Source organism: Rhea pennata, chromosome Z (assembly GCF_028389875.1).
Source record: "Rhea pennata isolate bPtePen1 chromosome Z, bPtePen1.pri, whole genome shotgun sequence".
In the NCBI taxonomy this organism is placed as follows: Eukaryota; Metazoa; Chordata; class Aves; order Rheiformes; family Rheidae; genus Rhea; species Rhea pennata.
The window spans coordinates 77,429,849-77,501,513 of NC_084702.1; the positions used below are offsets into that span (position 1 = coordinate 77,429,849).

General features: G+C 43.3%; 3 protein-coding genes across 7 annotated transcripts in view; all 3 read left to right on the top strand.

Moving 5' to 3' along the window:
- Positions 1-6,657: 6,657 nt before the first annotated feature.
- Positions 6,658-16,730, top strand: LOC134153907 (urea transporter 2-like). The gene is made up of 7 exons (XM_062600471.1): positions 6,658-6,824; positions 8,126-8,254; positions 10,065-10,257; positions 11,809-11,956; positions 13,315-13,449; positions 14,452-14,501; positions 16,016-16,730. The coding sequence occupies exons 1-7, from the start codon at positions 6,691-6,693 to the stop codon at positions 16,286-16,288; spliced, it is 1,062 nt and encodes a 353-aa protein (XP_062456455.1). The 5' UTR covers positions 6,658-6,690; the 3' UTR covers positions 16,289-16,730.
- A 12,101-nt stretch (positions 16,731-28,831) lies between these two features.
- On the top strand, positions 28,832-45,459 carry LOC134153906 (urea transporter 2-like). Of its 5 annotated transcripts, none has more exons than XM_062600466.1 (10): positions 29,282-30,070; positions 32,980-33,109; positions 35,748-35,910; positions 36,610-36,799; positions 37,178-37,306; positions 38,417-38,609; positions 40,710-40,857; positions 41,457-41,591; positions 42,572-42,621; positions 43,307-45,459. In XM_062600466.1, the coding sequence occupies exons 3-10, from the start codon at positions 35,763-35,765 to the stop codon at positions 43,472-43,474; spliced, it is 1,161 nt and encodes a 386-aa protein (XP_062456450.1). In that variant the 5' UTR covers positions 29,282-30,070; positions 32,980-33,109; positions 35,748-35,762; the 3' UTR covers positions 43,475-45,459. The 5 variants fall into 5 exon arrangements, with proteins under 5 accessions (XP_062456454.1, XP_062456450.1, XP_062456449.1 ...); XM_062600467.1 differs by lacking the exon at positions 29,282-30,070 and adding an exon at positions 32,838-32,869; XM_062600465.1 differs by lacking the exon at positions 32,980-33,109 and having other exon boundaries at positions 29,283-30,070.
- A 21,945-nt stretch (positions 45,460-67,404) lies between these two features.
- The window catches only part of SIGLEC15 (sialic acid binding Ig like lectin 15), a 9,047-nt gene continuing 4,786 nt past the window's right edge, over positions 67,405-71,665 (top strand). Inside the window, exons 1-2 of the mRNA XM_062600523.1 lie at positions 67,405-67,456; positions 70,495-70,878. Coding sequence (XP_062456507.1) covers positions 67,405-67,456; positions 70,495-70,878 — 436 coding nt within the window. The remainder of the gene's footprint in view (positions 67,457-70,494; positions 70,879-71,665) is intronic.

Sequence of the window (71,665 nt, forward strand, 5' to 3'; positions counted from 1 at the left end):
GTTTCATGTATCACCCATCTCCCCAGTCACACATCATCCCACTGCCCATGGCCCGTTCAATGGTATCGTTATTTTTTGTGGGGCCATACAATAAGCCAGACCACTGCATGAAGACAGGTGAAAGCTGTCCTTTGGCCCCTCTCCATAAAATATAAAATCACATCATGGCCCAGCATGGCATTGGTGAACTGATGAAGGGTAGAAACTGCAGGTCAGTGTGGGAATTGCAGAGTTTTCTAACATACAACATTAATACAAGAATCCTTCAGTCTCACTAGGCTTCAAGCATGTCTTTAGGGTGTGTTACAGTGCTACCCAATGAATATTTTTTTCTAGGAACACAGGCCAAAGAGTTAAGACCTCTAAGAGGCCAAAATTAAAATCTCTGTGCTGTCATTATACTGCATACCGCACAGTGCTGTAGCAGTAGTCTATCTGGAAATGCATGGGCACTGCTGGCTCAAGAGATGGGCCAAACCGCCAGGTATTACACTGCAGCCTGAGAAATGTTCATATGAAGAAGAACAGCTCATTACCACACTCATGAATTACTGTTTGCTGTCAAAATGCTCTTTTCTCAAGAAATTCCCCATCAGCCGTAGGTGTGCCATAAGTGATTCAGGCTCTCATTAGCCCTAATTAGCTAATTGTTCAAATGATTTTTATATTATTCACAGAGTATGCGGTCTGCACCACAGAGCACAAGCCTATTGACTGGCAGATGCTCACTGCAAAGAAACTGTGCCTTTCCAGGGTGACATTCCTGCAGAGATCACTGTGCCCATCAGAGTCCTGAAGGACCTTCTCCAGCTGTTTGACCCCTGGAGCCTCTCTGCTGCAGGGCTCTATGGTTCATCACCATAGCAGTGCTGAGCATTTCAGCATCCCCACATCTCTTTTGCACGTTTTCTCTCCATATAAAGTCGGTAATTCTTCAGCCGTCTCCTCTAGTTTTGTCTCAGGTTGCTTCCTTGTCTGGGTGGGTTAGCTTGCTCTCTTCTACACAGAGATTATGTTCTTTTCTCATCCATAGGGAGATGGGAAACAGGAATCATAAGAGTGTTTTTTTTTTTTTTTTTTTTTTTTTTTTTTCCTTAGACTCAGAGCTTTGGTGCCCTTCTTGATGCAGATTACAGGCCTGTTACAGATAGCTTAATGATTTAAAGCACTAACCTGGGACTCCAGATCCCTCTTCCATAAACTTCAAGGTTGACCTTGGCAAAATCTCTTAGGGTGGAATGTCTCTCACCTAAAAATAGCCATCGAAAAGCTCAGCAACAAGGCTCCCTCTATAGCTAGTGGAAAGAGAGAGGCACCCCTTGTTCATACCTAAGATAGGTGTGCAAGGAAAAAAAAAAGAATCACTCTCCAGAGGTGATTTTGTATTTTCTCTACATTGACTGCAAAGGGCTCTCACATGACCACTTCGCACTGCATACCTAAAAGATAAATTATGTGAGAAAGGGCCAGAATTTTAAAATTATATAGGTCCTGTATCTCAGTTTCAGTGGGAATTAGGCAGTCTTGTAAATCTGGGCTTTAGAAACTTTGCAGCAATGGTTCTGCTTTGTAAAACAGAACAGCAGTTTTCCTAGTGAGGATTGGAAGGACTGTAAGATCTTCAGATGCTAAGATATAGACATAACCACTTGGTATTTATTCTCCCTGTTGATTACAGCTGAACTGTACTGGTGGTGGTGAATGTTGTTCACAAGAAAGGGGTACCACCTTTGGTTGTGAATATGTCCCCATAACTGGCAATGCCATGAGATGTCCCAGGCTCCTTTGTGTGGATCCCACAGCAGCTGTCTAAGCCCACCTTGTGTTATGCCCTTAAAACTCTTTGGAGAAATCTCCAGGAAGAAGCATGAGCAAACACACAAAACAGGCAATACTGAAGAATTATCTCTGATACCAGCAACATTAGCAACATGTGATGTAGGCTAATAGTGATGCACCACCCAGGCTAAATTTTTGCCCATTTTCTTCTACAGTCACTGTAGAAAGGATGGGAACTTCTAGAGGTAATTTGGAGCTGGGAGGTTGGTGGGTTGACCCCCACCTGAAGGTGTCTAAATCTACACTGACTACCAGGAACTCCAGGGTAATGACACATCTTACACAGCCAAGTGTTTATGGGATGAATCCAGGCACAAATGTTTGATTCCTCAGTGGAACTTGGTCTCTTGCCACCTCACAGGGATGTAAACTCAGAATATCTGACCATGAAAACTCCTTCAGCCTAAAAGACTAAAGGAGGAGAAAGGAGTCCCCTGTTCAGTATTCCCTGCACTGATATCCTCCTGCCTGCAAAAGCAGCCTTTCAGAGCCACAAGCAGCTAGCCAGAAATGACAGCCACCAAGGCTGCTCTAAACTGACCCATGATTTGACTCAGCTGCTGGCCAGAATCAAATTAGAGATAGCACAAAGAAGAAAAAGCCACCATCTTCCTATGTTGCTCCTCTCTTGCTCCTGCACTAAGTGCAGCTAGGCAGAATCTGGGGACCTGCCTTGCTCACAACCACACAAGATGACATGAGCAGAACAAGAGCAAAGTCTGGTGCTGTCTGCTCTTTGTTTAACCACATCCATTACCTATTACAAACATAGAAGGTTCATTGCCTTCTATAATCTGCCACCCCCTTAGGATCAAGTGAACTGAGCACAAGTTCGGTTTAATTTTTACAGGTACACCTAATTCGTTGCTTGCCAGTACATCCAGCCTGAGGCTGATGCTTGTGCACAAGGTCATTACAAAGACTCTTGCTGCGGTAGGGACAAGCTACCGGCAGAGAGAGCCAAAGCACTAGAGAACAAGAGCTGCACTACGCATTTCCTGGGCTGTACTGAACGCTGTGCTTCCAGCAGTGAACAGGAAACCTGGTGATGTTCAAGAGTCCTCTTATTTGGGCATCCACAACCACGGATATTTTTTACTACCTGTCTGTCAGCGTTCCTCCTTGCAAAATATCCTGCCCTCCAGCCAGGCATCCCTCCTCATGCTGCCCACCTGCTGCTTTAGGCTGATAGTCAGCCCATAGGAGCTACCAGAAACCAGACTCTCACCAGAAGGTGGTGCCCATATTCCACGAAACAGAGAACAAGCTCTGCACACAGTCCACTGTGGTTCAACACCTGGAAACAGAGACACATAGCTCCAAAACAATCAAAGCAAAACCACAAAGCAGCTGACACCAGACTCCCTGGCAAGTTCAATAGCATTTTTGCAAAAAATAACCTTCAGTGTAGCTCATTGGGGTGCAGTGCAGTGCATTTTACCTTAGGAGTTTATGCCCTAGTGGGTTTTGTAGTGAATAGAGCCCTGCAATTACAATTAGGAGATTAATAATCCCATGATCCTGCCTGGACATTCACCTAGTAATTAAAGATCATACAGCAATGAATCCGTTTAGATCATCTTTGTTCAGAGCCACATTTGGATGTGGATTTCAGCACAATATTTTCCTGCTACCACAGTTTGCTCTTGATGGTCAAAAGCAGATGTGAACCAAGGAGCCAGAGGAGGCCATAGATTTGCTGTGATATATGATAGCACTGATTCAGAATTAAGAGGAATATGGGCCTTGGCCTCTCCTCTGGTATTTTCTCATCTCCTGCTGTCTGTTGCTGTATGGCAACTTGCATCACGTCCCTCAGCTCTTTCCTAGCTGAACAGCAGCAAGGTCCCTCCTCAACATCAGCGATAGCAGCCACATCTGGCCAAGCAGCACTGGTCAGCATGCAGGTACCAGTCAGTTGCGTAGCAGGCCCACCACAAGCTCCATCAGGATGTAATGCTGTGGGACATCTATGAACTGTGTCCCCCTTCCCAACCACAGCTTCATGGCACAGCTCCTTGACATCAGTGGGTCACATCCAGACCCTAATCTCCAAGAGTAGACATAACAGTAGCAGGCACACCACCACCATGGGCTGTAGCACACATGGCTCCTGCACTGGTTCAACATGGATCATGGCCATGTACACATCCCTTCTCCAGCAAATTATCCCCTCCTTGGCTAAGAACATCATCAAGGAGGGTTAGGCTCTATACTGCAACAGAAACTTGCTGGGGCACAACCAACCCAAAAGGTTTTCTAATGCACAGGCTTTGTGATTTACAGTTCCTCCTCCAGCCTGAAGAGATGGAGCTTGGAAAAATTGTTGTTGCTGAACATCCTAGTGAGAGAAAGAGGTATGCAGAGAAGGAGCCAAGAGCCCAGGACCTGCCACAGAGAAGCAGAAAGCAAATCCACCAACTTTTCAGGTATCTCACAGGAGAAATGAAAGAATTTGGAGACTGGATGAAAGGTAATCACGGGGCTTGTGTTTGGGGCTCTCCAGGTGGGAACAGCCAGCGGGGATCACCTATACCACTGTCAGCACTTTCTGACACAGGGAGCAGAGTGGCATGGTCAGAGCTCACTGGGATCTTCTGCCTTCCCAGCCCAAACCATTTTCTTCTCAGGAAGAGATCCATACTGCATCCTCTTGCCTTTACCATGACTGCACACATAATTTAGTAGAGGGAAAAGAATTTTTTTTATGCTTAATCAGTCATGTGTCATTAGCATCATGTTTCTTATAGCAGCGTCCTGAATTACACATTAGGGCAGGGGAGTGTTTCATTTGTAAATGTTTTGGATCAATGAATGTCCCCTCATCCATGTGTGGGCTGACAGCAGGGACTTGACTCCCAATTGTACAGGGAAATGTTCTTCTATTACTAGTCTTGGGGGAGCAATAAGCATTGTGGGTGTTACGTAGCTATAAAATACAAAGCAAGTATTGATCTCCAATTTTACTGTCCAGACCGGAACAATACATGACCAGATGGTCCACATTTTCCAGAATTATTAGGGATATGGAGCTTTGAGAGGCCATGTAAGACTGTGGGTCCTGTGTCAAGGCTGAGTGCATTAACAGTACAACTCCAACAACAGAAGATACATAAGAGACAGTGGCAAACCATCTGCCTGCACAGTGGCTACCCCTGGGGAGGAGGTGGCCAAGATGTCCCCATGCGGGAAGCTTGTTCAGCCCACAGTGCTATTCCCCACCACTGCAGGATTTCTCCTCCTGCTCTTTATTCCAGTTGTCCACAGTTGATAGACAGCTTTTGTTACTTAAAGTCCCAAAAAGCTTCCTGCCTCTCCCTACTAGTTATATTTGAATACTTACAGTTAACATTTGAGCAGCACTGTTGGTTTCAGGCACATTTCATAGCTCCACACCATATATTAGTAACAATTATTTCAGATGAGCCCAGTCCTTTTTCCCCTTCTGAGGAACACATTCCTCCTTCTTTGTATCTGTCTACTTTCTCAACAACATAGAGCCTGGAGAAAGCTTGCTAAGCAGTCCCTTAGCTAGCACCCAGCCCTGGGAGATGCTGAGGAGGACAGCTGCCAGAATGACACCCACCTCTTCAAAGGTCCTCTATCCAGGCTACCAGCCTCAGAAAACAAGATTGGATACTCCAGTGCAAATGTAACATAGAAAGGAAGTGGAAGAGAAGGAAGGGTTGTTATTAGGAATAAGAGGCTGCTCAGACTAAGAAGTAGTCTGACACTTTGTGCCATGCCCAATTAATAATTCAGTCAATAATATATTATTAATGCAGCTGAGTAATTCAATTAATTTTAATATTTAAGAACATGAATGAAAGATGCACATACACCTTGCATGAACAGGCACTATATTACATGCCAGTAGAGCTCCTTTCTCATTCTAATATTCTTAGTGTGCATAATAACACACAGCAGCACAGAAACGGTTACACTCTTCCCACAGGCATGGTGCTAAGAGACCTCAAGTCAATTTGCAATAGAAGAACGAGCAGTAAGAAGCTGTTGCAGTGCTCCTGAGACCCTTCTCTGCACTCTGAAAACATGAGGAACACCTCAGGGAGCTAGATAACCTCCGACAGGCAGCCTCCAGCCCCACATACCTCCCACCACCCTTATGCACTCACCTGAGTACTCGAGCTCAGCACCCACTTGCCACTGCTCTGCACAGATTCAACAGTCTTCTCTGCAGAGCAATTCCCATCTCCTATAGGCCAAACGGCCTCCTTCCGCCGAGTATAGTCAGAACTATAACTTAATTTAGGTTCTTCAGTTCCTGGAGTGCATTTTCAGAGAAGTAAACACCTTTACTGGTCTGACCCCATCTCCTGTATGGGATGTGCCTCGGTGTTCTGAATTTCTAGCTTTCCCCCTAACAACAGAAGTGTTTTCTTTTCATATTTTCCTATACATATACAAACTAGTTTCAGTCTTTCCTAAGTCCCTCTCTGCAGCTGAATTATACACAGAAGCGGGTCTGCTTCCTCATTAAATTTATAGCAGGATCTTATGCAATCTACCAAGCAAGAAAGACTATTTTTGACCATAAATAAACTGATTTTTATTAATCCCTCCACAAACTCCATAGCAGTGCCCAGTCCATCCCTGTTAGCCTTCTAAGTGCCAGATGCAAAATATGTTCAGACAGTAATAAATTAGAGACTAGTTTTACAGTCCTGTTGATACATGGCCTCTATTCTGCAGCCAGCAAGTGACTGTAAAGCGAGTGTGCTTTGAGTGCTGCAATGATGTCTTATCTCTAGGGCTTTTATTTGATCTCCTTCAGATAAACCCCCAATGGTTCAGTTCGTGGACTGGATCTTGCGAGGGACCTCTCAAGTGATGTTTGTCAATAACCCTCTCAGTGGGATGATGATTTTAGTGGGGCTTTTCATCCAGAATCCCTGGTGGACGCTCACAGGCTGTACTGGTACGGCCGTTTCGACACTAACAGCCCTGACCCTCAGTCAGGACAGGTAGGTGATTCTTGGAACAGGGAGCTTAATAAAAATTGCTCGTTTTGTGGTCATGAACACATCAATGCATCGTAGCCCTGTGTTGTTTGTGTAGCTTTGCTCTCCGGAGGTCAGTGGGCATACAGGGCAAGGTAGCTTGGCTGTGCACACAGCAGCACCACGTGGCTCCCTTCCTGCCCCACAGGTCTCCAGCACGAGCAGGTCAGCTTCATTTCCAAATCCCTCTACAGCTGAACCTGGGGCGTCCTCATTCAAGAGGAGACCTCAAACAAGTTTGGGCAAAACTCCAAGTTAGCCGTGTTTTCACCCATCGTGTCCACCCACTCACATCACAGGTTAGGTAGGAGACTCTGCTTTGGGGGAAATTGTGGCAGTTTTAGTCATGAGTGAGGCACCCAATGACCAAACATGGTCAGGGCCTAGGCTAGGGAACAGCCAGCTCAGGCAAATAGGGGAAGCCATTGAACTCAACACATCTCCAGCACTAGATCACACATCTAGCTCTGCCTCAACGTTTCCTCTACTGCTCCACTACAATAGCTCAGACCCCCACTGCATCCCTCCTACCCACCACACAATACTTTCATGCACATATGGGCACACACTGCTCCATGTCACCCCAGGGAAGCCAACTACAACTTTTTGGTTCCTCTTCTCTATCATCAACTCTTTAAAGAGTTTTTGTTCCTAGAGAAGGGGGATTTTCAGGTGCAATTTTTTTTGATTTCTCTTTTCCTGCTTATCTCCTGTTTTAAGCTTCCATGGGTCATTCCAACTAATCCAAGCTAAGGAGGTCTTGCAATCCCCTCTCTTTAGTGCCCCTTCCCTTGGGCTGGGAGAGGCAGGAAGTTGCATCTTCACAGTACCAGGCACAGAAGTCCTCAAGTGTTATGTTCATGGATAAAAGTTAGTAGACCAGGCTATGGATGGCACAGAGGTAGTCAGGTGAGGACAGTGCCGTGGTCCCAGTGCTAGGGTTCCTAAGGAACTGGCATGTAAGATAGCTGAATTGTAGCTGTGAGAGTAGATCATTATACCTCTCTGCTTACGATTAGGATATGCTATCACTTCAACCCCACAGGTTCTCTGGGTCACTCCAGATACCTTATCACCACTCAACAGATGCCAAATTATGCCTTTCACGCCCCAGTGTGGGTTAAATATACAGCAGCTACCTCGCTGCTTTTTCATCCTTTTGGTGTAGTCCCTTTACCAGGAGCAGGACACTTAGAAATTGCATTTCTGGGACAGGTCACCTTCAGCAAAGCTTATTTCTTTGCACACATTTCTTTCAATCGCAGGTCAGCCATTGCAGCAGGGCTGTACGGCTATAACGGGCTCTTGGTGGGACTGCTCATGGCCGTCTACTCCGACAAAGGAGATTACTACTGGTGGCTTCTGCTTCCTGTGGGGGTTATATCCATGGCCTGGTAAGTGTCATTTCTCTTTGCCCAGAACACCAGTCATTGCTCCTCTACAGACAATTTCTCAAAGGATGAGGAATCCCCATATATGCAGCTTACACACATTGTAGGGGACTGGGCAGAGAGGACCTGCAACAGCATCAGCGAAGTGATCCCCTTCTGTGTGCTGTGGGGCAGCTTCTGCTGCCCCACTGAGGTGCTGGAAAGGCACTGGTTGACGCACAGAGCTTGAAGGGCTTCAGCATGAGGCTGGGTGGATGCACGACACCAATTATAGCACATGGACAAAGCTGCCTACTTCCCTCTGCAGATGCCCCTCATCAGTGGGCCATGTTCAAGGTGGCTGAAATTGTACCCAACACAAAAGGTTCTTATGTATCCAGGTACTGAACTGACCTACTGCTTTCCCTCCAGCTGAACTGAATCTTCCCCATCTTAGATATGCAAACAGTCATGAGCCAAGCGAAATACTCCAACTAACCAAGTGCCAGACAATATCCTTTTAAGATCAAGTTTACCATTTTAAAATACAGACCTTGACAGCACTACAGAACCCATTTAATAGCCTTAACTGAAATTAATTCAAGGTTTACATTTTAGTCATTGTTAGTGATAAGATAAAAATCATTATTGCATTTCACTGCTTCTAAAAGAAGATTTCTTCATATTTTATTTCTTCAGCCGCCCTGAATGAAGGTCATTTTGTAACAGCCTCTCAAAACCCCAAACATGTTGCAAGAATGTTTAGTCTGTCTTGTCTGCCAAAATTCCTTGAGGCTTTTTTATTCAAACTTTTTTTTTTAAAAAAAAAAAGTTTGTAAAACTCAGGGAGAGAGCTGAAAGATTTTAAAATTAGACATGTCAGTGATTTTCTTCTCCAACTGATACTTTGAATTTCAAGTTTAAAAGCCAGCATTTTCAAAATTGTTCCTTTTCTTTTTCGTGACAAGATGTATAACTGGCAGAAATTATGTATTTCAGAGAAAATAGGACACCACTTTCACAGAAGTGCTGACTTTTTCTACAGCTACAAGCAAGGAAATCTGTAAACTGCTCTGGAAACCGAACTTGTGACAAAAGAATAGGCTTCATCCAAAATTACACAGGGAGAAAAAAGCATTTTCTCACTGATAGTATCAACACAACAGGACACAAGATGTTGCTTTTGAAATGCCAAATAGTTTGGGTTTTTTAATTAGTCCCAGCTTACAGCCTTCTAGGATGCAAACTCAGCTTCCTGAAAAATATATTCAGGTCTAAATTCAATTTTAAGTGTGCAGCATCCACTCCTACTTGGAGGATGACCATAAGAGCTGCTCAGTTCACACACATTAGGAAAGCTCAGCTGAAATCGATAGAACATGGCCCATTTCCATCAAGGACCGGACTTGGCTTTTCACTTTTTCTGAGCCTGGAGGAACCAGATAATACCTTGTCAATATGTTCTCAGAAAGGTCATGCCTGCAGGACACCCACTTCAACCAGAAATAGGGCAGTCTGGAAATCTCCAGAGGAAAGCAGATCTTGTGAAATTTATATCCCACTTTCTACAGCGAAAACCCTTGGGCAAAGCCATATACAGCATTTCAAATGCTTTCTTAGCATTTCTTTGATATCTAAATCATTTGAGAGTCACCCCAAGTACTTTACATGCTAAATAGATTCATGTCAAGTTTCTTAGGAGGGAAGCTCTGTTTACAGAAAATTCCATGTAAAAGTACTGGGCAGTGTACTGTAACATCATAAGTTTATGACCAACATGGTAGGATGTTTCACCCCTGCAACCACTACAAACAACTTTCCCTTTTCTTTTCAGTCCAGTCCTGTCTAGCGCTTTGGCATCAGTCTTCAGTAAATGGGACCTTCCTGTTTTCACTCTGCCTTTCAATATTGCAGTTACTTTGTATTTGGCAGCCACAGGACACTACAATCCCTTCTTCCCTACAACCCTCATCCAGCCTGTAACATCAACACCCAACATCACTTGGTCTGCAATCAATGTGCCCCTGGTAAGCTTCCCTACAACACCAAATTTATCTTATTTCATTAAAAAGGTGAGCATGAAGGCATTCAGCTCTGGATATCAGCTTTGCCTGGGTCAGAGTTGATGTACAATATGCACAACCAGTAACAATTCACAGAAGCAAATAAGGTCTTTCCTTAACAAATGACACTGCCATAAGGGCCCCATAAGGACAGCCTTGGCTGATGTTCTAGAAAGTCTGAGAGAGCCCAGCAGAACAGAGATCTTGGACCACTCACTCCACCTAAAGTTGGACTGCCCCAAAATAAGTCTGAAGTGAGATTGATACAGAAGCATGGCACAAAAGCATCTGGATACACACTCCAGCTGTCCATAAGGGACATTGGCAACACAGCCAGTGACAAAAAGAAGACAGAAACACCATGGTCCCAGAGGGACTCATTTATACTCAGTCACCTCAGTCCAGCTCTGGCACTGGAAGGGACCTCGTTCAGAAGTAAATTACACACTCCCAAAGTAAATTCACACTGCAAAAGCAGTCTAAGAGGAACTTCAGTACAGAAGAAAAACTGTAACTTTTCTAGGCAGGAGTTCTAATGGGGGGGGGGGGGCTGGCTGATTTGAATTAATTTGTGCCACCATGGCCTCCTTATGTTCTAGCCTCTAGCCAAAAGAGTTTGCAGCACCTCTTGCATATACACCTCATATATAGTAGTTTTTTCTTCCTATCCTTTATTTCTTGGCTGCACAAACGCTAGCATCACAAGTAAGGCTGCTCTCCAGCTTCATATTCAAAAGCACCATCTGTTAGGCCAGAAGTTATTCAGGTATGTTAGGAGCTCTACCGGGGTTACCCACTCATATGTCATTGTTAGAAGATCACATACCTCATGTGCTCAGTTGCACCTCCTATCTGATAAAGCTATCTTGCTCAATAGCAACACAATAAAGCTTTTTCTTTTCTCCTGCATCTTTTCAAGTTAGCCTGATCAGCTGCATTTATTTGAAACTTTGAGGAATCACTGTAATATGCATTAAATTCTAGGCGTATTGGAATAAAGCCCCTTCTAGAGCAAACATATTCAGTTCCAGACAGAGTTGAGACTGGAAAAATAGTGTACTGCAATTCTGGTCTTTTCATACCAAATACACTAAAAATAGTGTACTGCAATTCTGGTCTCTTCTTCATACCATAACACATTCTGACATACTCAGTAGGTCAGAGCCAGGAGAGAGCACTAGAGTCCCTAGGAGGGACTTAATGAATAGTTTTCACAGGCCTTCATTTTTACAGAGACATTCTCCTGAGCTGATCCCTTTCCTGCTTTCACTTCCTCAAAAAAGGAACCATATTACCACACTCCAGAAGAAAGAAAAGTCTGTCTGTCTTGGATTGGTGCAGTTCAGACCAAACAGTGCACTAACTCTGGTTTGAAGAACGTGTGCCCACATTCACCTGACAGTCCCACAGAGCCAGGTTTACTTCCTTCCTAACCGATAGCTTTGATAAAATAACAGCTGTGTCCTTCTGAGTACAGAGATACTCTAATATGCCCTTTTCTACTGGATGCTGCAGCTTTTGCAATCCATTCCGGTCGGTGTCGGTCAAGTATATGGTTGTGGAAACCCCTGGACTGGAGGCATCTTCCTCATTGCTTTACTAATCTCCTCCCCACTGATTTGCTTACATGCTGCAATCGGATCAACAGTGGGGATGCTGGCAGGTAAGAAATAGTGTTTACTAAAGTCATTTTTGTATCTAGGGTATCTTCAGCCAAGCCGCTATGTAATTCTGTCCAGACTTCACACTTCCATAGCTTTCATACTTTCATACCTGGATCTACACTCCATCTTTGAAGTTGGCTGTAAATTGGAAGTCTTAGTGAAGGTTACCCAACATGGTGAAGGAAAGAATCAAAGTAGTTTTTGAGGGTTTTTTTTAAACTCTGAATTTGTTACTAGGTTTTGTAACTCATGCAGATGTTTTTTTCCACCGTGCTTACTCTTGCACCATTGGAGGTGATTAATCCCACAGAGATAAAGAAACCTAGAGAAATAACTCCACTGATCTCTTGCCACCACAAGCATGTAGCCAGATCAGCTTCCTCTATGATGCATTTTTTTCGTATCCTGTCGCAGACATCAAAAAAAAAAAAAAGGTTAAATGTTAAATGAATACCACTAATCAGAGAAACAACCTTAAGTTGAGAGATGAACCTGACCCTTGAAGTTACACAAGATTACTGCTATCTAGTTGATCAATAGTTGATCAATTGTAATTAAAAAAAAATGTGATTGAATAAGCGTGGTCTGAGAAATTCATTTTTTTTAAAAAAAGGCATAGTCATCCACTAGTAAGTTCTGATGTGTGGTCTGAAATACTTTGTACCAGATGTGAGCTGCCTCGTGTCTGTGTTTTAAAACAAAATTATATGCATTTTATACAGCTAAGAGTATTCATTTGGCAAGTTTTGCACAGGTCTGACATAATTAATCTTGAAAAGAAACATTAAGAGAAAACATTTGGGGACAGGTATGGTGATGAGGAACAGAAAACAAATGAGGATATCACAGTGGGAAATATATTAATCTTAAAGGTGACATGAACAGCTATACCCAGCTGAGAAAAGCTGGTAACCCCTTACAGTGGCCTGTTCACTGTGTATTTTGCTATCCTTTTTACCAACACTCGTGAAGCCTCTGAGAAATCCTGCAGAAGCGCTTACAGGGTCAGAATTGGAGGAGATCCTCTGCTCTGGTCCCACTGGAGAATTTTCTCAGCAGTGATGGAGTGACCACATCCGGACATCTGGGGCACTAACTACCACACGCTAAAGGCATAACCAAAATACTTTGCTTGAAAGAGTCCTTGAGTCTGGGCCAAACTCCAGCTCCAGGGACATCATCACAGCCCTAAAACAACGAGCCCCATTTGACTTCATCCTTCCCCTGCATGTGGCAGATACGTGAGTGTGAGCACAGTTAAATTTAGCCACAGGGAAGACAGTGGACTCCCAGCGAATGACAACTCCTGCAGACACATTTCATACCTAACCTCACAGTCCTGCTTTTTGTCTTGCAGCACTGACCATTGCAACACCGTTTGACAGCATCTACCTCGGCTTACACAACTATAACTGTGCACTTGCTTGCATTGCGATTGGAGGAATGTTCTATGCCCTGACCTGGCAGGCTCATCTGCTGGCCCTTGCCTGTGGTATGTGTCTCGTACAAAAAGAGAAACCAAAAGGATTTATGTAGCCAGGCAGGCTATGAACTGTGTAGGATTAGAGCAAGGGCAACAGCTCTGCTGCAAAGCTAGGTACAGCACAAAAATTATTTGTACACTGGCATCAGAGCTGAGCTTTTAATGTCCAAGCAGCAGATGCAAGGAGGAGGGCTTTTAGGCACTCTTAACACAGAAATACCTAGAAAGAGCAGAAATACAGTTCCTGTGAGAAGAAGGCTACGCCACAAGGCCTTTAAAAGATTAGCAGCCCAGACTCACAGAAGCAGCCATTTCATAACTTTATCTATCCTTAAAGGAAGTGTGTCAGAAAACATCAGAGCTATTGCATGTGGTCAATTTAAGATCCATCTAGCCAAATACCTTGTCAACGGCCAAAGATGGACACCATGGGAAGAGTTTAAGAACAGAGTAAGCATACACAATATCTCCACGGGGAATCACTGAGCCTTAAATCATTTGCAATTTAGTAGCTTTCCTGAACTGAGTGTAGTTCCTGTGTACCTAGTATCACTCAGTAGCTTTCCCTTCCATGACTCTGTCCTTGGGTTCCTGGTCTCAGTTCCTGCTTTGCCACCTATGAAATCCTGTGGCTAGGATTTAACTGACTTTAACTGATCTAGGAGTTAACTAAACTTGTGGTCTGAAGCCATAGGACAGACTGGTGGAGAGCAACTGTGATCCTCCACCACACATAAGTTGTGTCAATGGATAAAGCACCACTGTGCTTGACAAAACAGAGTGCTTTTCATTCCGTCCACCTAAACAAAGCAAATTTGGGCCAAATTTAGTTCAGCTAGGTAGATGCAGCACTTTAAAATTCAGCAATTAGTGAGGATGCCACAATCTCACAACCAATATCTGGTAAGATACTTTACAGGGTACTTGAAAAGAATTACTATTTCTGATAATTTTTTTGGCGGGATGAGTAAGATTTTCTCCATCTTGAGCTCTCTTATCTTCTTTTCTCAGCATTATTTTGTGCCTACTCTGGAGCAGCTTTTACTAATATGCTATCTGTGGTAAGTTTGGTTTGTCTGCTTGTTTTTCTAATGTATTCTGCTTTGTTATGATATCAGGACATGAAGAATTTTGTGGCATTTCCCTGACAGTTTTGACACCACTGAAGTCGTGAATTCTGTAGCCAGTGGCAGGTTTTGTACTGAGCCTGTGTCAGTTAAATTGTGCACTTACAGGCTCTGCAACTGATAATAAGATTTCAAAGACCTTCAAAGCATCTTATCCACAGTAGGAGTACGTGTGCATACGTGAATTCCAGCTCAGTTTGAGATATAATATTCAGCTGCATGCAATGTTTTTGAGCAAATGCCAGTGGTCTGTAGTTTTCCCTGTTTCTTCTGAGGTCTTTTTCTCGCCCCTTTCCATTATTATTTGAGTTCGGTCTGAATATGAGAACTAGCTTAATGAGGAGGAAAACATTTTTTTCTGTCTTTTGAGCTGTCCAAGCACACTGGTCTCAGAAAAAGCTGAAGCAGGTACTGTCAAGCTTTGTTTCTTTTTAAGGTTTCTCAGAGACCAAAGAAAAACCACACTTTAAGGAAATTGATTTGGAAACTTAGAAGAAAAAATATATTTAAAACAAGCAGCTTCACATATTAAATGGATTCACCTGGCATCCTCTTAATACAGTGCTGGTGCATGCAGAGGGTGGCTTTGTTAAGCACATCTCCTTTTTTTAAAAGGATGCCTCGGAAACAGGACCTCTGGGGGTTTTGTTTTGTGCTTTTTTCCTAAAGATGAAAGACATGGAAAAAACAGAAAATCAAAAGTTAAAATTTTGTAATCAGCTTAATTTGTCCACCTGACTATAATTAAACCTGCTGTTTTTCCCCCCCTTAGGATCTTGGTTTTGGCAGATCCCTAGTCAACTCTAGAGGTGGGGTCACAGAGCAAGACAGAGGGTTGGACTCAACGCCAGTAATGTGTGCGTGTTGAGGACAGAAAGACAGTGAATCTATGTGAATGGTACTTGCAGTATATGGTATTTTGTAGGACTGTGCATGTGGGATTTGGTTTGTGGACCAGAGCACTTAGATGTTTGCCTGAGAGCTGGATGTCTTGGCTTTCAGCAGAGCCAGCAAAGCTTGATTCAATTGCTTAAATATTGGTGTCAAGTGCCTTCCTGGCCCACACTTGGACCCAGGTCTCCAGTGCATGATGCCTTACGTTGCCCAACATATTTCAGATGTCACTGGATGCCAGTGCTTGAGCAGCTGAACCAACGTTTGGTTAGCAGAGTAACTTCCCAGACTAGCTCTCCTTTGACTTAGCAGGACCTTAACTCACAGGCAGCCACCTCCATGTAGCTACCTGCTACCTGGGTACCCTGCCTGGATCTGAACAGGGATCTGGAATGGGGGATGAGGAAGGCATGTCAAGTGTCAGAACTGTCCTCGGGGAAGCACAGACTCTCCCAGCTCCTCAGATGCAAGAATTTAGGAACAGGTAGAAGTGAGCAAAGGGAACACGCAAAGAGAGACGCCAAAATGCACCTGTCTGTCCTTTCCTCTCCCAGCTGGGATTACCGCTCTGCACCTGGCCTTTTTGCTTCTCTGCACTTCTCTTTCTGCTGCTTACTTCAGAGAACCCAGCCATGTACAAACTCCCACTCTGCAAAGTCACCTATCCAGAGGCCAACCGGATCTATTACTTGAGGATGATGATGAAAACAGCATTGGAGAGCAGAAGAGAGGAGCAGAAAGGAAAGGAGTCGAAACCCTCTGGTGATTCGAAAACCCAAATTGGAGGCACCCCACTGCACACTCCAAAAGACAGCCATGCTTACTGACTTCCAGTGCTCACGAGTCAGTAGTTTCAGCCACTTTTTCAGATACTAGCAAAGCAGCAATACTTCACAGTCACAAACACCACCTTCAGCAGCATTCTGCAGGCTGGGGATTCTGCGTAGCACGCTTTGGAGGAAACGCAGTTTGCCCTTGAGCTAAGCTTTCTAAAAAGCACTCAGGCAACACAGTAATAGCTGTCTTATCACTCCACACGCTGTTAACTTGAAAGCCAACTCTTATCAACAATAATCATAAGAATAGGCAGAAGAACATAAACACTGACAAGAGGCTGTATTTAATTTTAGATGGGTAATTTAACAAAATAAATACGCTGGAGGGACTTTGTATGTAATAATAATAAATAACGTAAGAACTGCGTCAAGTGCTGCACTTTGAATTAAGAACATGTACACATGAAAATGGAATAAACAGACTGATCTCTTCCTTTCTTGTTTCCCATCGATGTCTAACCCCCTTTATCCCACTTTAACAGCTATAGTAAACACAGGTAATGTTCTTTCAGAGTTTATACTGTTTTAGTGTTGGCTCTTGACTCATCATTAAGTTCCAAGACAGTGAAGATATGAATATATGTGCTTTAATCAGACTGAAAAAGTGACTAGGGTAGTAATAACTACAAATATTTTTTTCCTTGCGTCATTTTCCCTGTCTTGTAAATAGAAGATCTGTCTCCTGCTGAATGCACAGGAGCAAGTCTGAATTCCTGCACACATTCAGTGGGAATTAGAGAAATTTCGTATGAAGACTGAGACAAAAGTTTGCAGATAGTAGCGATTACTGCAGTTCTCTCTCTCTCCTTCCTGCAAGAGCTTTTCCCTTAAAAATAAGCCATAAATAATGAACTAGTAAAAGGCTCCTCTTGATGTTTGAATGTTGGATTGAGATCCTCTCACCTTTCCTCAGTGTCTGGCCCAGCCCACTATAAACTCCCAAGGCAACATCAGAGTTGGTCGTGGGAAACCTTGAGGACTTTCTTACAGCTCTGCTCCCCATAGGTGGCTGCCTGTAACAGGCCCAAGGTGGGAGGAGAATGCTGACACCTTATGCTTCCTTCCAATCCGTACAACAAGGAAGAGCCAATTGCCTTAACAGCGACTTTTCTTGGAGACCTTTTCTAAAACCACCACAAAACAAGCCTAATAGAAAGGCTTCCTTGTTCGGAAGTCACTTAATTAGGACACCTGGTTTCCTTCAACAGCAAGTAGCCAAACTGTGCTGGCCTTCGACAGGCCCTTTTGCCAAAGGTGACTGATGATAGAAAAGGGCTTTCTCTGCCAAGCAAACATGGACCCAAAGGACTTAAGGTAAAAATCCAGAGAGACGATGCAACCACACTGCTCAGATTAGATGCTATCCTTCCCTCCTCTTGTTGTGGTTAAAAATAGCCACGTGAGGAAGCTTGCTCTTCTTGGGCAGCTCAGTCTCACCCCTCCAGGTTCTTTACCTGGGCCATATGGCAAATCAGGTGTTTGTATGGCCCTATCTGAAATGAAGCAGCAGAAATCTGGAGAGAGGGCTCAGAGGAGCACCTTGTCCAGGCATCAGCGCTTGCACAGCAAGAATCACCTGCAAAGACTCCCTTGCAAATCCGTGCAACCTCCTGGAGATGCTGAACTCTGACGGGCAGCAGGAGGCTGAAGGCACAGGTGTATTTCTTTAAAACAGGAGCATCAGAGAGGAACCACTGATTTAGGCAAAACAGATTGTTTGCAAAAACAATTATTATCAAGGCATTGGGCAAAGGCAATTAAACCTTTAGGCTATCACAGGGGGTAGCTTGAAACAAGAATCTTGGCTAGTGTTAAAGAGCATTTGTAGGCTGCACATGCAGCTGCCCATTTCTGCAGGGTAACTCCAGAAAACGCAACAGGAGATCAAAGACATCATCAGAAAAGGTGTTAGCAGACAGGGAAGAAAGCACAGGGCTATAAGAAAACAGCGAGGAAGCCCAAGCTGCCCTTTGAGCCATGATGGAAGCAGATCAACAAGGGTAGAAAGCAGTCTCCTATGGTCACTGCAGACTGCAAGAGCAGGGATAAAGATATCCCAGTGTGACTTCTACTGCAGAGAAACGAAAAAAGGTGGAATAACACATGAAGTGATACACAGCTGTCTGAACACCTTCCCTCTATAACTGCCAATAAAATATTAGGCACACCCAAAATAGCCAGACCTGTTCATCTGCCCTGCACAACTTAGTTTAGCTCCCACATACATCCAGCATCAGAGAAACCTTTGATTATTAACAATGTTTAAAAAAAAATACAAAAATACTCTAAGAAAGTCAGCTAAAATATTAGAATGAATATTACTGAAGAAAAACTCATCTGAGATTAATTACAGCATGGGTATTATTTAGTTTTTAAAAAAAGTCCAAGCACAATATGACTATTGGAAATTATGCCATGAAAAAGACACTACAAAAATAATTCCTCAGTCAGAAACAAATCCATTCTGGATTGAATTAGCAATGTAATTTCTAGAGTTAAAGCCATCCATAAACAACAGGGTATATGTTAAGTCTCTAGCTAGTCAAGAGATTTGAATAGCTACAGTCAGTATCTCTACTTCTTGAAAATAGAGTAAATATTAAGGGGTCTCCTAGAAGTGAGCAGTAGGCAAGAGAAGTACTAACTACAGTTAGCAGCAGCAGCCCCAGCAGCCTGCTGCCTATCAAATTCTCTAGGAAATACTCACTAAAAGAAAGAAAGAGTTTTCCATTTTTAATGTGGCTAGTAAGATTTAGCTAATTCCAGTAGCCTGAGAGTTCTAATGTGAGTGTGCCAACTACAAAAAGTAAGACTGTTCACGAGAATAAAACAGAAGCCATTTTCTGTAGCTAGAGCTGCTACTCCAAGCAAATAAACTTGAATAAAATAAAGATTCACGTACAAACAAATACCTGCCCTAGCCATAGCGTATATAAAAGCAATTCCCTGAAAATTTGCCCTTAAAACCGAACATCAGTGGCAAATGGGAGCAGACTGCAAGCAACATAGAGGAAACTGCAACACAGAAAACTCCCCACGGACACACGGATGGCATGACCATCTATGCTGTAATAACTGGAGTCCAAGATAGAAATACTACATATATTGCATGTCTCTAAGGGAGAGGCTTACCTTATTGCTCCAAAAGTCTTTTTCCTCACTCTTCTAGTTGATCCTTAACACCTCCTTTCCCTTTCAAGGCAATGTTCCCAGCTCTTCTCACGTTGTCACAAGTGTTCCTGTCAATAAAATCAGTGGCAAACCCTCCTACAGGAATAAGAGAGGGAAGGGCAGGCAACCTCCCAGCTCAGGGTATTGATAACTCCCAAATGATTTATCAGTTAATCACGCTTCATAACCAATTAGCACAGCTGCACTGATGAGAAAATGTGGAGGGAAGAAATTTGCCTTTTCACTGGCTTTTAGTTCTAACAGAGGTTAGTGGTACTATGGTGCCATCCACCCCAGATGTGATATTTCACAGTTGCTGGTGCAACATTTTTCCTATGTGGTTCCTTTCCTTTTCTTCTGATGGCCCTTTCCAAAGGGTGTTTGGGCTGCAAAACATTTGGGCCTCTGGTCAAGGCCCAGGTAATTAGATCTGCAATTAGAGCTGTAATTTGATCCGCTATCACAGGTCAAGTGTGCAAGCTCCAGCACTCCAGCCCTTCCTCAGCACCCTGCAAAGCCCGTATTCCAGCTGAGAACACCTACTTTTCGCATTCTACTCATTTTTGTTTCTAACTTACAGCAAGATATAAGTTAAACATGAGCTCTTAAAATAGGGTGGCACTCTAGGAAATAGTTTATAGCTTGCAAGGGCTCAAATGTTTGCTTCATTTTTGCTTTCATCAGGAAGTTCAGCTGAAGCCAGGTCTCAGAGGTTTGTTAGACTGAAATTGTTAACTAGCCTTAGGAAGAGTTTGACAAGTTAGAAGTGCCAGAGGTTTGAAAAGAGCTGACGGGGGGGGGGGGGGGGGGGGAAATCTAGCCAAAGACTATTAGAGAGTGTATGTTTAAAGATATATTTGCATCCTTCTGGGTACTGTAGGAAGTTTCTCTGAAGTCTGGGCAGCATCTTTTCCTTGATTCAGAGTGGCCGCAACCCACGCTCAGCACAGTCATCTAAAATCTGCCAAAGGCCCAACTGGAGTGTGTTTCGTCTGCCCAACCCTCAGAAAGAAATTCTAGTAACAGAAGTTATAACCCTTGGACAGGCCTAAAACTCACTCGGAGCTCGATCTGGTGTGACAAAGTCTGTTAAACACCCAACCATAAGGACTTGTGCTTACTCAAGTTCACCCTACCAATGTATAAGAAAATTGCTTTTATAAATCAGTCAAGGTAGGAACTAACTATTTGGGTCAAAGCCTAGCCTACCATGGAGACATATCTACCAAGCACAGAGCAGCATCAGCTCAGCATTAGCTGAGAAATGGAGTATCAGTGCTGGGGTGTGAGGGCTTTAAAGGTCAAAAACAGCACTTTAAAACTTGAAAAGTGCTCATCTGGTGCTGGCCTGAGTCACTGAGGTTTGATTTGGGCTGCTGGCCATGTTTTTGTACCCAGACACAGAATTTCTGAGTTCTGCAAAGCTCCTCTAACAGCTGAGGAATAGCTGAAATAAGCACTTTTAAGGCACAGTTTGTCAGACTTGCTTTAGGGTGCCATGAATAAAGGGAGCCAAAAGTAGCTATCTACATTTAGTCAGCTGAACATCACCCAAACACACATCCTACTGCATTCAGAAGTGACTAAGAGGCATTCAGGAGAGAACAGCAGCACTTACACATGGTTTCTATCCCAGGCTGTTCAAAAACTATTCATTACAAGCTGGCAAGAAGCTGTATTATTCTTTGTATAATAGTACAGCAACCTGCTGTGAATAGGAGTAGTTTTCCAAGAGGGGAATCCCAGATAATTGCTTAATGGTGAAATGTAACAGCAGATGCATTCAGAGAAATTATCTGAAGAGAAGCACAAGGATTTAACTGATCCTTGTTCAGCTAGGAAAATATAAAGGCTACAAAGGTAGGACGTAAAATCTTCTGTCTCATCAAGAGATCAGATCTAGACTGAGGTACCCATTGGCTGTCACTTGGCATCTTCAGCTAGAAAGACTTGCTGCCTTTGCCTCCAGTATCACAGACCCTCCTCTCTCAGGGGGCCTCCACAGCTCTGCAAAAGAGCAAACGCACCACTCCCTTTTGGAGCCAGGTGCCCAGGTGAACCCTGGTCAAAATGAAGTAATGCAAATGAGGAAAAAACAATAAGTGACAACAAAGGGAAAAGGTGGCCAAGCATGACGGGCAAGAAGAAATACCAAGTCTTCTGGTGGGAGTTCAAAGGAGACAGGCAGAGGATGGGGGAAGCAGCCTGAAGGATGCCATGAGATGCTGGAGGTTATTCTCATACCAGATTAAAACCTACCACCCAGCCATCCCTTCCTCTAGTAGTGAGTCTAGGGCTGACAGAAACAGTTGCATGCAGGGAGACCATGATAGGAGATGGTGACACCTCTCAGCTCAGGAAGGCTACCCAAAGCTGTAGGGCTAGAAAAACCTGTGCTGTACTTTCATACAGTGATGGTAAGAAGCAGGTGGAGGGTTGTATGAAAAGCAAAAGTCAGACAAGCCCAAAGTGATGGGTTAAAGTCCACTGTTACAGACTGCATGAGCTGGCTGGTTGTTTGCTTCCTCTCTCATACTGCCAGACTCATCTATCCACCCAGTGCATGGAAGGCATGAAAAGCATCTTGTGTCCTTTCTTCCGCTCCTCTCTTACAGGAACCTGGGCACCATTCATAGCTTGAAGGTTTCTGAGCTTAAAATAACTATTTTCATCTTCTCACGCAATCTCACAAAGCCCCTCTGCAGATTGAACAGCTCTTCTTCCCATACCTGTAACTACAAACTGGGGCCTCTGTGTAGGTAAGAGCGTGAACTCAGCAGATACTGACAGCAGGCGTCCTCACCAGGCCCCAGTCAGCCAGCATCCTGAGAGCAACGTCCAAAGTCTTGGGACGAGCTTTCTGCTTCGGAGGGGCTCAGCTCCAGAGCGCTTCTTCTAGGTACATCAGCAGTGCAGGGGCTCAACACACTGAAAAAAAATCCCAAACTTTCTAGTGTGTTCAAATAAGATAATCTCCTAAAATTTCCATTTGCTGGAAAGTTGCTCTGTGCTTTCTAAAGGCCACCTATCTCCAATCTGCAATGATATTCCCTAACACCTGAGGCTCACTCAGCCTTTTACAGATTGCATTTGCTAGGGTAAGAGAAATATCATTATTTTAAGAGTGAGATTTTTGTGCTAAATACTGTCCTCTCACTCCCCTGTAAATAGAAGGGTGCATTTTAATTTGGAAGATAGAAAAAGGAGTTCAAATAGGAAATGAACACTTGGTTGCATTTGATTCTGCAGTTCTCAGGGGGGTCTTTTGCAAACTCCTGCAGCTGTTGCCACAGCTGGAATTCACACATCCCAGTGGTTGGTTGAGAAAACCAGGGATAGCTCTCTGGGAAGCAAAGGTTTCTTCCACCACAATGTCCCCCTGGGATTGAGCAGGGAGTTTGTATCTGATTGCAGCTCAGCAGCTCCTGAGCACCCCCAAGTCCATCAGTACATTCAGCGGCTTACATTGCCATGGAGCCGCATCCTCACATCCTTCTCCGGGGACAGCCCTTCACCTAAATTGCTCAGGCAGGCCAAAATCTGTGCTCCTGAAATCACAGCATAGTTGGGCTTGGAAAGGACCTGGGGCAGCTTCACACGATACAACACGCATGAAGCACCAAATACAAATGGGAGCCCTTATGAACACAACCATCTCGACCACCCAAAATGCAGAGGCACTGCAGGTGTGCAGACTGCTCAGCACATTGCAGCAGCTGCAAATCAAATTATGCTGTGCACTGAATTGCAAAAGGCAGGGAGAGAGACATAGGGACACCCTTGAACTGTGCAACTAAAATAACCTGGAGTCTTTTTTTTCCCCCTCAGTTCAGGGCTCCCTAGTCTGTACCTGACCTTGGTTCTCTGCACTTCCCTCCTTTCAGCTAATTGGTGATAGCTCTGTTGCTTGTCATCCACAAATTTCCGTTCTGCAAAACCGCTTAGGCAGAAGCCAAGCAGCCTGCTTTCTGGCTGTGGAGAAACCCAGAAAAGCAAATATGATGACAGACTATCAGCCCACTATGGTTTCTTACTGTAGCTGTGTGAGTTTATTTCACTTGTGTGAATTAAATCCCATTCAGGGAATTTTTCATTCCCAGGGAAAAAAAAAGAAAAAGAAAAAAGAAAAAAAAAAAGAATTATCGAGCAGATGTGATTTTTTTTTCTCTTCCCTACTACAAAATGTGAATCTTTCTTGCAAATGGATTTGATAGTGCTTGTGTGCATGCATAAAAATTCTGCTGTGCAGTACTGCTCACAAAAACCCTTCAAGCATCCACAGCCACCGTAACAGCATCGCTACCTATTCCACTGATTAGTATTTTCCATTGTTTCTGCTGTCTGCTGGTTCATCTCTGGAAGCTACCAGTCTTCTTTGTCTTGTTTAGAGCTCTAACCCATGCTATGTACATCGCCTTGCACTTCCACTAAGACCTCCTTGGAAAGACAATAGTAATCACTGGGATTTATATGCTGAAACAATTTCTTTTGAGGACTGCTGCAGTGTTCTCCTCTTTGCTGAGGCCTAGCACATTTGTTTCCTACAATGTGCTGCTCTGGGAGAACGGTTTATTTCCTTGAAAGCACTCATGTTCTGGGTGAGACTCCAGTCCCCACAACGCGGGCAGGAGAAGGGGGAAGGAAATTAAACTCTGCTAAACTGAAATTGGATGACGGGGAAGAGACAGTGCTAGCTGGAAAGATGGAAAACAAATCCAAACAAGGGGACCTAGCCAGAAAGGACTCTGCCTTTCTTGGACCTGTATTTCATGACTCCCTGATTTTTCTTCAAGCCTCTGAGACTTCTCCTGTGCTGGACACCATAGCTACATCCATACCAGTAAACGGGACAGTGCACATCACCTCGTATGCTTGTGAGTCCCTAGTGTAGTCCTTGGCACGCGTTGGCCTTGGCCTTGGCCAACTAGCACACTCCTGAACAACGCTAGAATTAGCCTGGCCAAGAACCAGCCACACTAAGCAGCTTGAATGTGGCTGCCCCCGTTTCAAGTGTGAGAGAGTTTAATGCTAAACCTGGACACAGGTTCTTCCTTGCCAGTTGGCCTCAGGGCTAGACTGTTCCCAGTGACAAATTAATTCCCGACTACTGCCTTTGCCTAGATGCACCGAGGCACAGCTCCCTGGGGAACTGCCACCCACAAGCTGTGGCTGAGACAGGGAGAAGGTTCAGGCCCTAGGTGCTGCCCATAATGAGATTTAAAGATACATCCCATCTGGCATATTGATTCCAGCAGGCATCCAGCTGGTAGCCCTCAGGAGAGCCAGTCTGTCCTAAGCCATATTACTCTTAAGAAGGTAACATATTCACATTCTTCACTCTTGCTAGCAGCAATTTTAAATAAAAACCTTGAAAAATCTGCAAATAGGAGATGAGCTCTTTGCTGATCTGGTGTACTAGCATTCAAAGCATCAATCTGCAAGAAAAGTGTTTGAAATTCTGAGTAATGCTGGCATCTAATTTCTGTGATGGTTTAAAGCTTATCTACTCCCAGCTTTGTGCCATAAACCATTTCCATTCCCCACTTCATACATGCCTGCCCCACTCCTGCCCCAGGAGGCAGAGACTATGGCTCTTACTCAGTAACTGGATTTCCGGATATCAGCAGATATCAGATATCTTGCAGCTTCACGGAATGAGAAGGTGCAGCCTGGAGCCCTCGGGCTGGTGAGAAGGGACAGTGGGTCTTCAGAGCTGGTGGGCAGGGGACAGAAGCGACATGAGTGCATTATGAGAACTACCTCTTTGGGGAGTTTGTGTCAGCAGGTGTATCCAGAGCCTTACATATGACTAGAGCACAGGGAGCCAGAACTAGGGAACTGGTGCTTGTGAGCCCTCTAAAACGGATAGCTGATTATTTGCTCTGATTTTCATATATGGTTGTGGTGGAGATACACCACGAGAGGGAGACGGACACCGGAGCTGATCGGCCAGCTCTCCTCTGCAGCCTTCCCAAAGGCTGCTCGCTGGAGAAAATGTCACCCGGTCGCCGTGCAGAAGAATGTCAAACAGCAACTTTCTCTAGAGAATTTTTACAGGCCAAAATGAAGGGATAGAGGCAGCCACTGCCTTCAGTTTGGCTTTTGTTGCACTCTATATAAACCCAAAACTATTTCCCTCAACAAACAAGTGCGAGGTTGTGACACATCTCTCGCATGCTCTGTGCTGAAACAGATTTTTCCACTCTGATTTTGCTCATAAAAATGAGATGATGAAAAGCAACAAGACGCCGACAGATGCAGCCTTGCTGATGTTGCTCTTCTAGGCAACTTGCATCTGGGACCATCCAGCCCTTTTCTGAGCAGAGGAACTGCCTCACCAGGTCCCACAGGATTACTCGCAGGCTGGGCACTAAACTGAAGCCAAAAAAGCATTTTATGATGACTTCATTTTGAAGAGTCTGTAAGAGTGCTGGTGAACAGGGATACAATAGGATACAACAGTCCCTCTTGTTCCAGTTTTGGGCTATGGAGCTGAAAGGAAAGGTTGGATGGGGCTATTTGAAAGCATATTAATTTTTTAATCCTTTGTGGAATGGAAAAGTAATGGATTGCCACCACCTCGTAGACCAAGTGGTCTTGACGGATTTTGCCCACCAAAGAGCTCCTCAGAGCTGCTCACAGAGCTCCAGGGCTGTGATCTTAAATACCTCAATTGCCATTGCAACCTCTCTACCCTCCTCCAGAGGAACTGCAGCTTGGGAAAACTTCTGAAAGTCAAGTTGGACATTTAAGTCATATTGACTCTGTGTGGAGCACAAGATCTCCAGAGGTCCCTTCCAACCTGAATTATCCTGCAATCCTAAATCACTGAAGCAATTTGGTTGGAGAAGTGAACACTATCATTTGGTATGTAAATGCAGTTTCTGGGACTGAATGGCCCACAAGCAAGGCGTGACAAGGAACCCATAAATACTGGTTACATCTCACACATTCAAGGTCCAGCCTAGCACAGGCAGGCCAGAACCTGAGTTTTCACAAGCTTCAGCAATCCAAATGTGGATTTATATCATTTTAAAGCACCTGTTGGAGTCCACAAGCTGATGCAGCTCTCCATGCAGACCTAATCCCTGCAGCATAACCTGAGCTGAGGAACACAGTCAAGTACAGCAGTATAACAGCAATCTGCTGCCAAGTGGTTTCCAATGCACCTCTTGAAGGCAACTGAGGCTGGAGAGAGGTGAGGAGAAAGAGCATATGAAGCTAGATTAGGGTCATAGGTCTTTCCTGGAAGAGCTGACAAGTTTGAGTGCCATACTCGATTAATGCAGCTAGACGGCTTCTGCCTATAGGGCTGACATGCTCAGGGCTCATTCGGGCATTTCTCTGAGATAGTCCCGATGCTATGCTGTGTGGCTCAACAATCTCTAAATATCAGGCTGCTTGGACACTTAAATGCTTCCCTCTGTATGCCCAGAGCCACTAAAATATTGGCAAAACCGAGCCTCTCCAGATCTACTTTGAGTCTGGTTGGAATCCATCCATCAACTCCTCTTGTGACCATGTCAACCTCTGGGCTCAGTCCAAGAGCCATTCTCAGAGCCATCTTCTCACCAAGAACAGTAAGAGAGAGAAATGCATCAATGAGCTTCCCTGGCTGAGAGGTGGAGTTAAGACCTGTGGGGCTTAACTTCAGGCTTTCACCCCTCCTAAATCACATAGGATTTAGGTTCTAGATGCCAACCCCAGCTGTCTTGTCCTCAGCCACAGGTGGTCTTCACAGGTGCCTAAGATCAATAGAGAACTCACCGGTCACTCACATGTGTTACCTGTAGGCTCCATTCTCATCACCACGTGATTTCCAAGCCTGACACAGACTGGTGGGACTGGGAGCCCAAAGTGGTACTCCAGCTCTCAGGCTATCAAATAGTTAGCATATAAGCATGATATGCCTCGACTGTTAAAATAGGTGCAAAACTGTGCAGGCAGAAATACAATACTTGTGCAGAAAAGGAAAATGTGATAGAAACCCCGTCTTTGGCCAGGGATGGGCCTTTTAAGCAGGAATGAGGTGCTGGCGGATTTGCTCTGAGTGATTTTCCTCCACTGTTTAATCTGTTGTGCAAAGCTCATCAGCCTGAAAGCTAGGACACTGCAGGGATGTGGCAATGGAAGTTCAGTCCCTTCTGGAAGCAGGCAGACCTTGTGCTGAGGTGTCCCACTCCCCAGGCAGATGGTAAACAATAGGCACATGACCCTTATTCCTCCTTTTTAAGAGTGATCTCTGTGATTATAACCTTGAATTCCAGACCTCAAAAGACAAGAATAGATAACTCAGCACTTGAGTCCTTCATACTTGTCCTGCATATAGCTGGAGATTAATGGTGGGCATCTAACTTGGACTGGATTGAATTATGCTAGGGAAGTTTTCCATGGCTCCCACCTTTCTACGTTGTTTGTATAGCAAAATTCAGTCCTTAATTTATGCAATCAGGACTATTTTGGCTAGGTAACGCACACAGCCATGGGCAGGCGTTCCAGCACCTGACTCCAGCACCCAACCTGGGATGTGGCCCAGACCTTTTGGGAAGATAACAATCTTGTTTGAACTCAGGGAATCCCTAAGGCAGTCACCGCAGTAGTTAACTGTGCCAGGAGTTGGCCACGTCTAGGATCAAATGAATCCGTCACACAGCAATGGATCTTATTACTCCTCTGCCCCTAGTTTGCAGAGCAGCTGCTTTCAGAGACCTCCTTCCCATACAGATACCAGCAGACTGTGATCTTGTTACTTATTAAACAGCTCTTTGATAAGCTAAACAAAGTCATTACAAGCAATCCAATCCAGATGTCAAATCTCGTGGCTTTTTTGTGAATCCCCTCCAATGTGTCAACAACCTCTCCAAGGAGCCAGAATTGGACAGGGCAGTCCCTTAAGGCAGCCTTGGCTGCTGGGCACTCAGAGCTGCTGCAGGCATGCTGCAATGGGAAGCAGCAGTCCAACAGCTGGCCCTGCCTGCCTGTCGCTCCCTGAGACCCAGCCCTCTCCCAGACTGCAGAAAAGACACTGCTTTAAATGACACCAAGGCTGGGCATCCCCCTGAACATCCCTGAAACATGGGAGACATAAAGTCTAAACCTTGTGCCAAGCTCTCTCACAGAGGCCCAAATTCTCCAAGAGGATTTCCCATCTAAATTACCCATTGCATTTCCTTTCTTTTGAGATGCAAGGATTTGTTTTTGCAGGGAGGAAAGCAAAGGCAATTCAAGGGGAAATGAATAGTAAAGAAAAAGAATTGCGCTGAACAGGAATGAAGCCACTTCCCCTGCAACGTCTCCTTATCTCATGTAACATACTACTGGGCACAGAGTCAGCGGATGGCAGTATCTAGCTCACTTGCAAAGACTGGTGCCTGTGAGATTACAGAGAGACTTGCTCATGCAGCAATACTACGCTGACAACTGCTATCAGAGACTCTGCGCTGTCTCCTGTTAAAAACATCTCCACCCTAGGAATGAACACAACGAGAAAAAACATCATTTCAGTTAACAGAGACCCTGAGCTTGTGTTTCCACGGAGCTAGAAGCAAAGCCATAAAGCTAGATGGGTTCTGATTCAACAACTAACTATTCACTTCGGCACATGGGTGAAATTTCTCTAAGTGATCGCTCTTCTATGGTGGTTCAAATTAGCATAACAGATTCCTTTTTCTTCTGCCCTTTTCTGTATAATTCATTCTCTCAAGACTTCCCTCTCCAGGCTCATCTCTGCCTTTCACAGCTGCTTCACAGCCTTATAAACCTCTCAAATATGCCACAGTCCTAATAGTCCAGATTCCTCCAGTAAGCCAGGGAGGTTAGGTTAAAAAAAAAAAAAAAGAGAGAGAAAAAAGAAAAAAAAAGGAAGAATTTCTCAGATTACTGGCAAAAAACAATTAAACAATGAAAGGTCACCAGGTACTCGCTAACAGGCCACCGCTCCGGTGTGTTAACACAATTGTGACTCTGAAAGCTACCCCGAAACAGAGCCAAATCGACACACTGCTGTGCACACTCCCAGTTCAGGAGTGGGCTCAGAGCAAAGTTTCCATGTCCGGCTCCAAAAGATTATCATGGCACTGAAGTCTCCACAGTGGGGACATCTCAGCCAATGCTTTTGCTGTGGGTTTCCACCTCCGCTATAGAGCCAATAACAATGTCCATGCGGGGACAGAAGGATGCTGAGTTGTCTTGGATAAGGAGATTAACACTGGCGAGGTCTAGCTCAGGTCCACTGTGAGTCTGCTTTGAAGCCTTAGAGGCAGAGTCCTTATAAGCAGAAGAAGGAGGGAAAAAAATGGGTTAAAAGAGACTTTTGTCAAAAAACAAAACAAAACAAAACAAAAAAAGCAGCAGGGAAGAAGACACTTGGAGAGGCTGTGGGCAAGAGATCAAGGACAAAACAAGAGGAAAGGTGGAGAATTCAAGCGGGAACCTTCCTGACATGTGTTTGGAGCTCGCAAAGTGGGAGGAGAAACAAACTAATTAGTAGTATCAGAACAGGAGCCATGCTAGCCTATAAAAGCTGGTGGGGCATTTTCTTTTTCTATCGGAGCCCTTCTGCACCAACCAGCCAAGCAACAGCTCTCTGAACTCATCGAGAAGGTAAGCATACTTTGTCCCTTTCTCTTAATGCACTGCAATAATTATGTACCATGTTACTGACTGACTTGCTTATCTCCGAGTCTTTCTCCTCCACCAAAATACAAAACAGACCGTCCTCCTAAATGCAAGCAGCTAGGGTAGGTTCAGGAGGAACACTGGGGTTAGGGAAAGTTGCAGGGATCTTAATCATCAAGAATTTTCTAGCAGGCTGAGGACTTACTAGTATTTCTTAGCTCAGTTAGCTGAAACTTTGAGAAAAACACTGGATGTCTCTACCATCTCCTTTCATTGCCTTTCTGTTCTGCACAATGAAAAATGCTCAGATAGCAACAATATGCTGTTAATGTGACAGTGTCTCTGGATTTCTCTGTTTCATAGACAAAGCTCTGAAAATCAAAATGGGATGGGTGTAATTAATATTTCAATCTGAGACGAGCTTCGTTTTTGAACTACTGCTTTGAAATGTATCTTCTGTGGGAAACCCTGACCTTCTCTTTAGCAAGAGTCAAGTGCACTATAATCTCTCTGCTTTGGGGAACGTGCTGGTGCGTGCATGCGTTCGTATACCAGCGTAACACTTCATACCTATCCAGCTTTACTCAACCTCTAGTAATTGCCACAGGCTGTGCTGAAATCGGAGTTGGAGAGAATCTGGCCCTTTCCTCCTATTGTACTTGGACGCAGGAATTCCTCTAAAATCACACTGCACCCAGCTCTGGCTTGCTGCACGCGGCACAGGAACAATTCTGGGAATGCAAGGTACAATGCCCGCGACTGTGCGGCACTCGCCGCTAGGGCAAGCAAATACCACACGTTAATTCAAATTCTCTTGATTGACTGAGAATTACTTGAGTTATGTCAGGGAGGGAGGAAAATTCCAGCCAAGAGCAGAGAGCACTAGATAATTTTGCTGTATTTTCAGGAACAAAAGACCAACATCTAGTGACGCAGGCACCAAGCTGGAAATAAGAATTAGCCCTGAGAATTAGAATAATAAGCCAAATAAAAGCCTCTGTTCCTATACCAGCCAAGCACACAATGAATGTGCCCGCAGCTTGTCTCAATTTCAACAAGTGGATAAAAAAGTATTTGCAGGCCAGATGCTGCAGGACTGCATGGAGTTTGCTAGGCTGCAGCTTTAATGAGGCATTACTGAGATGCCGGTTGGTATGGCATGACATGGAAGAAATGTATGCTAGTGAAAGAGAAATTGGTTTAGGGAGACACGAAGTTGCAAAACATCAGCACTTTGCTACAAGACATTTATTAACTCTAAAAAGATGAGGAAAAAAATCAATAGATCGGCTTCTTGGCCCTGTGATGACTTCTTTTTCATACATGAGAAACATTCTTTTTCCTGTTCCATGTTCCGTGGTTCAATATCATAAACAATACAAAACTGTTTAGATACTTTTAGCTGAAAAACGTTTGGTCTTGCTTCCGGGAGCATCCTTACTGAGGAAGGCAGTGAGATACTTATCCAAAGGCACACAGTTTTCTAGGTAAGAGGGGCCGCAAACTCCTGGAATCACTGGGTAACAGCAACAGTACCCCAAATCTAGCTCTCACTTACCTGGTACACGAAACTAAAATAGTTTGAAATGATTACCTTGCATTTACCCCACAGCACAAACCAGTGCTTGAACCCCAGAGATCAGAATCACATCCTGACTGCTGTCTGCCTGGGTCGTGCTGCTGAACTTCAACACCAACATCAGGAATCCATACTGGGTTTCCCACCAACTGCACATCTGGAGCCTCTCTCCGAAGCTTATTCAGGATCATGTAGGGCACCTAAACTGGTGTATCTGAGCACAGGGCTTACAATCTTTAGTTAAGAAACAGAGATCAAAAAGAATTTCACAGAATGATGGAAATAACGAATACAAAAATAAAAATCCCCAACCCCATTCCCCTGGAAATCAAGCACTCTGTTCCAGCAGAATAGTCCTTTCATAATTATTTCCATTTTGCTTTTCCTTGCATAAAGAAAAAAAGCCTACTTTTGGACACTGAAAAACAATGTTAATTTAGCTTTAATGGCAGGTCTTTAAAAGATCTGCTGTAGATTGCCTTCATGCAACACCTATCAGAATACACACTTTCCAAACGTAACTTTAAATTCAGACACCATAGTCTTAAACTTCTCTGAACATCTCCATTGCTCTGGAGTCAACAGCTGGGATGAGTCAATCTAACTTCAAGGATTAAATCCCTGTTTCTTATATCCTTTTTTAAATAGCTGCTGTTGGCCACTCTGTGGAACAGGATAATGTGTTAATGGACCTTTGATCTTAAAATGGCACAAATCATTAAAAATTCAAAGAAAAAAATCCTTTTCTACCTCTCCTGATGTTGGTTTCCAAATGACTCACTGCTCCTTTCTGCTTTCTTTCGTCCACTAAGTAGAGGTAGCTTAAGTCCTCCATGGTCTGTGTTTCTAGACAAATAGGAGCTTCTAGGGAAAAGCTAGATATACATTTTGATACTTTCTAATGTAGGTGCTTCCAATCATCTAAGCTATTAATCCCATGAAGGGAAAATGCAAATCATCCAGGAATCTTGGGCTATACGAGCTGATCCTGCTTACCCCCAGCATCGGCAAGAAAGCCTCCACTGCTGTGGTGACAGCCAAACCACCGCACGCAGGAAGACAGTCATCACTCAGAGCCTGGGATGTGACTTGGGGCAGCAGTGAAGCCGGTGGGCTAGATCCAGCTCTTTACAGTGCCATGAAGATCCCACTTCAAACCAAATTTGCTCTTAGCCTAACTAATCAGGCTTCTCTGCAGATGATGGGTATGTTTCACATTGATTTCCTTCCCCTTCAGCACATATAAGCTAATAGGAATGGCGACCCAAAGTTCTCTGAGAAATATATGTGAGAATATATGTGATCCCTCCAATAGCCCACTCTTGAAAGACACATCACCTGATGGACAGAGACAAAACGAATGTGAATTTAAGCTGCTCTGCTGGCCAGAACAAGCCCATGATCTCCCATCAAGCACTCCGCTGTTGAATACTCTGGAAGAACAGGTACGCAGCTTTGACGCAGCCTTCATTGGGGGTGAAGTTCGGGCCAGGATGGTAGCAGTGACTCACTTGGTCACCTGGTCTTCCTGCGGTGCCAAGTGCATTGAGCTGATGCCCATGAAAATCTAGAGCAAAGGAGTTCTCCACACAGTTCCGTGCTGTGCAGTACTGATACTGGCCCTGTTTCCATCTCAGCAGCACAGCCCAGGTCACTGCCAAATAGCATCTCAACAGCAGATGAAACACTTCACATCTCACAGGGGCTTATGTACAATTACTAAGTATCTCAGGAAAAAATACTGCATGAACAAGACAGAAAAGAATCTCTACTCAGATGTTCATCACAGAAGTCCTTTCCAGTTCATTCTGGCCCTGATTTAGTAAAGCCATGAACTCACTTTGCTTCATTGGCAATTTAAGTATACACTTAAGTACTTTCCTGTGGCAAAGCAACAAGTATGTGTTTTGGTGAATTAGGGCCTCTAACACGACTCTCTTTTCCACTGTGCAAGTTGACCAGATGATGGCTTTGACATTTCTTTGCGTGCACATTACGTTCCAAGCTGCAGAACATCTCCAAATTCCTGCAGCACAAACAGCTTCCGCTCAGCATGCAGGGAAGCATACGAGGTGTGCTAGCACTGGACACACAATATTTCTTTGCAATTGCAAATGCAAATGTAACATCCCTTGCTTTTATGAATTAGCAACACAGAAAGCATAAGTTAGGCAAAGAGAGAGATTCTTTAAATTGAAAATGTAAATGCACATTCACCAATGAACAGCATTTATCTTGGCTGGAAATTTTTGCTACTTGATTTAACTGAAAGTGCATCCAGTTCACTTATTCCATTATTTCAGAATAAAATATGAGAAAAGCGAAGGTTAATGAATAAAGGTAATGAATTATAACTGAGCCAGGAAAAAGCCTTCCAGCACTGAGAAACTATCCCTAGCAACACTCTCATCTTTTCTTCTCTTCCTTTTCTATTTAAGCTCCTTATCTCTTTTTTCTATCCACAGCTAAATTCCACACCCTTCTACCTAGTGGTGCTGTCTTCAGCCATCTTCTTGTGGAACCTATGCTTGCAGTAACTGGGCTCTTCCAGAAACAATAAAATCTTTATTTAGCATCTGTGCAAATATTTTCTGCTTCATGAACTTTCACTATCAGCCCTTCAATAATATATAATAAGGAATTGGCCAGGATGTGCATTAACCAGCCGTTCCCTCAACCAGACTCAAAACCGCTTAGCCATGTGTCTTAGATCTTCACGACTAACACCCAGGGGTGAGACTGCTTTAGCTTAAGAAATCAGTCCCTCTATTTTTGAAGTATGAATTCTCTTCCCCGGCTGCCAAGAAGGCTTATACTGAGGTTGCAAGAGAATCAAAATCTAATTCTAACAGTTATGTGCTTCTATCATCTGATTTAGACTATCAACCCACTATTCTTTATTTCTCACATAAGCTGTTATTCACCAGTCAAAACTGATGCAGCTCTAGTTTTGTCTTCATTCAACAGTGCACTTTGTCTCATGTTTTCTTTGCCCTGTCAACTACCAAAAATTAGTCTGATTCTTCAGGAAACTGAATACACTCCAGGGAAAGGTTTGGCCATTTTTAACTTGCTGACTGACTGTTGAGAATTGGTTCTTAAAAAAAAAAAATGAGGAGCTGGCTATGAGACATTTTTAAAAATCCAGTGTTTAATGTGGGATGTAAGGGTCTGATCCAGGGGTCTGAATGTGGTTGTCTAGAGCCATTTGAAATACCCAAGGGTATTCCAGCAGTTGTTAGTCCAAAGAGCACAGGTCTCTGAAAGGGACAACGTATCTGTCAGCCTTGTGTGGATGCCTCAGACACCCTCAAGCACTTAAACTAATGCGAAACACCTCTGTTCAGCCTACAATGCTTCCTTACCTTATTTAAGGCTTGATATAGTGTCTGCTAAACTTAGTAAGTCTTTTCATTAGTCCCTGAGGGTTACTTACTATAGGTGCCTAAATGTGGTCACCTATCTTGTCTTATGCTGAAGAAAAATAGTCAGCACAGGCCACCTAACATGCAAGCTTACTGGGAGACTGACAGAAAGAAGGCGTCATGACTAAAGCAGAATGGAAAATAAGCACTCTAAATATGGCCTATAACCTCTTGAATCAGTATCTGGCACTTCTGAAGATAAGGCAACTAAAATGTAATTAAAAGGAACAAAAAAGTGTATGTAAGTATGCAAGTAATGGAGTGAGGCACTGCAAATAAGCTTCAAGCTAAGCCTGCGCTCATGAGAAAGGCTGATCTGACCTCAGCAGGAGACCATGTAGAGATCTGTTAACCCAACTTTAAGTACCTATTACTGATGGCTGCAAGAAGTATCTACAAAAATGCAGACTGGAAATATGGCTTAAGCAGTAGTGGAATATTAATCATTGAAGCATCTTCCTGGATATGGTGGAATCTCCATCACAATGAGTCTTGATATTCCACTTCCAGCAAGCCAGTGTCTCCTAAAAAAAATCCTGCCCTTCTTGAAAAGGCTTTTTCACCACTAGTTTCCAGTATGCAGCAATAATGAGTGGTAGGGAGAATAAATAGAGGCTCCATAACATAATGTAATTTTTTCCCATGAATTTTACCAAAGCCTCAGAACATCACCATGGAAAGCAGCACTGATGTTAAGATAGAAACCAAGGGGGAGAGAAAGGCAAGAAAGCAGAATCCATTGAGCAAAAGTGGAAAGGGGATCTGCAAAGCTGTTGGCTACATCACTGGCGACATGAAGGAATTTGGAGGCTGGCTAAAAGGTAATTGTACTTCATTGTAACTAATTACAGGATTCAGAACTGTATCAATGGAATAATAAGTAACTTCTCAACCATATGATTCAAGCTGGAGTGGAACAGAAACGATTGCCTTGATCGATTTCATTTTTGTAGGAGAAACTCAGCTTTGTACAGAGCGCCACATACTGCTTAAACATCGAAGGTCACTGAGATGACATTTACTTCCCAACATGCTATGTATAATGTGAATTTTGTCCAAGGAACATAGCCCAGAATGCTTATTTTGTGTTCTGTCATTCTTTATAATATTCCCTCTCCTTTCAGCTGAGTAGTTTCTGTCAAGCCTAACGCCACTGTGAAGTTACATTATACATAGGTATGTGTGTTTGGTCCCCATAATAAATCAGCAATGGGATACTTGCACAATTTGCTATCTGAGACGCAGATGTCATAAATTAGCCCGTTCATATGAAACTGGTCCAGTGTACTTTATAACAGGGGACTCTGGCAACCACACTGGTCATCTCAGCTTTCCAGCTGCAAAACTTAATGCAGACCATAATAAATCTTGGTCAGCTTTTACAGTCTTGTTGATTCATCGCTTCAGTCATGCCGCCAAATTCCACTGCCAAAACTCTTCTTGAGTTTCAAAAAAAAACCCATCCTAAATTAGTCTCATCTGTGTTTTCTTGTTTTTTTATTTAATTTACTCTCATCCAGATAAAACTTTCATGATCCAGTTTATTGACTGGGTGCTGCGTGGGATATCCCAGGTGATGTTTGTCAATAATCCTCTTAGTGGGCTAATCATAGTTGCTGGCTTCCTGGTGCAGAATCCTTGGTGGACACTCACAGGCTGTTTGGGAGCAGTTGTCTCAACTTTAACAGCACTTATTCTGGGCCAGGACAGGTAAGTTCATCCTTTGCTCCTTGAAAACCAAACTATCACTTCAGTGGTGACGTAGGTGTTAAACAAGTGACGTGGATGAAAAGCATGCATTTAGCCGTAGCTAAAACTGTTAGGAACAGACAGATCTTCCAACCAGCTTCACCTGGCACGTAGGGACACAGGGCATGCAGCTGCGGCGCTACACTAGGCTGCATAAATGTGCAGGAAGTAGTTGGGACTGGGAGCACACGTAACTCAAACATACGAGATTGCAGGCCAGTGCCTGAGATATGGCAGGTCATCATCACACGGAATCCTGACTGTGCATGTGGAAGAACTGTGCGATGTGAGAGATGCAGGAGAGAAGAGTTCAAGGTGGTCGGTTTTTGTTCCACACAGATCGGCCATAGCAGCAGGCCTCTATGGTTACAACGGGGTCTTGGTGGGATTGCTCATGGCTGTCTTCTCTGCTAAGGGAGACTACCACTGGTGGCTTCTACTTCCAGTAGCACTGGTGTCCATGACATGGTAAGTCACATACTTCTTTGGCTTTTTATTCCAGTCCCTGTGTCTCTGCATTGAGACTGAGCTATCATATTTTTATACACTGTGCTTTACAGGATCCAAATGAAAAAGAAACATAACTGGCATGCTTGTGCTTCTAAAACTGTAACATTACCCGTACTTTTAAACCAGAATGTAAGCCCAAAACAAATGAAATACACACGTAGTCACAAACAAACCCAAGGCCATACGGAAAACTGATGGTTAACCACAGTTAATTCAATGCCCTAAACATGAGCCGTATTGCTGTGATGCATCGGTTCACGCTTGTCTCAAGAGAAACATTATTTTCACCATTCCCTGCCACCAACAACCACAAGTGTTTCATCTATTTAAGCCACCATATAAAAATGTCAGGAAAATTTACCACTCCGGGTACAGAGTTACAAAAGCTGTTCAGTAGTTCTAAGATGATGGTTGATGCTCATGAAAACAAACTAATAATACTTTACTCACATATGTGACACCATACTCTGTTGGGGAGCTAGACAGCAACAATTTTGAAATTTTTGCTCCAAATGTCTGGCCATCCATGTAGATCACAGGTATGACTGAAGTTCATGTAGTTTTATATTCATTTAATAAGTATACTTTCAATGCCAGTATTTACTTCAGATGAACCTGAGCTTAAACAAGGACACGTCTTTGCAGTCTTTGCACTCAAACCTGGTCCTGGTGTCCTAAATTCAATCCACTTCAAGTACTAAAAGAAAAATCAACCACTGAGACTCAGCTGGGGAATAACTCCTCTGAATCCCTGGAGCTTCACCAGTTCACACCAGCAGGATCTTGGCCCTTTCATGGTCACCAAATTAAGCACAATATCGTATTGCAAAACATGACAGGAACCCACACATTGCTAACTGAAATGCCCTCCAAGGGGTATGAAATCTGCAGAGTGACCCTAACATCTCTCACTGTCAGAAAGACTGACGAAATCAAACAGCTTCTAAGAAAAAAAGATGGACAAAATGAATTTCCTGCAGTTGTCCAAATACTATTTTTTGCCTAGCAGAGTTACTGAGTCATGTGTGATCACAAGCTCCTAGTGAGATCATTATGTTCTTCTTTCAGCCCCATTTTCAGCAGTGCTTTAAGCTCAGTCTTCAGTAAGCGGGATCTGCCTGTTCTCACCCTGCCTTTCAACTTGGCCTTGACTCTCTATCTGGCTGCCTCAGGACCCTATAACCTCTTCTTCCCTACAACTCGCATTCAGCCTGCAACAACAACACCCAACATCACCTGGACTGATGCTGAAGTGCCAATGGTAGGATTCCCTAAAAATACAGCCTTCTCCATTTACAAAGAAATCCACTGTAGAGCCATATTACCTCCCTTTACATTACTGCAACAGGGCCTGGCAATACAAGGTTGCATTTATAAAACAGCTATCATCCAATACATAAAAGTTGACTCCAGGAATTGACATTTTTGATAGCTTCAAAATGACAGTCTCTTTGGTATCTGGTATCTTTTGTTTACAATTGGACCTAACTGTATATATTATAATCTTCAAAGAGCCTCTGAAATCTAATTATCCATTTCTGTGGGTATACTGGTCATGGCTCCATAGCTCTGGTTATGCTGAGACTCCAGTTAACTCCTAGGTTAATTTTAGTGTTCTACACAGAAAGTGTTGTGTTTTCAGAAATGCATCAAAATGCAATCCTTCTGTTAAGAAATGACCGTGCAGATATTACTATGACCAAATTATTACAAACTTGGCTGCAGGCACATATCCATATATTTTCATCTAATATTCAAGTGGGGCCTATCCAAAGCAATACTTTATTCTCCCACATAGAGCAGTAAACAACATGGATACTAGAGTAATAGCTTTCCCCTAAGGCTCAGTGGACCATTTTAAGCAGTTCCCAGGGAGTGATTAAGAAAAGGAAGTTAATCGATGCTAAACAGCAATCCACATCATAGCTGACATTTCTAAAGGGATCTTTATCTGTGATGGATAATTTTATGGAGACCATAAACAGACTATTCTACATGGGTGGAACAGAACATTTTGAAGAAGAGTGTCTCAGAATCACCCCTCCACTGTAAACAAGGAAGACTCTGTCCCACTAACTCTGCAGCTCTCATGCATTCACATTCCTAGTGAATCCCAAGGGTGTTTGAGGTATACAAATAGATATACCCTAACTTGGAAAAAAGTTTTGTAATTCTGGCCAAGGCATACTGGTGTTCTCATCCTCTGACCTGCCCACTCAGAGGTGAATGCCTTTCTGAAGACATCATCTACCCAAGCACTTCCATTTCCTACATTCATTTTCATGCTCCATAACAACTCGTAGAAATGGCCATGACAAAGTCAACAGCACACGTAAAATCAATAAAGAAACCCTTCTGAGTCCTTTAATAGAAGATATTTACCTTTGACATTATCAGAGACCAAAAATCTGGCTGAGGAACTACCGATACCAGCTGAAAGAACAAGGCAAAATCTATTTTCATTAAAGTCCTGTGAAAATGCCATGCTGTCTCCCTAGAACTGCACAAACTTTCCATTTAAAATCTGGAAAGCAAGACTGCATCCAGCAAATGCCAAGTATGAACCAGACCTGTATTCTGGATGCTGTCACAGTCTGTCCCAGTTTATTCTTTACTTAATAGCTTAGAAATAAAATAATTAGAGAGATATTCCTAATTAGAGGGGTGTAATGCTGTGGGCAAGACTTGATGATACATAATTTCTATACTGAGGCAGAATGTAAATGTCCTTATTTCTTGTGACTGACAGCACACCAAAATCCCAATTACTTAGCTTGCTTTCAGGTTACCTATTAACACCTCTTATTGAAAGGTTTACAGAGGAAAACAAAAAAGCAGCTCTATGGGATGAGAAATGCATGAATGTGAGAGAGTCGCAATAACTAACAGCTCCATCAACCCCTGAGTCAACTGCCCAGAGTAACTGCTCTGTTGCTAAGCGAAGGGAGACTCTTCAGTGAATTTGACAGGACATCAGATAAAACTTTGAGCACTTAGTAATTTCCCTTCTCATCTGCCCAAAGTGAGGACAAATTCATTTTTCTGGCAGGGGTTTTATAACCCCTGAATTATTATAACAAGGAGTTCCCTCAAGAGCGCATCTGAAGCCAGATTCCCTTGGTTTCAAGGCTGACGTATTGAGTCGGATTTCTTGATGCGCGGTAGCACAGGCTGCTGCTGTGGGCAGTAAAAGTCTGTCTTTTTCTTCCATCCAGCCAGCTATTTTTACAAAACTTCCAGAACTTAACAGAACTTCCATCATTCAGTCCAATTAGGTTAAAAGTGGTCAAGAAAACTAGGTTTTTTAAAAAAATGAATCAACAAAGCAGATAAAAGATTGTCTTTTTTTTCATTCTTGCAGCTGTTTCGATCTATTCCGGTCGGAGTTAGTCAGATATATGGCTGCGATAACCCCTGGACTGGGGGAATTTTCCTGGTTGCTCTATTTATCTCTTCTCCACTCCTTTGTCTGAACGCGGCAATTGGATCAGCAGTGGGGATGCTGGCAGGTAAAGATTTGATTTCTGTCATGGATTTATACAGATGCACGGTGAATAAAAGAACTAGAGTGACTGGAACATTTACAGTCACAAATGATTTTTCCACTGGAAAACAATGGCTTGAAAAAGCATATAGACTTCTGCCTTAAAAATTCTTTTGATTGACTTCCCCGTTTTCTTAACTCATTTTACAGCAGTGGAAATGTTGGGAAGAAAGATATGTATTTTTAGCCGAAATTAATTTTTATCACAAAATACTTCATTTCTGGACACATTCTGATGTTTTTAGGAGCAGTTTAATGCAAACCATAGCCATAAGTCCGAATGTGCAGGCCTCAGGGATGCATTTTCTGTTCAAATGTATCCTCGTTCACCCATACATCTTCCACTGAAATTGGGCCAAAGTTGGCTCAGCCACACCAGGGAAAGTCCAGAGTGATTGCATTGGATTAAAGTGACTTTAGTCTTAGATTGTAACAACACGACTACAGATAGGAACTTGGTGTATGTACGCAAGCTTGAGCCCTGGAAAACTTGGATTCACTCCATTTCTCAGCTGCTTTTATCTTTTTGGTCAAGGAATGACACATCTTTGACTTATTTTACAGCACTGAGCTTAGCAACACCTTTTAGCAAGATCTACTCCGGCTTGTGGAATCACAACAGCTCCCTGTCTTGCATTGCAATTGGAGGCGTGTTCTATGCTTTCACCTGGCAGACACATTTGCTGGCAATTGCTTCTGGTATGTACCCTATGGATTTTCACTACTGCTACATTTACTTTTGAAGTGATACAAGATGCATTTATATTAAGGATGGGCTGAAACCAGATGGTCACATCTAGACAGATTGAATAGGCAAGATGGACAAATGATTGATCCGGACGGTTAGAGCCATTGCTATAATGTACCCTCACAAAATAAAAAAGTGCAATTGCCTTCAGCCAGGAAGTAGATTCAAAAGCAAAGAAATGATCAATGGAAGCTGATTAACTAAGGTCTTTGAAACTAAATGCTTCTTTCTGAAGTATCAAATATGTTCATTCAGTGTTGCTGGACGCATCATGTTAGTCTTTCTCAATTAAGATACATTCTCAGATTCCTTCTTTGGAGAAGGGCATATCTAAACCTTGAGAAAAATGGAGCTCAAGACCAGCCTGCACCTGAAATTAGACAGTATAGCTTCCTAACTCTATTGAAATGGATACCACAGGCTTGAGCTGGGCACTGCAGAATGACTGAAGAATTATTTATAAGGCAATTCCATATGAAATTTCAATATCACAAAGAGCTGGGACTGAAACTACTGTTCATTCAGTGTGCATATAAAAAAGATTTAGCTGTATATCTCATTGACCCACCTTCTAGCCCTGAAGGCAGGATAAATGTGGGTGGAAGGGTTATTTCCCTATTTAACCCCATTCATCAAGCTACATACTTTCCACATCAGCACATTTCAAAAGCCTCTGTTGCCATAGTCACATTTTTCATTACTCCACCTCTTTTTCTGTTTTGCCCTTTTCATGGGCTCCAGGTTGAAGGGGACATTCTGTGGAAGGCAAGTTCCAAGAGGGGGCTACCCAGACAGTTTTGTAAATACTGAGTAGGCAGGAGGAGGGAGTAACCTGAGGCAGTGTGAGAGCTTGCTCAAGATGTTTTCCCTTTCCAGTCTTGTCAATGCTACAAGCAACTGAGCTCACCAGGAATTATCTTTCTTTTTACAGCACTCTTTAGTGCCTATCTGGGAGCAACACTGGCTAATATGTTCGCTGTGGTAAGTAGTTTACTAGTTAGCACAACACAGTAGGAAGGTCTTGTTTCCAAATACAGATCTGAATGTTTTGTATGTTTTCCTGGCTCGTGAGGCAAAAGACTGAGGCTTGGAGAACAATTTGGCCAAAGACAGAACGAGCCGGGAGAGGGGACAGAGTCTGCCCTGGGGGTTGTTGTGGTCGCCACTGAAACAGGTCACTTAAAAGCATTATTTACCACTTTTCATCCTTGGAGCTTACATGAACTTCCACAGATCAGCCCTCAAGAGCCCCAAAATAATTTCATGGCCATACTGAGTGCCTGAAGTAACTGAAAAAGGGATCCACCACATGAGTGCAGAAGCCCTGAGCTTGCTTCTAATTGCTTTTGCCCAAGTGCCAAAAGGTGGTCAGTATAACAGCTCAAGATAAAGCTGAATGTTTCTGCTATCCACCCCTATTTCAGCTCCATTCAGAATCACAGAAGATGCACAGAGAGAAGGCAGCCCTCTCACCACAGCTGTCAGATGCTATAGGTTAACATACAATGACAAGGTCTCATTAAGAAATCCTGCCTCTCTGGAAAAATGCTCCGTGCAAAACCAATTCACAGCTTATTCCAAGCTGCTTGGCTCCGAGTTTTGTTCAAGGGCTGAGGGATCAAATGAAAGAAAGTCCCATATTAAATAAGGTTTATTTTTTTTTCAGTTTGGATTGCCATCAGGAACCTGGTCTTTCTGTTTATCTGCACTGATGTTCCTGTTAATAAACACAAACTGCTCTGCCATCTACAAGCTACCCCTCTGCAAGGTCACCTATCCAGAAGCCAACCGAGCTTATTATCTGAAGATGAAAAAGTCTTCCTGTGAGGTATAAAAGCCCAAGAAGAGAGATACTTTGCAGAGTGTAAGGCAAAAGCAGAAGGTATTTCCCTAAAGGTGATCTGTGTGCTACAAAGTCAAAAGACAGAAAAAGTCGCTGCCTTCTGAGTGAAGAGACTTTTACCTGCACATTTGTTCGTTCCGTTCTGTTTAGATAGAATCGCACTGTGTTGGAAGAACCCCTCCCAAGACCAATCTGTAATGATTTAAGAGCATATACGCTTAAAAGGACACTTGAATTTTAAGCAGTGGGGAAATGACTTAGAAGTTGAAAAGAAAACTCTGCTCATGAAATCCAGGACACGCCAATCAGATGTAAAGCAATGAAGAAAAGAACATCTCGTGGCATCTGATGATATTCCTAATTTACGTCTAACACCAGCTTACCACAGCAATAGGGTATGTCTTAGAGAGCTTCATAGTAGCAGAGAACTGGAAAAAGACTGTCTTTTGCTAAATAGAAAATATATGGTGGAGAATTCTACCTGGAGGCTCTCTCCAGCCTAGCAGAGAAGTCCATTAATAATCACTGCTCATCCTGGGCACAGGATGGACACAGATAAATTAGGGGCAGTGTTGCTAACACATGCAAGACTTGTGGTAAAAATCACAATAACTGGGGGTTTGTGAAGTCCTAGCTTTTGGATGTTTTAGTCTACACGACTCTAACATTTTGTAAAGAATTTCAGGTGTGCCCACCCAGCGGCAGAGAAAAGTCTGTAAATCTGATGCCAAGAAGGCAAATGTCAGTGAAAAGAATCTTTTTCTTAAAAGAAAAACCAAAAAAAAAGCCGAAAACACCCATGATTTTATGTTAATCTCATGTTGTTTAACAGACTTGGTCATGGGTTGCAAAAGTAGGAGACAGCAGCAGAGTCACTGTTATCCCATCCATATATAATGAAATGGCTCCTTTTAGACTGTGCCATAAATAGAATTAATTTGATCTTATCTCCTTGATCTCCCTTCCTAAGCCTTCCCCCAACAACCTACAAACATCCAGCAGGAAAGCAGTGCATGTCCCAGCCTGATGCTGAGTCACAGCTCTGCCATCTCCCCTCTGCCGCTGGCATCAGAAGGAGATGGACACTGGCCAGGTGAATTGTAGCACAGATGACCAACATCTCTTGTCAACTCAGGTCCTGGAGAACCTCATGGCAGGAGATGAGTGTAGGTGAGCTCTGCAACAGACAAGTGGTGTGCTACCCTTGCATAGATTCCTAGGGTCTGGAGATAGCAAAGGAGGAAGTTGACTTTGCACCCCACAGACAGACTCTGGTGGCTACCTCAATGGGTGTTATCTCAGCCACCTTTCTACTTGACTCATCAAGATGAGTCAAGCCCATGAACCTGCTTTGTCACCATCCTCCCTACCCTAAATCCCAAATAAATTTAAGACTGGCAATAAGGAAGATGACCATTCCAGGTGATAAACTACCATAGGGTATGCAAAGGACTTTAAGGAATAATTGTCAGAGAGTGTTCGGCTTCTAATCTGGGTTTCTGTGAGATGCATAGCTGGTGTTGAAACTAGATACGCAGCAGAAACAGATAGAGGGGTCACCAACCAGAGAATACAAGCCAGATTCTGACTTCTTCAGTATAAATACTTACCTCCATACTCAGGTCCTTCAGTTGGCATTAGTCTACACGCAGTAAAGTTGCTCGTAGGAAAGTGGCTCAAAATCTGTTTCTCTCGTGGCAGAGTAAATAAAAAGTAGATTGTAAATACAGTAGCTGATTTATGAGGCTGAGAAAGGAAAATGTCTTTTATAAACACCAAAAAGATCTAAGTGAAAAATATATGCAATGAACTGCTGGCAATATTTTCTGGTGAAGTGCCAGGTTTTCAAATGTTTGACAGTATTTCTTTATGAATGTCACTTCAGAGATCACTTGTAAGGTGTATCATTTGCTATGTTTTCCTTGGTAAATATGTACATAACATTTTGTGGTGTTAATTTAAAAAAAATACTCATAGATCTTTGAGTTTGGTGTAAGTTTTCCTCCATTTTTCACCACTGAGCTCTTCCAAAGACAGGGAGCTCTTAAATTACATCAAATGGTCTAGAAGATACTGGAAAATAAAGTTATGAAATCAGTGGTGGGAAGGGGGGAGGTTTCAGATATTTGAGAAAATTCCATGCATTATATTTATGGCTGCATCAATAACTTCTTAAATATACAAGTGCAAAGTCTGCTTCTGTAACAGGAGGCAGAGTTAGCTAAAGACATAGCATTGTGCCTCCAGAAATACCTTCACGGCTGAAATATTCATTGTGAGCAGGACAGAAGGGCTTGATCCAGTTCCTAAGAAAGTCACTGGACCCCGGATAGGGGTTAGATTAGGTCAGGAGATGCATCTATATATCTGTCAAATTCTCACGGAAAGGGAGAGCTTTCAGCGTCTAAACTGAAATCTCCTTTGTCAGGGGCACACGCTCCAGAGAGAGGGGCCGAGGCTCATGCAAGAGGCTAAAAGCTAAGGCTAGGTTTCACTCATACGACAAAATCTGCACTCTAGTGTGGAGTACACACTTAATGACCAGTGTAAATCAGCACAGTTTCTTTGACTGGTGCTATTTCAGGTTGTTGTTGCTGAGCAACAGGACCATTTCAGCAGAACCTCACACACACAAAAGAAAAACAACAAAAGAGCAAGGCCATGTCTCAGCCGTTGTGCAACTTTGCACATCATTCTGAATTAATTCTTCATTCAACGCTCTCCTGAGAATTCAAAGTCTTCCTGTAATCCTGTGCAGAGTAACATTTACGTGGTAACTTGTCACACATATCACTTGGTCAGAATATGCATATCGTGCTTTTTCTCAATATCACTCCTAGCAGTCTTTTCTTACAAGACTAATTTATCTTATTATTGAAGCTGTTCTGTAAGTTTTTTTTTTCTGTATATCAAATAAATACTATTCAGAGTTCACAAATCATTGTTATTAAACACTTTTTGCATCCTTGGTTTTGACACACATATATATAAGCAATATCAGAACTGTAAGGAACATTCCTGCAGGGTTGGAGCTCTTTGGGCTCCTTTCTGGACTACTTCTTTCCCAGTGCAAACATCACGGTGAAAAAACTCTCACAGCACTAAATATCTTTTAAAAAGGAGCCACTTGAAACACTGACTTGCTTGGAAAACAGATTTCATCCAAAAGTCAAATTCAAATGAACTCTCTCACTGTAATTTCCCAAGCCAGTCTCATTGCTTCTATATCTAATGTATACAACATCTCCAAGACTCCCAGCTCCGTGTAAAATAACTCTGCCCCAACCTCTACTGTCAGACACTTGCGTGTCTCCTGCCACCCAACACTCACTGCTCTGGTTTGGTTGCCCACTAGCCCCAGCCGCAGCCAAATGCCCCTCCACTGCAGGTGAGTGTGAGATCCTTCCCCCTCCACCCCAGTAGACCACGGGAAGTGGTGGCTTTTGAACCCCAAAGCCATCCACTAAAGATTCAGCCTGCTTCCCTGGTTGCGAAGGTTTCATGTCTTGGAGTGGTGGGGGAGATCAGGGATGGAGGCGAGGGGAGCGGAGCTGCAAATGGAAGAAATTCAGACAAACATTAACATGGTGCCGAGCAAGGATCAGCAGCTTGCCGTTGGCAGAACTGGTTCTTCTGCTCCTGTCAGAACAGCATCACTTCCTCATGGAGCCCAGCAGAATCCAGCAGGTGTACTAAGAAGTGGGCTATAGCCTTCATTTCCTCACACTCTGGCAAACCAGTATCTAGGTAAGTGCAGAAGAGGCAAAGATTTAGCAGTGCAGCAAACACGCTCATTCCCTTGGTGAGGCTGAACTGGAAGCAAGCATTCAGCCTGAAGACCAAACCCAAGAGTCAGTTGCCAAGGCAGGACCAGAACCCAGGAGTTACAAATGCCTGCTGCTGCACATTATTTTAGGTGCCTAAATTTGGAGACATGTAGCAATATAATCTCCTTTATCTGATTCTCCTGTATTGAAAGTTTTGTTGTTTTGTGGGTTTTTTTTTTTTACTATGCTGTACATGAAATACGACCCATATAAAGAACAGCTGTATTAATAATTATCTAGTCTTTTGAATCTTAACATTCATTATAAAGGATAAACTGATACAGAATTGTATCCTAGCCATAACTAGGAATAATTTACTTGCTAAAAAAAAGCCCAGTGATGAGGAGGTAGAGCTATGTATTCAGAAAAATACTTTAATACTTCCCCTTCCCTTAGAGTCCAAGCACAGGTATGGGAACAGAATTGTTAGTCACAAATAAACATCTTTCTGACGTTTTCTTTTTATAATTCTCAAATCCTTATTACGGAAATGTATTCTCAGTTGGTAAAGCCCTCTTTTCGTTACCAGAAGTTCAGCTTCCCTTGAGATTTTATATGAGATAGGGAAAGAGTGCAACTTGCAAAGTGAAAACACCCCAGAGACAAGAACCTCACTCTTCCGTTATTCTCAAAGGCATAGGTAATTACCAAGGTAATTAGGCTCCCATACAACAAATTGAAAGTGTTTAAGCAGCAGTTGGAAGCCTTAATATTTCATGGATCTGGGCCAAAAGACTTGGGTTAGGCCCCCAAAGACTATGTCTATATCAGTAAATGAGAAGATCAGGCGCTGGCACACAGACATGATCAGTGCTCAACTGCTAACACATTTCCTGGCACAGCCTCAGCTTTCGTCAATCAGCATCTCCCAGGCAATGCCTAGACATGGCTCAGAGGATAGCAAGGACCTCTCTTATCTCCTCAGCATATCCTAAACCACCTAATGTCTAAAGCATTGCAAATGGGCTCTGGAGGTTAAATTGCTGGTTGAGACCTCCTGACTGATCACAAGGGCTTGCCATCTCATTTCAAGGAAGAATAAAACAATTTTACTTCATAGCACTCCTGCAATTTTCATCAGCAAGAGCTCCTTCATGCCTCTGTCAGCCGTACAAGTCCTCATGATGCCATACAGGCTGGGGTTAAGATCTAAGCTACCCATATTGCTGCCTACCCTGCCTCCAGCATTGGAGCCAAAAGATATCCTTGGCACACACCAGCTGATGGAGCCATGCACGCCGCACAGCCAGGAGCAGACGGATGGTGGTGTTTGCTCGTGGCCTGGTACAGCATTCCTCAGTTTGGGGCAGAAGGAGGAGCAGAACTAAGAAGGAAGAAGGAACGTGAAGAACTGTAAAACCTGATGGCTCACCCAAGGACACTGCTGAAGAATGACATCACCAATAAACAGTGCCTGCTTTCCACTCGCTCGGGAGGAGCCTAAAAGGGCAAACATGTGCCAGAGGTATTCATATTGCTTAACATGCCGCAGGAAGAGCGTCCGATCCTCGAGCAATAAGATCCCACCGAGATCAGATGAAATCCTGCACACAATCCCCATATTTCAAACTACCCTAGGGAGAGATGCAGCTTGAAAGCTCTTCCTAAATGCAGAGCATATTTAACCACCATGAGAAGAAGTCCTTACAAGAAATTCAAAGGCTTACAAGTGAGCAATGCAATCAGTCCTGCAATTAAAGAAAAGTACTTATGTAGGAAAAGATGACTCAGTGTACTTGCAGCATCAGAGCAATTGTTTCCGCTTTTAGGTCCAGTGAAGGCACCGAGATTACTTTTGTGAGTAAAATAAAACCATATGTGCACATGATTGCAAAAGTGGGACTTTTAAATACAAACACTTTTTAGGAAAATCTGTATTTTCCTTTCTTTTGTCTCCAGTAAATAATATATAGATTAGAAAATGGATGGGAACCATGAGCTTGGAAAACTGCCAAACTACTACAAACCCTCTCACTTTAGATTAAGCATTCTTGGATCAGTCATCAGCTTAATCGGGTAAGTCCAAGATCAGCAGGCGTTTGAGGATCACATTTGTTGATTAGTATAATTAAAGAAATAATACTAGGAAAAGTGTGCTCTTGGCATTGGTACCGGAAAAAGAAAAAAAAAAGGAATTTCTTGGAGTGGAATTTTCCAGCAGACACTGCAGACAGTCCCAGTGCCTCAGCCATAAACGAAGCTGACAACCTGCTATAAAACACATTATAACGCATAGTTTTGGTGGGGGAGGATGTGATACTCCATAAAAAATCAGCCACTCTGGACTCCATTGCTGCACAAAGGATTTGCTAGAGATGAAGGCACTCTTCATACCATTGTATTGCACTGACAGCACAACACATACCACAGCGTAGGACAACCCAGCATTGTAGTTTTTCAACTCTGATGGTCTCCTAACAGCAGATTTTTTATTATTATTTTAAAACAAATTAAATGAAGGTAAGTAAAGACCTCTTCTCTTTATCTTTGGGCTTTCCTTTCTGGTAAAGGGGTGACACTAAGAACCTTACGCTTTCCCTGTTGATATTAGCTGCTTATGAGACACACGCAGAGTAGGATATTTGAAAAGGTAACAAAACTTTAATACAGCTCCTAAGAAACAGAGAGCAAAATTACAAACTGTTGTGAAAAAAAATAGCCTCCTGGGTCCCTTCCAGCACTAGCATTGCAAATTGTTCTGGAATTCACTCTTGTGCATTGGATGAGACCTTCTGCCACACTGACACAGTAACACTCTGCATTTTTATTGCAAAGACAGCAATGTCTGTGAAAGGCACTACACATGGTGATCAAATTTACAGGGCAAGTTATACACATCTAGAAAAAAAATACAGAGGAGCAATATAGCCCTAGACACCAGAAAAAAAATGAGAAAATGGCTCAGAACAAGAGTGATCTACGAATTTAACAGCCTGACTGTTATTAAGGATCTGCACATAAATCTCTAGGGCTTTTTCCTGCAAAAAAATCAGGACAGAAGCATGAACTGGTGCTGAACGTCCAGCACAAGAAACCAATATATGTGCCTCTGACTACATACTTCCTGGGCAGACTCTCTGTGTTTGTCTTTCTTACACCTAAGAAGAAGATATATCAATCTCTTTTTCACCATGCCTTGTTTATCTTTTTGATTCTTCTGTAGTCTAGGCAATGTTTGTCTCCTGCTGTGCTCTCTATCACAACAGCACCTGGTACTCACCAAACATTGCCTTACTAAGGCCTAGATAACCCTCATTTAATTTCAGAACCTTGCACTGAAGTGCCAAAGTTTGAAGTCTGATTGCTCCAACCACTCCATATAATTTATGGAGAGTCAATGGAGAGAGATAAGCACTTGATTAGAACAATTTAATCCTTTCTAAAATAGATAGCCAAGATAAGTAGGTGCAGGTTAACTTTCTCTACTAACTACAGTGGGAGCTGAGGGCAACTAGAAACAATTTTACTTACAACCAAGTTAGATGGGACAAATCTGTGCTTTAAGGGCAGATCCACAAATGGGCTATGTCCACAGTGAGCTAGTTCCCAAGATGTACCACATGACTAAAATTTGGCTAACTACCAACTTAAGCCTTAATTCAAGACTAGATTGTCAAAATTGCTACCTGACTGTACCTTGTACCTTAGAGGCACACTGACCCTTCACAAATAATGTATCCAAAGATAGGAATAGGTCCACAGACTACGAAAATTAAATTTGGATTCTACGTGTTGGTATCTGCATACATATTAAATGTCTAAGTCCTGCTACAGACAGTGAAAACCCAGCCAATGCAGCCTTTGGAGTCCAGATAGCAATTCAGTTGGTCAAATGTAGGGGTCAATTTTAGGGTGGGCTGAATTACTCTCTAGACTGCAGGGACAATATTGACTGGAACGGCATCGACCATAACAAGAGCACAGATACCTATTCACGCATAGACACCAGCAAGCAGGTTTATCAACCTAGAGTGATCTCACCCCAGATGCACAACTCCTTGCTCTTCGACACCTCCAGGACCATCCGCATCTTGTGCCACTCATGCCTAGCCAAAAACCTTTAGGTACCATGTGCTCTCCCATCTGCCTGAAGAATCTAATCCAGCAGGAAGCCTGAGCATTTCAGAGCATGCTCGCAGACCCTATATACCCAGATACACCAAGAGGAGGAAGAAGTGGTGTTCCTTTCTCCATCTTGAACTGGTACCTGTATTCAGTGCTATACCAAGTAGAAATATACTATCCTTACCTACATTGCTGTATGCTCTAATTATCTCACATTATGTATTAACTTGAATAGAAACTAGAATCTCTACCCTACTGAGTCATGAATGTTGACAGATTAATGAGAAAACACAAAACACATCTTAGTGGACTAATTCTAGATGGTAGCCCAAGGAATGGGCAAAGGCTCTGATGGACTTAACAGAAGTGACACTTCTGTAGTTTCATAGGCTTTGTACTGCAGTCTTCCACTTCACCATGGATAATCTCTATTGCATAGTTCTCACTCACTGTGCTGTATTTACATTTTTCGTAAAATACTTAAAATATCCTGGGTGTTTCTCTACAGTGGTTCCTTAAACTCCCTTTTAAGTGCTTTGCCTATGAATCCCTGATGCAACCAGGGAACTATAAGCAAAGCACTTACAGGCTTTACAGACCAAGGAACCTCCCAGGATTTCTGTACGCATGTAGACTGATCCCTCATGTGATAAATGCCACCATAATTCTGGAGACTAGACCCTACGGAGAAGGGTATATCATAGAATAGAATCATAGAATCGGTAAGGTTGGAAGGGACCTCTGGAGATCATCTAGTCCAACCTCCCTGCTCAGCAGGGGCACCTACAGCATGTAGAGCATGGTTGCATCCAGGCGGGCCTTGAAGATCTCCAGAGAAGGAGACTCCACAACCTCTCTGGGCAACCTGTGCCAGGGCTCCGTCACTCTCACAGGGAAGAAATTCACTCTCACGCTCAGGCAGAACTTCCTGTACTTCAATTTCTGCCCATTGCCTCTTGTCCTGTCACACGGGACAACTGAAAAGAGTTTGTCCCCATCCCCCTGGCACCCTCCCTGCAGGTACTTGTACACATTGATCAGATCCCCCTTCAGTCTTCTCTTCCCCAGGCTGAAGAGGCCCAGCTCTCGCAGCCGTTCCTCCTAGGGCAGGTGCTCCAGCCCTCTGATCATCTTTGTAGCCCTGCGCTGGACTCTCTCCAGTAGCTCCATGTCTCTCTTGTACTGGGCAGCCCAGAACTGGACACAGGACTCGAGATGAGGCCTCCCCAGGGCTGAGGAGAGGGGCAGGATCACCTCCCTCCACCTGCTGGCAACACTCTTCCTAATGCACCCCAGGAGACCATTGGCCTTCTTGGCCACAGGAGCACATTGCTGGCTCATGGTCAAGCTATCATCCCCCAGCACTCCCAGGTCCTTCTCTGCAGAGCTGCTCTCCAGCAGGGCAGCCCCCAGCTTGTACTGGTGCCTAGGGTTATTTTTCCCTAGGTGCAGGACTCTGCACTTGCCCTTGTTGAACATCATGGGGTTCCTCTCTGCCCAAAATATCCATCTAGCTTTGTTTCAGGTTGTGATTCTAAACTTTAGTTTCTTTTACAAGGAACCAGAGAGAGGCAGAGAGTTACATTTCTTTGGAGAAAGCAAAGAACACCATTTATAGGTGGAAAAGGCCTGTTCTCTAAATAAAATTGGGTGTGAAAATTAGTGTTTTTTCCTTTAAACAAGCAGAATGGAACTACACACTCATAAAATATGAGTGTGGGTTTAATTGGAGTTTAACTGTTCCTGAGGGAAAGAAATACCACACTGATTTCTTTGCATTCAGGTGCTAAAACACAAATGAGACTCCCAGGAGTCAAGGGGCATCTGTTTAAGGACTCTTCACTGCCAGTCTGTGAAAACGCTGTCACCTCCTTTGTCAGCCCTAGTGAACTGGCCATTCATCTCATTAGCCATGCTAATGCTGACGAGGTTTTGTCGGGGTCCTTCCAGTGCCTTCAAAGTCTCCCATCTAACTTTTGCAAAACTGCTTAACAAACATCCAGAGTCAAACATTCTGGTAAGAAATTTCACAACGATGAGTTTATTACTATATGCTGTAAAAAACCCTTGTAACTGATTCTTCTTGCACTCCAGTCATATTATGCAATTCCATCAGATCAAACCATTGCATACGACCTCCCTTCCAGGTATTGCTCAAGCAGTTCAACACACATCTTTCTGGTATGCACCAACTATTATTCTTCAGTGTCGGAAGTGGGCAGGCTTTTACTTCCAGCTCACAAGCCCGTCCTAACTCCTCAAGGTCTGCTTTTACTCCTACTGATTTTGAAGACACAGTTGCAAATCAGAAGTCAAGAGAATTCAGAGCTGAAAAATCAGAGCTGAAATAGTTTCAAAATCTGAAATATTTACTGAAATATTTCTGGTTTTCAGTTATAATCTCCTGAAATCAATATCCAGTATGAGAGGCTGAGCATAGAAAAGTGAACTGTTTAATTTAGTCCCATCTCATCTTCCTAGCTCCACATTCTCACCATGGTTTCACTATCCATTTTTTGTGTGTTTTCATCAATTTTTTTTCTGAGTAAAAATTTCCTATGGAACATCTTTTGTGGCTCTTTTTCTGTTAGCAGTGACAAGCAGCCTACATCAGAAATAGCTCGTGTTACCTCTGTCTCCCCTGACTTGAATCTTGTCTGAAGAACAAGATGATAAGAAAATCTCCTGTATCTGGAATAACTTTTTTTCCGCTATAGGGTTTTTGCTGTATATTTTTCATTGTACATTCCCAGCTCCTCACCATCTTCCCTTTGCTCTGTTTCTGTGAGCTCCCTCTTCTCTTAACTTCTGCTGTTTTCACACAGCTTCCTCTCTAGTCCATTTTCTATCTTTGTTCTTTCCTGTCTTAGAGTATAGCTGCAGTAACCTTAATCTTCCTAATACAGAAAATATTTTTTCTTTTCCTTCCCTTATTACCTCCTTTGGTTCCTTTCCCTTGAAACATCCCATCTTTGCTTTCTGACTGTCTTCTGGGACACCTCCTCTATCCCTAGTAAAACTTTTTACTTCTTCACCCCTTCATCACTTGACTCTCATTCCTCATCAAGACCTGCTCACCCTAGCCCTGCTCCCATGGTCCTCTGCCTGCTCCACCACAGGCACTGAGGTGAGACCCTACTGGAGAATGACTCCTGCATCCCTTGATTGGGGTCACACAGGTACCTGCAGGACAGCATCAGCAGGAACATGCACTGCGTATTGACCACAGGGTCATAAATGTACATTTATGCTTCCAAGTCCTGGGGCTGGAAATATTACCATTATTTCTTTCCTATTTGCAATGATTACCGTGGTAAAACACATTGGAGGTTTTCAAAGGAAGGGCAATGGCAAGTCAGATTTGGTGTGCTTACATGAAGAGGAAACAACACATTAAGCATGAGACTTTTTTAACTCTCATGTCCAGCGCAGTCTCTGTGCTGAGCTTTCTGAGCAGAATAGAGAAAGAACAACATAAGGAAATAGTTTCAGCACCAAAAAGGAGGCAAAAGTTTACAATGGCACTTTGCCTATTTTCGGAACAGCTGATATTGTGCTTACTGTTAGGAATACATTACAGAAGTAAGGAGAGTATTAGCGTTACTACACTGTGGGGCCAGGACACCACTGTGCAAGGAACTGTGCAAGCACAGAATAAGATGGGAGACCTGTGTCTGCAAAAGTACCCAGACAGGTCACAGGGGACATCTTGCCACACAATGTGTTTGATGTCTCATATGAAATGGACCCACACAGGCAAACGTTCATTTTAGGTAATATATCATTCTTGCTATTTGTGTGCTTGAGCTTATAAAAAACGTTTATGACTGTATGTTTCGTTTACAATTTCAATTGCAGCAATATTGGATGTTAGCTTTGCAAAAGTTAACTGAAGTCTGGAAAGTGCTTGAAGTGTCTACGGAGTGGAAATGCCAAAAGACAGAAGAGTCGGATTAAAAATGGACAGATACACAAGATACACGTATAAGCACATACACTATGTGTGAGTGTATTTGCATTATAGTGCTTCTTTACACTTTATACTAATTCTGTAAGTCTATCTATGCACAGAATATCCTTAAAATACACACCTGCCTGCCCTGGAGAGAGAAGTCGCACTTGCAGCAAGTGTTATGCAATGTGGGGGGCTTAGCAACAAGTCACACTTCTGTCGGTAACCTTTTTGCCAGGCACCATTGGCCACACAGCAGCTACCAAGCTTTCTGCATGCAATAAACACAAGTTTCATCCTAGGCAGAAGGAACACAGGAGTAACTTGGAAAAACTGTGCACCAGTTATTTTGAACCACAGGAAGTTCTGCCTGAATGTGAGGGGGAATTTCTTCCCTGCGAGAGTGACAGAGCACTGGACCAGGTTGCCCAGAGAGGTTGTGGAGTCTCCTCCTCTGGAGATCTTCAAGGCCCACCTGGATACAACCCTGTCTACCATGCTGTAGGTGCCCCTGCTGAGCAGGGGAGTTGGACTAGATGATCTCCAGAGGTCCCTTTCAACCTTATCGATTCTATGATTCTACGAATTAGCAACATGCAAAATGCAAGCCAAAAAAAATTATAAGGGGATATTGGGCTGCTGTCCTTTGCCCCAAGCATCCCTTTCCTGTGTTGTGGATGCTGCAGCAAAAGGCTTGTTAAGCCTTCGCTCCCTCTTCCATTTCCCTGTTCCTAGAGTACTCTCAGCATGCTGCTAGGGATATACCTAATTACCAACCCATCAGAGGATGCACTGTGACTTCTCCAGCACCACTGACCACTTAGACTCCACTAACCCATGAATCTCCTTAGCCACAAGGCGTCTCTGAACGCCACTGTCACAGTGACACTGTTGCAGCTTCTCCAAAACAATGGTTGGGTCTGAAAGCACCTCCACACAACACAGACACTTTTGCATCTGTCAGAGAAGAGGTCTTCAACGGGAGCATACGTACTGCTGCTGCAGCACTCAGCGCTTTCCATGGACAGGGTGTGCAAACCCCTCGGCGCGTGACCAGACTTGGCTCTGGGGGTCACGGATGCTCCAGCCACAACAGTGTCCACCTATAAGCAAAAGCTGAAGTGGGACCCTCAGTTGAGCTCATTTGACCCTCACAGAGCTGCTGCCCTTTGCAGCACTGTGGAAAGTACATATCTTTCATTTTTTTCCTAAAATATACTTAAAGGCACAGTATTTCACCTCTACAGGGTGAACTCAGGTGAGTTCACAGCAGTTTTGCCCAGAGACAAGCACAGCATTTCCACAGGACTCAGAGAACAGCAAAACTGTTACTAAGGTATTCAATTAACATTTCATGAACTCGTCACTCAAGGCAAATTACATATCATTTGGCTGCTCTTTACTCACGTAGTAAGGAAGAAAAGGCCTCATTACCTTAGCTGAACCAGAAAAGATAACTCTCTTCCTCTTTGGAAAGAGAGGGTCCACACACCATCCCACCCAAAACATAGCAGGGATTTCATATAAGGGAGAATGGAATTACATTCAGTCAAACATGACCGATACAGCTTTGGAATGAACTTGCTGTGTTCTAATTTTTTTTCCCCAGCCAAAGATGAAAGCTGATAAGATACAGACTCAGAACTGGATTAGTTTCAGAAGGGCAAATGTTCGCTAACATAGCAAATGATTGATACTATGAACTGAAAATATGCTGGGAATTAAGAGGAGAAGAGACCAAATAAGAAATGGACCCCTATTCTTATCCCCAGGAACTTTGCACACATGCTGAAACAGGGGGTCACAGAAATAAGCTATATCAAATGTGCTTGGGAAAAGGGCTCAGATAGATTAAGACACTCAGACTTTCTCCAGTGACTGCCACAAGTGTATTTTTTTCAATAAAAATTTTTACTGCTTTATATTTTGCCTGAAATGAAAATCCCCCCCCCCCAAACCTTCCCCTGACTGATACTTCTTGGAACATGAAGTTCTTTCTCATCATCAGCAAACTGTTGTCAAATACAAACAAAATTCAGGAGCAAGAGGTGCCAAAGAAGAAATGACATTCTCAGGGGACTGCAATCTTCATAGCTCCAACTGAAATCCCTCTGAGATCCTGGGGAATGGGTCCCTCACAGCCAGACAAACCACCCCTCAGCTGCTTTCCAGGATAGCTTAAACTCATAGCTGCAAACATTTTGCTCCTTCGCTGGCTGGCAATTCTGCAAACAGGAAGGAATCCAAAAGACTCCGATGGACCAACCAGGCAGAACCGGTGTCATCCTTCAGGCCACAGCACATGGCAGGCCAAAGACTTCGGAAGTCTACAGTATCAGAGGAGGAATGTCAGCACAAAAGTCATGCAAGGAAAGCACATTGTGGTTGTAACAATTCTCCCAGAGGAAGTCGCTAACTTGTATGTTGTAGATTTACGTAATAAAACTTAAGGAGGTAACAGAGGGCCTATTTGCGATATAACTGATAATCACGTTGGCAAGTTTTGGAAGTTCATTTGTTCCATTGTCCTTTCAAAGAATGATGCCTATTCATAAGGCTTGAAAAAGCCTGTGCTTTTAGGTGAAGCTGTGAACAAGCAATGAAAGAAATGCATCTAAACATCTCTGACTTCAGACATGTGGGACTGCCCAAGTGCTCTTCAAATATACATAGCCAGATTTCTCCTGATCACAGGAGGGGTAACCAGCCACCGGTACTGGAGAAGACAGCTGCTTTCAGGCATGTGACAAAGCCATTCACAATGTAAATTCTTCTGGGAATCCATCCAAAAGCATTCAGAGGATAACAGAAAGGCATTTATGCATTCAAAGAGTAAAGGGGCCAAAGGCTGGGAAACTAATATTTATTCAAAGTAGTTAAGTCTGACAGACAAGCGATTACACCGCAGAGAACACACATCTCTGTTCTGTCTTCCTTTGCTAGATCATAGGCTAATTTTTTTTACAATATGGTTATCTGCTACAAGGTAATTAATGTCTTTTGCCCACTAGAATTTGTCTCTATTTCACCAACATAGTCTAGTCCAAAATCCCTCTGTAGGACACGGTCACCTGCAGTCTGCTCCTTGAAAGACTATCTGTGAATGGTGTTAGTCAGCCAGCTCCCCAACAGAAGCAGAAACACTCCTTTCCCCTCTTAATGCTGGAAACCATAACATGGGGAATCTAAGGCCAGAAACATATCATTATTTAGGTATTTAAGGACATACTGTGATGAGGTACAGTGATTTTCAAATATAGGCAGATAAGCTCACACCCAAACCAATGGATTGTGGAAATCCCAGAAAGAGTTTACTTCTGCCTTTTGGACTGCGGATCGTTGCCACATCTTTGCCCAACCCCAAGTTCCATCTCTTTTTCATCTCACTTTTTAACTGCGCTTCCTCTGCTCCCCTCACTTCACCTCCTGTGTGTTGAGCAGCTTACCTCCTCTGGTGCAATTTGACTTTCTAATCTTGCCTCAGCAGGAACACTAAGCTTTCACCAAGGTCCCAGTGGTGATTCAACAGCCACTTGCACAGATGGTTGTGAGCAGGATATACTAAGTGATGCAAATTGATGTATTGTTTGCTTCAGCCCCATGTGCAGTGAGAACTGACATGAACAATGCACTCCCCCAAACACTTCTCCTCCACGTTATCAGCCTCTGATCTTAATTCCAGGAGTCAATATCATAATTCACCACTCTAATCGAGTGCAAGCTCCCCTAGGCAGGGACCTTATCTCACTTTGTATCTAAGGAGCCATGCAAGCTTATGGCAATAGTGCAATTAAGCAAAGGTTACAGAGGCCTGAAAGTGTTAGTATGAGCTGTTTGGCAAAACTTCTACTTTATTAGAGACCAGAGGAAGCAAAGTGCTTTTATACGCTATAACTCACATGACTCCTCCTGACATTTTCACCACTGGGGCCTCCTAACCTAGTAGATTCTAGTACCAACACAGAAAGAGAAACTGCCAGCCTTGGGCACCTACCGACACACACGTGAGCAAGTGCTGTGGTTTGAAGACAGCATTCAGCGTGCTGCAGAACAGTGACTCGATAACCTTGAAAGGAATTTGTCATTTATTGCTACTAAAATCTTACGTTGGCTATCAGAAAGCTCTCATAAGGCAATAGTAGATAAGAAATGAACACGTGGGCAATAATATTTTATCAACATGCTCTATTTCGCCCTGTTGTCTGCACCTATCAAAATATCACACCCTCTTTCAGCAAACAGAACTCCAAAATAACAACCTCAAATGAGATAAAATAGCAACATGCTCCCGTCTTAAAACCCCCTCTTAGGGAACCCCTGCTACAGAAAGCAAAAATGATTCCTTCTCCTGGCTTCTCCAGGGGCAAATTACTCCATTAGGGCAAGTAAAGTTGCCACTAGATCACGTTCATCTCACCTAATTCTTCTCTCAGCTAGAAAAGGAGCCGAGCTTGTATTCCCAGGCTTTCCTGAGAATTCAGCTAAAGGTCTCCTCTTTTGGTAGCACCTACACTGCCTGCCCTTCATACGGGTCATGAACTACGTAGACAAACTACTGGCAGCAGTACCCTTAAAGGCAAAAGTGTCTATAATACTCTAATAAGGGCACATCCTTAAAATATAATTGCTTCTGCCTATGACTCAGTTGCAGATTCAGCTGCAGTGCAGACAATCGTGGGACAATCAGATCAAGGTTGTCAAAGAACATTGCTTCTGGATGCAATTCACGCAAAGGAGTCATCACTCAGTCTTGCCTCATTTATCACCTCAACTGTTTGGCTTCAAGAAGCCCATCTGCAAGTCACCTTTCCTCCCATATTTTCCCTCTGTGGTGGAGAAGGGCCCAAGTGCATTGCCTCACTCCTTCCTCCCATATGTGGTAACTTGATACCTAGGTCAAATTCAAGTTTTGGAACTTAGTTCAGGAGCAAATGGATGAAAACCATCTGTGTTATAATGGAAGTTATATACTAGGTCAGATTAGATGGTGCAGTGGTTGTCTTTGCCCTTTCAACCTACCCATTGAAAGTCATCACTTCCAAACATGTGTTGGGCTATATTTAAGAATGAGCACAATGGTTAGATGCCTTTGTAGAATGAAGAACCTCTTGCTGACACTAACAGGCACTTGAGCTGAGGAGTAGTCAGAGCACCTTTGGAGCAATAAAGTGACAGATTATGCCAAGAGAAGAATTTCAACTGATGGCTGTAGGTGAGTGAGGGAAAAAAAGCTGAACAGACCAGGCCTTAATCACATTTCAGATATGTGCCATCTTAGGGCAGTATGGTTAAAAAAAAAAAAAAGTTACATTTTGCATTTGGGTTCAATTAAATGCTATGAACTATCAGACACTACAAAAAACAAAGGACAAGAGAATAGCATATTTCCTTGTAGAAGATGCCTCACTAAACCTAACTTCAGTCTAGAGGGGTTGGGTAAGGGATCTCAGATAAGACAGAGTGTGAGGTAGAGAGGTACTTTCCAGAGGTACTTCCTTGAGAATAGGTTTTCTATTCAGTGCTGCTAATCTGCCTTTAAGGAGTCAGAGCATTAAGTGCTTCCGAATCTGCTCTGGGTCTATTTGTATGAAGGAGGCAGATGTACAACTGTTGTATCTTATGCAGAGCACTCATCATTCAGCATTATTGTTTGTATCACAGCATTTCCAGGGTAGGCAGGAAGGGTAGTCATGGTTAACGAGACCCAAGCTCACTTGGATCTCAAGAGCGCTGTGTTCAATCTTAAAATTCCCTATCGGTGTCTTTAAGCAGCAGTCTAGTCTAAGGTCTCTTCTAGGTTGTCAGTCTTGGAACCTGATGGTGACATCAGGTATTTCAAGTTAAAGCAGTGATTAAGTCAGGTGTATCTACATTGTTGGTTAAGCTTATGACCAAGCCCAGTGCTGAAATTAGAAGATCCCACTAAATTGTAAGCCCATAATAAAAGGATGCCTTATCCTGAGCCCTAGTACTGCCTAGAGAAGGTGGGCACAAGTGTTATCATGGCTCCAAGTTCACTCTCCTGTTTTTGACCTGGCAAAGTTGAGCATACCATGTCCCCATCTATCAGCAGGTATCTCAAGATGCTTTGAATAGTCAGGCTAAACAGCCAGCAGTGGGGACAAAGTCTCATTTAAAGAAATCAGGTGCATTCTTCATTCCAGTATATGGATATGACTGCAGAAATCAAGAGATATGTGGATGTTTTACTAGAGAGAGACTTCCTTATGCATTTATTCTTTCATTCATGATCCTCTGCCAGCAATCAGATACAAGCCATGCTTTTCCTACAGCAATTGCCCTCTCGAGGAAAAACACCCAAATATAGATTTAACTCCTAGCTTTACTTTTATAAAGGGCTCAACAGCATCCTTACTGATGCCCCATCAATTCACCACTGCACCTTTGATGATGGAACAGCCCAAGACATTGCAGGAACAGTATGGCAGGCATGAGAATTTTCCAAGGTCAGAACATTTGTAAGGGGCTAAAAAGAAATACAGGTCATAGGTGAACAACCAAACCTGTTTTCACATTGAATCAGCAGGAGCTCAACACAGTGGTGACCATGTCCTGTAGTGGTATTGAGAGCCTGTAAGCAGGCTCAATGTCACCTGCAGGAATGCTGCCGGGCTTAGGCACCCTCCATCCCTTATTCACTCCCCACCCCAATGTACTTTCCTTGCACTGTAGGTACTTTGTTTTTAACTCCAGCTCTGTGAGGATCAAGTGGACACACAGGGGAGTTTGGCAGTCTGTCTGAAGAACTGCAGTAGCTCCCTGAGAAACTCAGCATGGCTCAGCTGGCAGAAAACAGTTGGAGGGAAAATTCCACTGGCCTCTTGGATTCACCTCCCAGCTACTTCGCAGGCCCAATCTCTTCAGGGAAGAGTGCCAGATTTGACAAAACATAAGGCTTTTGCACTGAACATGTGCAGACTGGCACCCTCAAAAGAATAGGGGCAGGACTTATACATGCCATTGAAATAATTACAGTGGAAAACCTTGGAATTGGAATTAAGACTCAGAGGGAGGGAGGGAACAAATAGCTCCAGTCTGGTCCTTGAATAAGGGGGTGCATTGTAAGCAAAGGCACAGATACACCTTCATGGAGGAAAATCTCATTGTATAGGTCCTCAGTGACATGAGTTCTAACATGTCCTTCTCCAGCTACATATGTTAACCTGAGTGCACTTCGCTACTCTCTGGGACTGGACAGATGCTCAGATTGCAGCAGTTTAATATAGTGTTCAGTACAAAACAAACCCAGAGGGCTTACCAAACAAGCTGCTGCCTGCCGGCAGATGTGGTACATGGGGTATCACTGAATGGAAGGGCCCATCTGCTAAGAAATCATTCTCAAGTGCTTTCTGCTCTCCCTGCAAAGATTGTCAACTGCTGGAATCTCCCAGGCAGCTAGGAGACATCAGATAGAGCCAGTTCATCCCCACAGACAGCAGCAACATGGATCGATCCAGGAAACTCATGAAGTTGTAGCACTGGTTAATAACAGCAGTAGGAGAATGACACTCAGTATCAGCCACATTTCAACATCTCCTCTTGGAGGCTAATCTCTACAAGAAATCAGCCAACTAGGAGAGGTTAGAAGAAATTAGGAAAAGCTGCAGGTCCGGTAAAATATTTATATTAGCAAGATAAAGCCACAGACCACTTATCAGTTTATTTGTACATTATTCTCCTTTTCCTCCTGTGATTTCCTTATCAGATTGTCCTTTTAAATTGCAAGCATGCAACTCCTTACTGTGCCACTAAGGGACAGTTACTACAGCCATAGCAACACCTAGACATACATCTCCTGATGCCACACATCTCCCACCTTTCTCAGTGCCACCAGGACTCAGGCTAGACAGATGAGGCAAAGTCCAGGGAAGCAAAGGCCAACAATGGCACTTGCTAAAGGCAGTGGGAATTAGTCAGTACCATGTTCCAACACTAACCTTTAAAAAAAACCCAAGACCACTATTTATGGGATCACACACAGCCATAAAGTTATGGGGGCATGAGATGTTCCCCATCAGCTGACACAGAGCATGCCATGAACCATACCACCGGCAGGATGACAGATATCTCCTTTTCCTTTGCTGAAAATTTGCCCTTGCCTATATTTGATTGCTACTGACCTTTTTTTTTTTTTTTTTTTTTAAGGTTCATCAAATTTTATTTACAGATTCTTTCTGTTTAAATGAGTTCATCCATCTTCCAAGTGGAAAAAAAAGCATAAAAAATTCCATTCTTCTCTATTTCTCTAAATTCCATATATTTTCATAACACATGAAAACACTAGGAACTGGGGTATCTCTGGAACCAGATCTGTGATCGTTGCTTCTTACAAGCATGGAGGGAAGATATTAGCCAAGTGGCATAACAACTGTTGCCGTTCTTCCCTGTGGCCCTAAAAAAAAAAAAAAAAGGAGAAAGAGAGAAGAAAAAGAAAGAAAAAAAAAAGAAAAAAAATTTACCATGAAGGAAAACAGCATATGATAAATACGGAAGGCTTCCTGTTTGGGTGCTGGATCAGAAGTAGCCTTCAGAATTCTTGGATACTATTTCAGCACAAAAGCAGAGAAAAAGGTCATTACAGCTGACACCGAGCCTGAATTGTATCAATCAATGGAAGACGACTAGGACCATTCCTTCATGCCCATACTCAACTTGTGCCAGATGGCTTCCTGTACCTCACCACAGTTCAACAAGCTGCATTAGCAAGATGCTGTTCTGAAAGAAAGCCTTGTAGTCAAGTCGCTCTCAGCAAACTTACACACATGCAGTTGTCTGGAACATGGTAAATAAGCCTGCTGATACAGTGCAAGAAAAAAATTGGAGTCAAGCTCCCTTGCTCCCAGCAAAACTGCCAGAACTAGTGTTTTACAGGAAAGAAAAATAAGACATTAATTTGCATTTTACCTCCGACTAGCACCTTAGCTGTGATTCAATGCCTCTGAGAAAGTATAAATCACAGTCTGAGAGCAGAGACTATTGTTTGAAGAATTTTATTTGCAAAAAACCATCTTTCTTCCCCTTGTCTGAGTTGTCTAGCTAAGCTGTACACCCCTCAGCTAGGAGGGAACAGAACGCTGGTCAGCGGAGGCGGTTTCTTGTTTGTATATACTGCGTTGTCAGGGCTTTTAATAAGCCTAAGAACATGGGTATGACAAAAGGCAAGTGCAATTTGTCTGCTGGAAAGGGCGAGTGAAAAGATCAAAGATTAACATACCGCTGATATCTCTGTTAGCGGCTGAAAACAGAGATTCAGCAAGGCACTCGGGTATATGAGACGTCACTCTTCAGAGCGCGCTGAGCAAGGGCGAGCAACGTATCGGTGCCTGAGCATCGGACAAATGCCTAGTAAAACCCATCCCAAATATCTTAAACTGGGCTACAAGTCTCCATTTACATCACCAGATGCAACGTTTACCTACTAGAGGCATTGCGTGATTCCTTTTGCCCAAAGCATTAACCCTTCCTGACCGCCAGGCATATTCCAAGATACGGTCTTAAACACACTGTCTGAACGCTTAAGTCGCAGTATGTTGTCAGCAAGCAGAATATACAATTTTAAAACAAAACGGCACTTTTTAATGCAACTGCATGTGTGATGTGGGGGAAACCATTTTTCAGATAGAGGCTTAAGCAAAAAGAGCTCCCTGTCCCCAAAATTCCTCCGGATTTGTCACTGACACTTTTTTTAAAAGCAAAGTTCGTGGCTGTTTCAAGTATTTTGCAGACCTTTTCAGTTAAAGATTTTCACCTTTTTGTTTTTCCAACTATGGGAAATATTTTACTACTAATAGCTGTCTCATGGTCTGAAAAGAAAATCAGTCTAACAATCAGCAAAACTCAAAAATCAGTGTACTGCATTACACTGATAACCCCTGCTAGCAGGATGTAATAATTTTTACACCCAAGAGCTGAGAAAACTCTTTGCCACTGTACCCTCCAGGTATCCTCCGTAGCCCCAGGCTACCTCCACTGAAGTCAGTGGCCTGACACCTGCTCAGCAAGGTGCTTCTTCGCCTTGGTCCTAGCATTTGTAAGAGCTGTGCAACCATTATGGGCTATACTCCAAATGCTTTACAAAGCAACAAGGCTTTTTTTTTTTTTTCTAATCATTTCAGTAAGTAGTAGATCAGGCCCTAAATTACTACATGCACACCACTGTAAGGAAAATTCAGTTTGCCATATACAATGGCCAAGATTTATTAGATATTAGTCTAGAAGACGCTAGAGTAAAATATTAGAGAGGAAAAAGGTTCTTAACTGTAAACTGCAGCGATTCAGCAACTCTTTCCACTGATCTTTTATGCCTCACCATAGCAACATGCTTTACACATAGGCTTCACTTTAAGATTAAACCCGGTGAGACCCACTGCGGTAAGAACGGTGAAATGCTTCGGAGACTATCACAACGCCAGAAAGTTTGCAGCACAAGTAGATAAAAATCAAACGCAGCACACAAGAGAAAACAGGGAGCTCTTTCTTACGTTGGCTATGGGAGCCCTCCAGTGGCTGTATAACCGCTGCTGTCCAGAAGAGGAATCGGAGGTGCAGCTGCCCGGTCCCCAGACAGGAGAGAGGCAGTGGGCTGCAGTGGAATAGCTGCAAGGAGGAGAGGAGGGAATCATCCTGGCCTCGGGTCTGAAACAAAAGCAGCAAACTTCAAGCTAAGCCTAGACAGGGAATACATGCTCCAAGACCAAACTTCATATCCCTGGATCACTAAATGGAGAGGATAGCGAGGGGCTGCACGGGTGGCATTTCCTAAGGCCTGATCTCTGCACAGTAGCAAACCCAGAAGGAAACGGTGAGCATCAGCACACAGATTCTAAGCAAAGCTGGAGCTCAGTTTATTTCAAATGCAAGGCAACAACAAGGAGGAAAATGATTCATCATCTGTCAGAGTCATGGGAATCTGGGCAGAACACAGTACCGCAAGGCACTACCAAAGAGAGATCACAAATGAAGCTCTGCACCTGCTCTGTACCCATGATATTCAAGATATTCATGATGCTGCTGATATTCAAAACACATGTAATTCCCGCCATCAGAGCTAGGAAAGACTGGTCAGTGATCTGTTCTACTTCATGCCAATCACAAGTGGGGTTTCTGCCTTTCTACCCAAGTCTCTAGTGCTAGGTCTCAGACTGTAAGCCACAGAGGTCCTCTGTGTGATGTCTTGCACAACATCCACCATCAAATTCATCTGGTGCACCCTGTGGATGGTCAGAAACACATTTTAGAAAGCAGTGGTGGAGTGTACAGCCACTCTCACCCAGCCTTAAGGGCAGTCGATGATATCTTATAGACAGGCTTGCTTGGAAACAGAAAACCCAAAGGCCAAAGCCAGTGGAATAAACACAAGCAAGTACAAAGCCCGTTCACAGAGGTATGGCCTGGCAGAATTTACTCCTACAAGTCCAAAACTATGTTGTGCTTTACAAGCCATCTTTCTCACTGACAGCAGGGAGAGATGCTCGCGATGAGAAGCGACACATCTTTTTCAAAATGTTCTCAAACAACAGCTTGGGGCACAATGGTCACCAAAGGCCACTGAAGGAGGTAGTGTTTTACACCTAGGGACACCAGCAACCAGGAAGCACGAGAGGTAGAGTACAACTGACTTGCAGAGTCCAGGTTCAAGATGACGAATTGTCTCCATCAAGGAGAGTGAGAGTCTCCCTTGCTGACATCCTTTGGCAGGAGTTCCCCTCAATCAGCAATTCTGTAGCACCTGAAAGCTGGTCCCTTTTGTCCCATCACATACACGGAGTGGGAGTTCAGAGCTCGAGTTTGCTGTTCCCCTCCCGCCCCTCCCCTTCGGCTGGAAAGTGGTAACACTTTGATTCCCTCCCTTCTATTTTGCACATGACTGACCACAAAACTATTAATATCTGAATGCAATCCCAGTTCAGCTAAACAACTCATTCCCTCCAAGGAGACAAAAACCACAGCTTCCTCCATTCCTGGAAAAACCCTTTGGGACTGCGAGACCAGTAGCTCAGATGCAGCAGAGCACACTCTAGTTTGCTGATACATCTCAGTGCGGAATGCCAAGCAGCATGAAAAGGTTTGGTTTCTTTCTTCTGTGCCTCCTTTGTATCTTCAAGAAGGGTGAGTTCTGAACTTGCTACAGTTATCTGTAGTATACAGATAAATACAATATATAAATACAATCTGTATATAAATACAGATAATACAAATTGTACAGTTATCTGATAACAGCTTTTCTTCTAGCTCTAACCAAAGTGCCAGTGGAATTGCCCGGTAAAACTAGATGTCTAAGAACTGTCCAATCCATCATGCTGCTTAAAAGGATCCTAACTCCAGATGCTCGTGGCAATACTGGAAAACTTCAAGTTTGACTCTGCAATTGTCAGAGATGTTTTTGGTTTGTTTCCCTTCTTTCTTAAATTGTGGAGGGAATTCATCTTCATCTACCTTTCCCCTACACTGTCAGTTGAATGCAGTGTTCTCACTACCATCCTTGAACGCTGTCTGACCTTCCTAGGAGTTATTCTGCTGTGCGTGCAATTTGCCCCAAATCAATTGAGCACTTAAGTTCACATTTAAGCATGTGTTTAGGTTCTATTAAAAAAAAAATCAATGGGATTGCTTAAGGGTACTGTGTTTTCTAGAGTAGGGTCGATTCTTAACAGTGTCCATCATGGTCTCCAGTTCTTGATCTTGTTATCACGGTTTGTGACCTCAAATCCTTTCTATCAACAACTAGCAGGTGCATTTACCTGACACCTCCTTCTAGGAGTAACCTTGGGTGAACAGCTATTTTCTGGCATTTGGTATTTGCCTGTGACCTTTTGTTTCTTATGAAGCCTTCAATCCCAGGAACAAAGGGAGGCTGGATAAATAGCAGAAGGAAGCCATGGAAGACCCACCGTGTCCAGGCTTTAAGGATGTAACAAAAGCTTGACACGGAGATTATACACCAGATGCTGACAGTTCTCTCCACTCACCATCTCGGGTCCTCAGGCAGACAGTGTTTCTATAGAGATGGATGAAGTTGAAGACATTAGAAGCACTTATTTTTAACATTATTTTTCATGTGGCAGGCAAGGGGATGATTATGTGCTAATAGAATGCTCTTTGCTTAAGATAGATAAAAAATGCAGACCAGAAAGGTGACAAAGTAAATCATGTACTGAAAAGTACATGTCTTGCAGTCCTCCATAAGTAAGGGGTTACAATGACACACTTGAGAACTCAGATGAACTATTCAAATCATGGTCTATCAGCCACTGTTGACCACATTCCACCGCCAAGAGTGGCGGGAATGGAAACAGTAAGATGTCAGCCCTACGTTCTCTGAAATCACAGGTCTGCCTCCGATCAGAGGAACAGTCAGAGCAATGGTAAGAAGATCCAAAAAGAGATCAGATAGTTGACCAACGGGGAAAAGGGTTAATTTTATAGCGTCAAAGAATTTGAAAGAAACTAGAAAGTAATAGCATTCTATGTTTTTACTGCCAGTTCCTGATGTTCGGAGTTCATGAGCTTCATGGAGTTTTTTTGGCCATGTAGCCTGCTATACTAGACTATACCCAGGCTGCAAAAGGTAATTATATTATTAAAGCAAATGACAAGGCAGCCCAACTTCAGATTTCAGTGATTAAAATACTGGCTTGGCACCAGTTCCAGATAAATAACTTCTGGTTCTATACTGGCCTTGGTCTATTGTGAAGCACACAATAGATTAAAACTAGGGCACAGTCATGGACGAATTTGCCAAATATGATGGAGAGTAGATAAAAGAACAAGGAATAGCCTTATCTTCAAATTTACTTGTACTGATTAATCTGACAGCTGAATGCTCACAAATCACAGTGGAGTCAGCTAGATCAGGCATCTGCAGCAATTATTTATTGGAGGCCACTACATTTTTTCCCAAGCATTTTCATCTCAGCTACTAAGGAGAAAATTACTGATTTAATGAAGCCATCACAGAAGCTTTGTTAAACATAAATGTAGCCAAAGACATTCCTGGTGTAACAGCTGTCGTAACCACCAACACAGTCAGTAGATATACGTATCTGCGTAGAAAGGTTAGGCCTTCCTACAGTTCCTGTTTGTTGACGCCTGTGGTTGCTGGTGGACGGAAGTGGGATGAGATATCAAATCTTCCCAAAATATGCATCAAAGATGGGGTGCGTCAATTCAGGTGAAGGCTTTAAAAAAAAATCAGAAATGATCAAATTGAATCTGGTGGCAACAAAGTTCAGTTCCTCCAAATGCGCTAAGATTCACCGTGGCCAGATTTGGCCAAGAGAGCAAAATCTCAACTCTTTGCAACATATCGGCTGGAAAATTCAAAATTTTCCCTATTGTGACAAAAAAAAGACAAGGCCTGTCTGGGAAGTTTCCGGCAGCTAGAGTCTGTATGCTAACCCGCTCTGGTAACAGAGGACTTCCCTCCTCCTACAAATCACATGGGAGGAAACATAAGGAACTTGTCTATTCACACCAGCCATCATGCGTATCCCTGAATCTGTATTTGGATCCTCTAATATCTCACTCACAAATAAGTTATCACTTTGTGATGACAGCAGCATTAACTGCTAGAAATATCAGACGTTACAACCTTCCTCAGAAATAATGCAATGATCAACTGATTTGTGTAACAGATGCTACAACACAGGAGAGCGTGTGTGTACGCACACGCATGTGTGGTCACACTCAAATACGGGGCTGCTCACTTACTCCACTTCAGTGCTGACAGCCACTGGCTTTCTGAATATGTTCAAAACCTTTTTTGCTTTTTCCAGATTCCTTGCTTTCAAGCACACAAAAGAAACAACTGACAATTGCAGAAGACCATTATCTCAACTTAAGACGCTATTGCTCACTTGAAAAGCAAGATGTTTGCTCAGACAGCAAACTACTTCCAATGTGAGCTAGCTAGACAGTTCTCTTAGTCCAGCCAAAGACCAGTAACTAAGTACACCACAATAACTGGGCTCTTCAATCATCTGTAAGCCCTCAGCAAGAACATCAGTCAGCACAGGGCCCACCAAGGGAATAGAGCATCCATTTTCTGACTAAGAACAGAGTAAATGCAGAAAGGACTCCCAAATTCCCTTTCCCATCGGTGCCACACTCCAGGTAAATCAGTCTCAATTGTCTCCTTTTGCTTCTAGGTCTGCAGACCAGTGGCTGGTCCATTCAGGTCCCATCTGATGTTACTGGTGAATTAGGGAAGATGGTTATTCTGCCCTGTACTTTCACACACCCCTATAAAACATTTGACCGGACCCTCACTGCCATTTGGAGGATCCGGGAACCTTACAATGGTACAGTCATTTTCAAGTGTATTGCTCAAAGTTCCAGCGAGCTCTGCAAGACTGCTGTCAGCTACAAAAACAAATACAAACTGCTTGGCAACCCACGGCACAAGGATCTTACCATCAGGATTGACAATCTGACTTGGAGTGACAGTGAGAGATATTTCTGCCGGGTGGAGTTCTCCGGAGATGTTCATGACAAGTATGAAAGCAGAAACGGGATAAAGCTCCATTTGATCGGTAAGACAATACAAGAGCCAAAAGAGGCAAAAATCACCCCATGGCGAAGCGTGAAACCCAAAAGGACGAGGAAATTGATGAGACCAACTAGACCAATGACAACAGGTGTTTACCTGAGATGTTCTTCCAAAGGGCTGGCTTTTCTAACCCTGGTCATCTCTGCAGAGAATTTATAACAATTGGGCTTGGTATACTCTTTGTCTTCTAAAGTCTTCCAGTATAAGGTGATATGCATAGTGCAAGGAATGGGATAGCAACAAAACAGAGCAGAGACTGTGATAAGGAAATAGCCAGCCTCTGCTGCCAGGGGTAAGGGTCAGCAGAGTGCTGGGCATCCCACTTCCTCCTGGCAGCAGCAGGCCTGTGTTGCCAGTCAGAAGCTCACGGGTTCAGTTAAATGTATCCTTGTCAGGACTTAAATTGGAGTGCTCATCTGGTGAGTGTGTGCAGCCTGGACGATAACAGCAGCTCAGGAAGACACAATATCTGGCACCCCTGTGCCAGGATTTGTAGGTCTGAACTCCTCTGGAGCAGGAAAGGGTAAGTACCAACAGCTCTGACTGACAAATGGCAGATCCTAGGTGGCATAACTTCTTCATAGCTATAAGGTGCCTCTCTATCTTCCCCTCTCACAGCCACACTATATTCCCATCAAGCTCCTTCCTTATAGCACCTCGTCCTCACCACACTGGAACACAACCAAGCCAGAAGCTCCTTGGTTTCACCAGAGCATGGAGCTGGCATCTGGATTAGAGGAAGCAAGGAGGAGCTTCATCTTCTCTTTAAG

Bases quoted from the DNA above. Each gene is read 5' to 3' on its own strand.
- LOC134153906 (XM_062600466.1), top strand. From the start codon at position 35,763: ATGGAAAGCAGCACTGATGTTAAGATAGAAACCAAGGGGGAGAGAAAG. The intron at 40,858-41,456 runs GTAAAGATTTGA...CTTATTTTACAG, and splicing joins AGCAGTGGGGATGCTGGCAG to CACTGAGCTTAGCAACACCT. The intron at 41,592-42,571 runs GTATGTACCCTA...TTCTTTTTACAG, and splicing joins TTTGCTGGCAATTGCTTCTG to CACTCTTTAGTGCCTATCTG.
- LOC134153907 (XM_062600471.1), top strand. From the start codon at position 6,691: ATGTTTGTCAATAACCCTCTCAGTGGGATGATGATTTTAGTGGGGCTT. The intron at 6,825-8,125 runs GTAGGTGATTCT...TTTCAATCGCAG, and splicing joins CTGACCCTCAGTCAGGACAG to GTCAGCCATTGCAGCAGGGC. The intron at 8,255-10,064 runs GTAAGTGTCATT...TTTTCTTTTCAG, and splicing joins GGGGTTATATCCATGGCCTG to TCCAGTCCTGTCTAGCGCTT.